The sequence below is a fragment of the Dromiciops gliroides genome, chromosome 4 (assembly GCF_019393635.1).
Source record: "Dromiciops gliroides isolate mDroGli1 chromosome 4, mDroGli1.pri, whole genome shotgun sequence".
NCBI lineage: Eukaryota > Metazoa > Chordata > Mammalia > Microbiotheria > Microbiotheriidae > Dromiciops > Dromiciops gliroides.
Window position 1 is genome coordinate 30304081 of NC_057864.1, and position 72089 is coordinate 30376169.

Sequence of the window (72089 nt, forward strand, 5' to 3'; positions counted from 1 at the left end):
CTTCCTGACTTCAGGTCCGGCGCTATTTATTTCCTGGTTTCATGAGTCATCCTCTCTGATGTGGTGTGCCCCCCAACACTGATGCCAAGAGGGCCAAGAGAATGCTGCATCATCCCAAAGTGCCCTGTCCCCAGCACTAATCCAGCACACATGGCCTAGCAGAAAAGACAGCAAAAGTGTCAGTAGAAGGGGCCCAACTCCAGGGACAGAACATGGGGAACCAGAAAAGGTCCAGCTCCAGGCAGGTCCTTAGGGTGCCAGAGATAATTTGCATGGGCTCCCCTGAGTACACCCATTCCATTTGAGGATGGGGCCCTGCTGCCAGCCGGCTGACACTCAATATTAATACTAACCTACGCTGGCATAGCATCTCCAGGATTACAAAGTACTTTTCTCACACCCAACCCAAAGAGGTAAGAAATGGAAAAATGATTATACATATTCTACAAATAAGGATCAAGTTGGAGCTTAAAGAGAGACAAGGTTAAGAAACGTTTCTGTGGAAAGGACCTTCAGAGGCAGAAGTGGGACTCACCCAATTAAGTGAGACCAAGAAGGTCACGGTAATCTTGAGCTTCATTGAAAGATGCATGGCATCCAGACCTAGACAGGTGGTAGAGCCTCTGTCCTCTGCTCAGGTCAGATGACATCTGTAATAGGAGTTCAAAACTCCAAATCTTAGGGAGGACGTTGATAAACTAGAGAGTGTCCAATCAAAATAGGGAAGGCCTTGGACTGATGACACTGGTGATACTTAGCCTAGAGATGACTCGGGAGTGACATGAGTGCTCAAATATTAAAAGGAATCCAGCCTGGACCAGGGATTGTATTTGTTCTTCTTGGTCCTAGAGAGAGAAGCAGGACAGTGAGTGGAAGCTATAAAGAAAAAAGGCTCGGTATAGTGAAAAGTTAAAGCTGCCTGAAAAATGAATGGTCCTTCTCAAAAGGGGGTGGGTCTCCCCCTCATGGAGAGGCTAGAAGATAACATGCAAGAGATATTCATAGAGTCTTCTTCTAGGCCAAGATCCTGCCCTTTTCAGGAGTTTGGCCTTGGCTAAGAAAGTCATCTATGCTTTTATCTAAACCATTGACATAGTTTGGGGGCCAAACATAGATCCTTGGGTACCTCATGAGGGTCCACCTTTCAGATGGACAAAGAACAGCAATGATTGCTTTGATCATTCAAACACTTGTAAACCCCCAGTTTCCCAAAGGAATCTCAATTTGGGGAGAACAATGGGACAGACTTGATTCCATCAACCTTCCATAACCTTCCCCACAGAGACTATTGAAATCATTATCTGTAGGAAATTGGGGGCCAGTCTCAGGGTTGTGGCTTCTTCAACTCTGACAGAGAGCCTCATCTCTTCAGGACTTTGTTGAATTCAGAGGCTGGAAGTGCATTTGTGATTCTGGAGGTGCTTTTAGGAGGGACAGCTTAAGACAGCTGTGACAAGACAGAGAGAAAGAAAATGAAGAACACTTCTTTCCTAAGAAAACTATTATATCTCTTGTGAAGAAATAGAATTCTTCAAGAAGTCTGAAGGATACTGAAGAGTCCTTGTTGTCTTTCTGGAGAGTTACCTGCCAAGGCTCAAGAGATATTGGGACATGACAGAGAAAAGGAGCTTATTCCTTGAGGAAATAGTTTAACTCAGATGTTATTAATGTATAAGAAGAGACTATGGGGACAGCTGGGTGGCACAGTGGATAAAGCACCAGCCCTGGAGTCAGGAGGATCTGAGTTCAAATCCAACCTCAGACACTTGACACTTACTAGCTGTGTGACCCTGGACAAGTCACTTAACCCTCATTTCCCCACCAAGAAGAAGGAGGAGGAGGAGGAAGAGGAAGAGGAGGAGGGAGGAAGGAAGGAAGGAAGGAAGGAAGGAAGGAAGGAAAAGAGGAAGAAGAAGATGCACGTTTGTGGGGAGGAGTGGCATGTTGGTTGAACTTTAAAGGTGGCTTGAAATTAATTTGCATTTCTAGCATATGGAGCATCCTGGGCTAGGTGTAGCCCTGGGAAAGCACTGGACAAGTCTATGGAGAGGCTAGAGGTGGGACAGTGTGGTCATTCACAGGGAAAACTTCTGGATGAAGAAACTACCTCTGGCACTTCTTCTTCAACTTACCATCTTGCAGAGCTGCCTAGGGCACTGAGTCATGGAGCCAGTCTGGGTCACAAGCAGAACCTGAACCAGAGTCTTCCTGGTTTTAGGTTGGTTCTCTGTGCATCTCTGCCCCACTCATATCCAATTCACGCACAAGTCATGACATTACCCTTGTGATATCATCGGTTGTCTTCAAGAATGAAGAACCTGAACTCTGGACTCCTCCATCGAGGGAATTCTCCCTGGCCTGGATTGGTCTGATGACCCTCTCTAGTCCAGGAGCCCAGACCAGCCCTCTCCCTCAGCACCTCTGGGGCACAGAAGGGAATGCCATGTCCTGTTCCAGGACAGCCTTACTGATGCATGGGTTGTTCACTCATTTTTTTCATTCCTGTCTGATTCTCCATGACCCCATTTGGGGATTTCTTGGCAAAGATACTGGGGCGGTTTCTCATTTCCTTCTCCAGCTCATTTGACAGATGGGGAAACTGAGGCAAGCATGGTGAAGTGACTGGCCCAGGGTCACACAGCTGGTAAGTGTCTGAGGCTGGATTTGAATCCATGAAGATGAGCCTTCCTGATTCCAAGCCCAGTGCTCTGTACACCTACTATGTGCCAGGAACTGTGCTAAGCACTGGGGATACAGGAAGAGGCAAAAGGCAGTCCCTGCCCTCAAGGGGCTCACCATCTGGTGGAAAGCTACAAAGACACAGATTTTGCTTGAATGTCAAGGAAGCCTTGCTCCCAATCAGAGCTGCCCCAAAGGAGAATGGGATACCTGGGGGAGGTATTCCCCCTCATTGGATATCTGTGCTCAAAGGCTGAGGGATCACTTGCCAAGAAGGTAGGAGAGGGGATTCCTGTGGAGCCATGGATTGGACTCAGTGCCTCTGAGGGCCCTTCCAGCCCTGGCCCTGGATAGCTGAGAGAGCTGGAGGACGTGGGCTCCAGTCCCTCCTCTGACACACACTGTCTGTGTGACTCTGGGCTAATGTGTTCACCTCTCTGAATTTCAGGATCCCCATCTATAAAATAGGATAATAATAGCACCTACCTCACAGGTGTGGCTCAGAACAAGATAACAGGTGAAGAACCCTTGGCAAACCTTAGAATGCCAACCTATCACTGCTTCTGCTTCTGTGGAAGGGGGTTGTTGGTGGGGAGGGGAGCACGTGGTCAGGCATCAAAGGAGGATGCTCTCTGTCTCTTAGCTCTGGGCACTTTCACTGGCTGCCCTCCCCCCTCAACTCTGCCTCCAGCTACCTTCAAGTCCTGCCTAAAATCCCACCTTCTACAGGAAGGCTTGCCCAGTCCCCCTTAATGCTAGTGCCTCCCTCTGCTGATTAGCTCCAACTGACCCTGTGTCTGTTGTGTCTGTCCAGAATGGTTTGTGGTTGTCTCCCCCTTGAGACTGGGAGCTCCCTGAAGCCAGGACCTGTCTTTCACCTGTGTTTGTATCTCCAGCTCTTAGCACAACCTGGTGCTCTATGACCTAAGGCACTGTCTACCTGCCTAATGAATAGGTTGGCCCACCTGAAAGACCAAACCCAAATTCATCCATCCGTTCCTCAAGGCCAGGCTAATTGGCCTTAGAGGTAGCTGGTGGCTCAATGAATATAGTCCTAGGCCTCGAATCGGGAAGCCTGAGTTTAAATTTGGCCTCAGACTTTTACCAATTGGGTGACCCTGCGCAAGTCACATAACCTCTGTCTGCCTCAATTTTCTCAACTGTAAAATGGGGAGAATAACACCCCCTCCCCTCCCCACCCCCCTCCCCCATGGTCATGAGGATCAAATGAGATAATACTTGTAAAGCACTTAGCAAGTATCTGACACATAGTAGGTGCTATAATAAATGTTAGCTATTATAATTATTATTAAAATAGTCATGACAAACACAACACCCACCCTCCCATGTTTGTTCTGAGGATCAAATAAGATAATGTTTGTAAAAAGCACTTAGCACAGGACCTGGTGCATAGTCAGTGCTTAGTAAAGACTTATTCCCTTCATTGCCAGCCAGTTCCTAATTGAGAAGCCTCCTGTGTACCTGTTCCTTACCTTTCCCTTACTTCCTAAGCTATGAAAGTCTGACTCCTCACCCCCACAAAAGAGCTATAATAATCACTCCTGCTCCAGACCCTGAAGTCAGATGCACAGGATTGAATCCAAACTGTGCCGTCTAATAGCTCTGTGACCCTTGGCAAGTTATTTCCCCCTTTGGGCCTGTTTCCTCATGTGGCAGGGGCAGGAAGTGCCCCGTAACTGGCAAGGGTTTTTACATCTGGGATAGCGTGATTCAGGCCAAGGGAAAGCCCAAAATGCGGCCTCAAGTTGGCACAATAACCCACTTGGAACAGATACTGAGAACACCTCAAAGCCACTTCTGAAAAGGCCACTGCCAAAAAGAGGAAAGGGAGAAGTAAGAGGGGACCAGGGCCTGGCTGAAGAGGGGCTCACCTGGAGTGGGGCTGCCAGAGGAGGATGTTGTTTTCCTGTTAAAGGGCTTCAAGTGCTTTTAGCACCCTTCAAATTCAGCATCCTGGACCTAAGCCCCAACTGCTCCACCCTAGTTATGGCTCATGAGGGATCTCTAAGGTCTCTTTCAGTTCAGAATCCAGCCCATTCTGTGGTAAGTCTCATAAATGGTGTGAGTCATGAAGTACCAGGAAGGATCATTACCCACATTCAGCAGAGCAAGGAGGCAGTGTTGTGTAAAAGAGAACTGAGCTTCAGGGTCCAAGCCTGCCTCTGACATCTCCGGGCAGTGTGACCCTGGGCAAGTCATTCCCCCTCTCAGTGCTTCCCAGGCAATGCTCCAAACCTAGAAATCGCAGAAATCCAAAAGCAATCTGCTTTGGTAAAGGGAATTTTCTCAGCAACAATTCCCTACGCTAATAAAACCATTTGTCTGATCATTTTTCAGTCGTGTCCAACTCTTCATGACCTCATTGGGGGTTTTCTTGGCAAAGATAGTGGAATGGTTTGCCATTTCCTTCTTCAGCTCATTTTACAGATGAGGAAACTAATTAAAGAGAGTTAAGTGACTTGCCCAGGGTCACACGGCTAGTAAGTGTCTGAGCTGGATTTGAATTCAGGAAGAGGAGTCTTCCTGACTACAGGTGGGGCACTCCAGCCAGCCAGCCACTTAGATGTATGGCCAGGGGGGAAAAAAAGGAAAAAAATAAAGGGGGGGGGAGTCTGTGGCAATTTGACTGCTTCAGATCACACAGTTATTAAGTGTCAGAACATGGACTAGAAGTGAGGTCTCCTGACTCCTTCCCCAAACCCCTTGCAAATTAACTTATGTTTCCGTTGTATATACCTGTCATCTCCTTGAGTTCAGGGAACATTTTATGTCTGTCTTTAAATCAGAACACAGCAGTCATTTAATAAATGCTTATTGATGCCTCTGTCCTATACAATTAAAGGAGCACCTCTCATGCCCTGAAAAGACTCAGTCCTCCAACTAGGCCCAGGGAACCCCTGCATTTCTGTGAAATACCTCTGCTTCTTCCTGCCTTCCTACTTCTCCTCTACCTTTTTCCTCCTGACCCTCCTCATCCTCCCCATCTTCTCTTTTTCCTATTTTGCTCCTCATGTCACAGAATTAGAAGAGACCTCAGAGACCGAAGTCTAAGGTCCACATCATTCACAAATGAGGGAAACTGAGGCCCAGAGAGAAAACAAGTAGAAGGCCACCATAAGTAACCGATCTGGGTTTGGAAGCCAGGCCACATCTCTTAGGCCTACTTCACCCATCCTCCTCTCCCTCCTCCCTGACCACCTCCTCCTTCTCCGAGTCCAATCCAGCCCCCTGTAATCCCCAAATAAGTCACACCTGGAGCAACAGCAGCCTGGCCCTGTAGCTGGCCCCAATTACCCGCCTGCTATCGCGGTGTGCATCTCATTATCTCGTTTCAAAGAATTCTCGGAGAAATCCAGCCTGGGCCCAAAACCAGGCAGGGCAAACACAGCTGCACCTTGTTACCGCCTGCCCACATGCAGAGGGTTCTGTAATGAAATATGGAAGCAGTAAGATATGTAATGCTTTATTAAGCTATCTCAGATACAAGGCGGCATGCATGCCGAGCTCTGCCTCCTGCCTGCAGGCTCTCAAGGGCTCCTCAGCTGGGCCTGGACCACCCACCAAGCCAGGGAGCTGGCCAAGAGCAGGCTGCAGGCTGAGGTTGCTGCCCTCCACCCACCCCAGCTCCTAGAGCTCGGGACAATTCAGGGACCCCAAAAAGCAGAGCCCCCAAGTCTGTAGACCACTCCCTGGCTCTGCCTCTACTTATCATTTGACTTTGGGCAAGTCATTTGTTCATGTATGGGCACCATGTTTTAGGCAGACCATGGTCAAGCATAAGTTTGTTTAGAGTATAATGACAAGGGCCAGTCACCAGGCCATATGAGCACCCATTGATGTGACCTGATAAGAAAAGACAAGACCTATGAGAAAGGTAGGATAGGTATCCCAGAGGAGTACCAGGCTCATTCTGCTTGGACACAGACGGGTCTCAGCTCAACACATCAAGGGAATAAGGCTACATTTCCCAGCATGCATGGGCCTGGGATATAATCAGGCACTGGCCAAGGCTCATAAATTCAGGGCCAATGCCTGGTAACAGACGATTGCTCCCAGAAGAGGGAAAGAATGAGATATGATAAATCATGGTAGCCACCACCAGGATCCATCACTAAATTCCCCCTCATACCATAGCACGAGTCTTGGTTGAGATGATTTCCCAAATACTATGGGAATAGAGGGGAGAGACATGCAGAAGATTGTACAAGAAGGTGTTCAGGCTCATTTCCTGTTGCTTTATTCTTTATGTAGCTCAGTAACTTTAGGCAAATCTCTTAGCCTCTCTGGGCCTTGGTTTTCACATCTGCATAATGAAGTGTTTGGAATACATGGTCACTAAAATTCTCCCATTTCAAAAACTTTATGAACCCCTTCTAAGAATATTTGAATTTTGGGGGCAGCTAGGTGGTGCAGTGGATAAAGCACCGGCCCTGGATTCAGGAGTACCTGAGTTCAAATCTGGCCTCAGACACTTGACATTTACTAGCTGTGTGACCCTGAGCAAGTCATTTAACCCCGTTGCCCTTAAAAAAATTTTTTTTGAATTTTGAAGAATACTCTTGATACAAATAAACTAATTCTTTTCACTTAAAAAAGTTAGTGTATTTTATTTAGTTCATTAAATATTTCCCAATTATATATTAAAAAATTTAACGCAAAAAAAATTAACACTAATTTTGAGTTCCAAGTTTTCTCCAACCCTCTTCCTCTTGAGAAGGCAAGCAATAAGATATGTTTATTTTTATTTTTAAATTTTCATATCTTATTTTTCAAATTATATATTAGAAACAATTTTTAACATTTTTTAAAACTTTGAGTTCCAAATTCTCTTCTTCCCCTTCCCCTCCTTGAGAAGGCAAGCAATTTGATATAGATTATACATGTGCAGTCCTCCAAAACATATTTTCATATTAGCATGTTGCAAAAGAAAACACAAGCAAAAAAACCAAGAAAAATAGAGAAAGGTTTTTTTTAAAGCATGCTTCGATTGAAACTTCATAAACTCTTTCTCTGGAGGTGAATAGCATTTTTCATCATAAGTCCTTCGGAATTGGATCATTGTATTGCTGAGAATAGCTAAGTCATTCACAGCTGATCATTGTACAATATTGCCGTTACTGTGTACAATGTTCTCCAGGTTAGGATCATTTTACTTTATATCAGTTCATGTAAGTTTTTCCAGGTTTTTCTGAAATCTTCCTGTTCATCATTTCTTATAGCACAATAATATTCTATCACAATCATATACCACAACTTGTTCAACCATTTCCCAATTGATAGGCATCCCCTTAATTTTCTCTTCTTTACCACCACAAAAAGAGATACTATAAATATTTTTGTACATATAGGTCCTCCCCTCCTCCCCCCACCTTTTTAAAATCTCTTTTGGATACAGACCTAGTTCTGGTATTACTGGATCAAAAGATCTTCAGTTTGATTGCCCTTTGGGAATAATTCCAAAGAGCTCTCCTGAATGATTGTTTCAGTTCACAACTCCACCAATAGTACATTAATGTCCTAATTTTTCCATATCCCCTCCAACATGTATCCTTTTCTGTCATATAAGTCAATCCAATAGGTGTCAGGTGGTACCTCAGAGTTGTTTCAATTTGCATTTCTCTAATCAATAGTGATTTAGATCATTTTTTTCATATGACTATAGATAGCTTTGATTTCTTCTTCTGAAAACTGCCTGTTCATATCCTTTGAACATTTATCAGTTGGGGAATGTTTCCTATTCTTATAGATTTGACTCAGTTCATATATTTGAGAAAAGAGGCCTTTATCAGAGAAACCTGATATAAAAATTTTCTCCTAGTTTTCTGCTTTCCTTCTAATCTTGGTTGTGTTAGCTTTGTTTGTGAAAAAACTTTTTAATCTAATGTAATAAAAATTAACTATTTTACTTCCCATAATGCTCTCTATCTCTTGTTTAGTCATAAATTCTTCCCTTCTCCATAGATGTGACAGATAAACTCTTTCATGCTCCCCTAATTTGCTTATTATATCACCCTTTATGTCTGAATCATGTATCCATTTTGACCTTATCTTGGTAAACCATATGAAATGTTAGTCTATACCAAGTTTCTGCCAAACTGCTTTCCAGTTTTCCAGTTTTCCAGTTTTAATTTTTGTCAGTGAGTTCTTACCCCCAAAGCTTGGATCTTTACCCAAATAAACTAACTTTTAATGGTATCGTTCCAGGTATATTTGGAGGCAGAGGAGACATCCCAGTAGTGCCCAGCTCTGGGACAGCTAAGGAGGCATACATTGTTTGGGTCCCCTAGGCCCGATTGTCCTGAGCTCTAGGCCTCATGGATCCTAATCAAATTTCCTCCCACCCCCACCCCACATGTGCCTGGGATGGAGGTTGTGTATAACCTCTATCTGGGTCTATGATTTAGCTCTGACCAAGCTCAAAGGAGATGAGAATGCAGGAATACTCAGCATAACTCCCCAATTCAATGGTGCTTTAGAATTTCCAAAGCCCTCTCCTCACATTGGCCCAGGAAGAAGTTGTGAGGCCAAACCCCGACAGGCAGACCCAGACATGAACTCAGAAGGTCAAAGTCACTTAATCTCCATAAAAACTGCAAAGGCCTGATTCTAGAATTACAGCACCATAGGATTTTAGGGTTTGGAGATAGAAACGGTCTCTGGCCACCTCATTTTACAAAGGCCCAGAGGAAGGAAGGGACTTGGTCAAGGTCATAAAGATTTGGAAAATAAGTGGCAGAATTCAAACCCAGGGCTCTAAACTACAGATCTGATGCCCATCCTGCTACTCCAGAGCTTCCTCTCCTACAGCATATTGCCTCTACTTAATCCCCATGAAAGCCATGAAGGCAACCTCACAGCCCCCAGAGCTGTTATTAATATACCTGGTACCATCATACATCAGTTCAGCCTTGTCCCCTGTTTCCTCCCTTACCCCCGATTTTTACCGCTAAAGGCCTAGTGCCTCCTAAGTCATGTTCACATGTAAGCACTCAGGAACAAAGTCTGTTTTCTTGAAGAGAGGAGTCCACCTGGCATTCAGAACTGGGCCAGCCATATACCAAGGACAGGAGAGAAAGGAGAAAGAAGACCAGTTTGATTCAGGCTTTGGTGGCCTTCTTCTTAAGCAAAGTTCATGGGATTGTAAGATTTAGGCTGAAAACAAACTTTGGAATTCATTTTCTCCAATCCCTTCATTTCACAGTACCAGAGGAAGGCACTCACCCAAGGCCACACAAGTTTGTAGCAGAGCTAGGATTTAAACCCAAGTCCTTCATCTACAAACCTATTGCTAATATCCCACAATGCCTTCTTTGCCACAGTCCGTGTGGCTGGATTCCAGGAGTGAATCTCTAAGCCACTAAAAAATTCCCTACCTGTTCTCTTATGCCTGAAAGGGTTACAAGTTCAACAAGAAGGCCTCTCATTCCTCATGGAGACCTCTGACTTTGACTGCAGATAATCCCTGAAGAATAAACTCTAGAAAATCAGTGCTCAGCCAGAACCTGGAGATTACTATGGGAGAAAAATTCCTGTGCATGCCCAGCAAGTTAGGCTTCATTACCACCACCACCATCATGATTTCTACCATCATTATTGTCGTCATCACTGACACCATCACTGTCACCACTACCATTATCACCACTACCACTGCCATTGTCAATATCATCATCACTGAGGGGCAGCTAGATGGCGCAGTGGATAGAGCACCGGCCCTGGAGTCAGGAGTACCTGAGTTCAAATCTGGCCTCAGACACTTAACACTTACTAGCTGTGTGACTCTGGGCAAGTCACTTAACCCCAATTGCCTCACTAAAAAAAAAAAAATCATCATCACTGTCTCCATTATCATCACCACTACCACTGCCATTGTCAATATCATCATCACTGTCTCCACTACCACCATTATTATCAACACCATTATTGTTGTTATCATTACTGTCACTTCTGTACCATCATCAACATACAATCCCCATTTCAGCAGCACTACTCATTATCTTCATTATCATACCAGTGGTATTTCTTTTGTATTTTAAGGCTTACAAAACCTTTGCTTACAACATAAAAAAGAGGGGGCAGCTAGGTGGTGCAGTGGATAGAGCACCAGCCCTGAATTGAGGAGGACCTGAGTTCAAATCTGACCTCAGATACTTGACACTTGCTAGCTGTGTGTGACCGGGGTAAGTCACTTAACCCTCATTGACCCACAAAAACAAAACAAAACAAGCAACAAAAAAGAATACTAGGCATGTAGGCATGTAGACATTAACAGAGACAAAATCCAAGAAAGGTACTGGTGATAAAACCTGTAACTTCAGAAGCCTGTGCACAAATGCCCAAAGTATACTTAATAAACGAAGTGAAGCAGAGATAGTCCTCTGTACCTAGAGACAGGAAGACCTGAGTTCAGGTCTGGTCTCAGATACTTAATAGCCATGTGACTGTGGGCAAGTCACTTAACCTCTGTTTGGATGTGTAAAATGGGGCAATAGTAATACCTACCTCCCAAGGTTATTATGAGGAATAAATGAGATAACACATGCACAGCACTTTGTAAATCTTAAAGTACTATATAAATTCTAGTTATTGTTATTAAGGATTTACTATAAAAATAAATATTTTTAAATGATTTATTATGTACCAGGGCCTATATATAAGCCTGGCATGGAAGCATGCTACTTTAGTGATAGGGGCACTTCAGTTATCCAGATACTATGCACTGGAGCTCTCTCATGAAAGCAGTTAACTTCTTCTTGACTTGTTTTAATAAAAACATTGTTCTTCAGAAGGTAGAGAAGCCCACAAGGTGACCTTTCATTCTGAATTTGATTCTCTGAAGTATAAATGATCAAAGTCTTGGGAAGGAAGTAACTGTTCCTGTTTTAGAACTTGTGATAGTAGAAGACAGGAAAACCAGCCATTGTCTGATGTCCTTTCTCCCCTTCCCACCCCCAGATCTGGGGAGAACAGACTATAAAGGAAGATAAGCAGGATCCCATGGGCTAAAATTCCTCAAGGAAAATCAGTCCATGAGGAATAGATGGGAAGTGCAAGAAAATGAAATTCTGACAACACAAAGAGAAACAATTCCAGTGAGGGAGAAAAGGGGATGCTGTCCAAAGAGTATAATGTGGATGAACAGGGAACTCTCTACCTTTATCTTTAAAGATATATGCAGAAGGGGGTGGCTAGGTGGCGCAGTGGATAAAGCACCAGCCCTGGATTTAGGAGTTCCTGAGTTCAAATCCGGCCTCAGACACTTGACACTTACTGGCTGTGTGACCCTGGGCAAGTCACTTAACCCCCATTGCCCTGCAAAAAAAAAAAACAAAAACAAAACAAAATAAAACAAAACAAAAAAGATATATACAGAAGAACACAAACCAGCACATGTTACATTCAAGATGCATACAAAAGCATGGCACAGACCTACAAGTATGGTATGGGGGGTACCAAAGCACAGAATGAGCTGAGGCTAGCTAGTAAAACTAAGAACAACAAAATGAGTTTTATTGGGGTAGAAGGGCAATGGGAGAAGGGGTCAGCTATATTAAGGAAAAGAGGAGGAATAAGTCCCATGGAAAGAACCCTGTATGTGGTGTCAGAAGACCTGGGTTCAGATTCCAGTACTGCCACTTACTAATTATCACCTTGAGCAAACTGATTGCCTCCTTAGGCCTCATTTATTCATCTGTGATATGATGGAAGTTAGACTAGATAGTCTTGGAGGTCTCTCTCATCATTAAGTCCATGATCCCACAATCCTCTAAGCTCCACTTGCAGCAACTGAGATGATGATCACAAGAGAGAGAAACAGAGTGGAATGAGAGAAGGCAGAACTACTCAATCTTGTTTTCTACTTTAAAGAGAATGATCTTTGACCTGAAAAGACCAGATAGGACTAGAAATATTTGAAGTGGCACAGATAGATATAATTCTAGCCATTGTCCTTCTTAGACTTGGAGGAGAGATGGGACTCCAAGGGGGGTTGCCTTTCCCCCATGTGGAAGTGATAGATGAACTGTGCGTACCAATCATATGGATGCTGGGTGGCACAGTGGATTGAGTGATGAATTTGGAGACAGGAAGTCTTGAGCTCAAATCCTTTCTCAGACACTTATTAGCTGTGTGACTTTGGACAAGTCATTTAACCTCTGTCTCAGTTTCCTTGTGTACAAAATTCTACCTCCCAGGGCTACTAGAATCAGTCAACAGTTGACAAACATTTATTAAGCACCTACTATTTACTAGGCAATATGCTAAGAACTTAGGGATACAAAAAAAAAACGGAGGGGAAAATATACTCTTCCTTCCAGGAGCTCACATGCTAATGGGGGAAGTAACATGCAAACAATTAGATACAAATAAAATATATATAGTGCAAATGGGAAGTAATCTCAGAAGGCAGATACTGGGGGGAGGGGAAATGTGACTGGGAAAGCTGCTTTGTGGAAGGTTGGATTTGCCCTGAGGCTCGAAGGATCAAAAGAGATAAGATGGGGGCAGCTAGGTGGCGCAGTGGATAAAGCACTGGCCTTGGATTCAGGAGGACCTGAGTTCAAATCCAGCCTCAGACACTTGACATTTACTAGCTGTGTGACCCTGGGCAAGTCACTTTACCCTCATTGCCCTGAAAAAAAAAAAAGAGATAACAAATAATGTGCTATGTAAACTTTAGGGTGCCTTCAGAAGGAAAGCTGCTTCCCTGATCACTGGGAAATGGGGAGGGATCCTTAACTCATACCTGTCAGCTTAGGTCCTTCCCACAAATAGCATTTATTCAAACAAAACAGCAACCAGAAATCAGAGAATCCCAACAGATTAGAATTAACCAAAAAATATACAAGAACATGTGAATTCTTCAGATGTGAACATGATCAGATCTTAGCAGAAACAAGAATAGTCAGTCAACTACCATTTATTAAGCACCTACTAAGGGGCTAAGCACTGGGGATGCAAAGCAAAGCAAAAAACAAAACAGCCTCGGCCCTCAAGGAGCAGATTGAGAAAGAACATGTAAAGAGCTAAGTACAAACAAGCTACATACAGGATAAATTAGAGATAATATCAGAGGGAAGGGAGTAAGATTAAAAGGGACCAGAAAAGACTTCTTGCAGAAGATGGGGCTTCACCGGGATTTGAAGAAAGCCAGGGAAGCCAAGAGGAAGAGAGGAGGAGGGAGAGAGTTCCAGGCATTGGGGACAAGCCAGTGAAAATGTCTGAAGTCAGCAGATGGGCTGTCTCAAGTGAAGAACAGCCTAGAGGCCACTGGATCAGAGAATACATAGAGGAGAATAAAGATTAAGACTGAAAAGGTAGAAGAGGCCAAATTATAAAGGGCTTTGGAATCTAAAGATTTGTGTGTGTGTGTGTGTGTGTGTGTGTGTGTGTGTGTGTGTGTGTGTGAGGCAATTGGGGTTAAGTGACTTGCCCAGGGTCACACAGCTAGTAAGTGTCAAGTGTCTGAGGCCAGATTTGAACTCAGGTCCTCCTGAATCCAGGGCCAGTGTTCTATCCACTGCACCACTTAGCTGCCCCTAAAGATTTTTTTGATCTTGCAGGCAATAGGGAGCCACTGGGATTAATGGGGGAAGGAGGTTGACATGGTCAGATTTGCATTTTACAGAAATCAATTTGAGAACTGAGTGAAGGATAGATTGGAGTAGACGAGAGCTTGAGGCGGGCAGACCCACCAGCAGACTAGCAATAGTCCAGTAGTGAAGAGTTCAGGGCATGCACCAGGGTGACAGGGTCCAAGGAGAAAAAGAAGCACAAACAAGAAAGGACAGGACTTGGCCAGTAATTGGATATGAGAGATGAGAGAGTCAAGGAAGACACTCAAGCTGTGAGTCTGAGTTACTTGGAGGATAATGGTGTCCTAAACAGTGATGGAGAAGGCACGAAGAGAGGCAGGCATAGGAGAAAGATAATGAGTCCTGTCTGAGAAGATATTGAGTTTAAGATGCCTATGGAATGTCCAAGGGAGTTAGAGATGGAGAATTGGAAGTCAAAGAAAGGTTAGGCCTGGACAAGTAGATCTAAGAGAGGATCATTGAAAGCCTGGAAGTAATGAGATCACAGAGAGGAATAGTATAGAGGAGGTACCCATCAACTGGGAAAGGGCTGAATGATCTATGATAAATAAAAGAGATAGAGAACCCATTGTACTGTAAGAAATGAAACAAAACCTCTGTTAGAAACATGTATAGTCATATAAAACAAATTCCTGTACTGGCCATTGATGTGTGTGTGTGTGTGTGTGTGTGTGTGTGTGAGAGAGAGAGAGAGAGAGAGAGAGAGAGAGATTCTGCACCCCGAGGTCATCACTTCTCTATCAGGAGGTGGGAAGCCTCTTCCATCATGAGTCCTTGGGCATCATGGTTGGAGAACTTACAATAGGAGCTTTTAACTGGGGGTCCCTGAAATTGTTTTTAATTTTTTTGATGACTACATCTCAAGTGAGTTGGTTTCCTTTGTATTTCTGTATATTTTGTTTTATGCATTTAGAGATGTTATTCTAAGTAGGGGTCCATAGGTGTCATCAAGCTGCTAAAGGGATCCATGACACAGAAAAGTTAAGGACCCCTGCCTTATCTTGTCATCCAACCAATTAATTTTTACAGAGAAAGAAAGTGAGGCCCAGAGAGAAGAAAGGATTTGTCCAAGAGCACACAGGTAGTGAGCAACTGAGCTGGGACATGTATGCAAGTCATCTGACTCCAAATCTTTCCACATCACCTTGCTGCCTAATGAGGCTAAAATGTAGAATCCACAGAGATTTCAGGAAATCTGGATTCAAATCCCAGCTCCTATTAGCTGTAGGATCATTGAGATATCCATCAGGGCATAGTGGACTTGGGAGCCAGGAACACATTCAGCCCACTGGGGCGCTGTAGTACCCACTTCACATGGCTGTGGTGAGGACCACATGAGAACCTGCTGAGAAAGAGCTGAAGCCCTCTCTGGGTAAACATGAGCTTTTGTAAGCTTCAGGTTTTCTTGTCTGTAAAATGTTAGATAGCAGCCACCCGAAGCTAGCCCCCTCTCCCTCCAAAGTCCCTTGTATTTATTTTATTTATTTATTTATTTATTTTACTGAGGCAATTGGGGTTAAGTGACTTGCCCAGGGTCACACAGCTAGTAGGTGTTAAGTGTCTGAGGCCAGACTTGAACTCAGGTACTCCTGACTCCAGGGCCGGTGCTCTATCCACTGCGCCATCTAGCTGCCCCTTGCATTTATTTTTTATGCGTTCTGTATGTATTGATATATGCACAGATTGTTTCCCAATAGAGTGTAAGCCCTCTGAGGTCAGGAACTGATTCTTTTTTTATCTTTCTATCTCCAATGCCCAGAACAGTGCTTGACATATAGAAGGAGCTTTTGGTTTTAAAATAATATTTTCTTTTCTCCCTAGTTACATGTAAAGACCATTTTAACATTTATTTTTAAATTATTTTCAAATTTTCTCTTAGCTTTAAAAAATGTTTAGTGTTGATTGATTGATGGTAGAAGATAATATAAGACTGGATAGGTAAGAAGAGGACAGGTTTGTAGAGAGCCTTGAAGGCCGGGTAGAGGAGTTAGTTTGAACTAGAGGGGGGGAGGTAACAGCCATGGAATGTTCTTGGGTAGAGGAGTGACAACGTCAGAGCTAAGTGCCATTCTGGAAGCATGAAGTTGTGTCCTTGGGAAGACACAGGGCAGTGGCTCCTGAGAAGGACCCCTTCAGCTGGGTCCTTTAAATTCCTGACTTCCCCCCTGCCCCTAAACACGACCCCTGAGCCTGGCCATTGACAGTGTGACCTCTTGTGACCTCCAGGGCAGGGCCCTGAGGCTCTTTCACACGGGGCCACTGCAGGTCAGGAGTCCACTGCAGGAAATCATTATCTCTGCCTCTGTTTGCCATTGGGGGTGGCCAGGCCAGGCACGGCCCAGTAGGGAGAAGGAGGGGTGGTGGTGGAAGAGTGGAATGGGTCAGAGGTCAGGAGAGGGGCTAGAAGGAAGAAGCAGAGCATCCCAGATCCTCCTGAGAAAGCCTCTCTCCTCTCACATTATCCCCCCTTCCATCCTCCTGTTGGATTTGATGGGCAATACCGGGACGTTCTTCCCAGTATCATTGTAGTTGGTACCCACCATTCCATGCCCACAGCCCCACCCAAGCCAGGACCTCCTTGCCTCCTACAGACCCTGCAAAGCGCAGAATGTCAAAATTGGGACACACATTATAACCCAGGAAAGAGAACGTTGGGTTGGAAGTGGGGTGGGGTGGAGGGAACAGCATGAAGGAAGCAGGGATGTCTATCACGGCAGCACACTCATTTACAGAAGAAGGAGTCAGCCCACAGACCTCTGCCAGTCTATAGTTCTGTCACTCATGGCCAGTTTGTGTTCCTTAGCCCTGCATCTCTCCCTCTGTAGTAACTAGCCGTAGAGATCTGGGTGATGCCACCTTCTCTGGCAAGTAGAAATAAAAGAATAAACCTGAAGATCACTGCAGAAAGGTATGACCCCACTCTAAGCACCCCTCCCCGCTGCCTGCCCTTCTTTAGGAAGAAGTTATTCTCCCTTGGAGGACACCATTCTTGGTTCTGATCCAAAAGGAGGAAATATTGTTTGTTGAGAGGACCAATGGCATCAGGAAGGTGGTGTCTTGACTTGCAAGTGAATTGGATTTAAATGAGGCAGGGCTATGCAAGGTCACCAGCCTCATTCTATCCTCTGGAATCATCTGGGTCCAGTGACCAGATATACATCAGGACAAGTTGAGATGGCCCCAGATGCAGTGGGAGACCTTGGCCTTTGTAAGCCAAGGTCTTTCCCAGGTCTTGGTTTATCTGGGGCATCACCCATTCATACTAAAAAAAAAAAAAATCAATCTGTGAGGGGAAGACCTTCAGGGTTTCTAGTTAGAACAGAAATAATTGCTATTTACACTCACTCTGAGCCTTCAAAACCCAAACACTGACCAACAGAGGCTTGAGCTGGAACCTATTATTGGCTAGTTAGAGGCAGAATGATTTGGGTTCAAGGAATAATCAAGTAGCTCTACCTGAATGCCAATGGGCCTTACCAAAGCCTGGTTTTTCCAGAGTTCTATTTCAAGAAATCTGCTTTTCTTTGGACAGAACACCCACATGTAAGTGCATGATTCCCTATGTAGACAGAGAAAGGGAGGGAGGGAGGGGGAAGGAAGGAAGGAAGGAAGGAAGGAAGGAAGGAAGGAAGGAAGGAAGGAAGGAAGGAAGGAAGGAAGGAAGGAAGGAAGGACAGAGGGAGAGAGGGAGGAAACAAATACTTAATAAGTGTGCTATTATACACTGTACTAATCACTTTACAAATATGTCACAGGGTCCTCACAAACAATCTGAGGAGTAGGTGGTATTATCACTGTTTTACAGATAAGATCTGAGGCAGCAATGGTACAGAAGAGTTCCAGGGAACTCATGATAGAAGAGGATCTCCAAATCCAAGAAAAAAAAAAGAAAGAAAGAACTGTGGAGTATAGATGCTGATTGAACCATATTATTTCTTTTGTTTTGGGTGCTGTTGTTGTTTTTTTTTTCTATTTTGAGGTTTTGCATCACTGCTCTGATTCTTTCTCTTGTAACAGGATTAATGCAGAAATAGGATTAATGTTATGTGTATATATATATGTGTGTGTATATATCTATATCTATATGTATATGTATAGAGATATATAGATATAACCTATATCAGATTACCTTCTGTCTAGGGGAGGGGGGAGGGAGGGGAGGGAGGGAGAAAAATCTGAAATTGTAAAGCATGTATAAACAAAAGTTGAGAACTATCTTTACATGTAACGGAAAAAATAAAATATCTCATAAGATCTGAGGCAGACAGAGATTAAACGGTATGCCCAGGGTCACATAGCTAGTAAGTGACTGAGGCTGGATTTAAACTCAGGTCAGAGACAACAAGCAAATAACTATGCACAAAGAAGATAAGTTTAAGACAAATTGGAGATAATCAACAGAGAAAAGACAGTAGTATAAAGGGAGATTAGGAAAGGTTTCTTGTGGAAGGTAGGGTTTGAGCTGAGAAATGTCAGTAATTGTCAAATGTTAAATACTAAAAGAACAAAGAGAAATAATCATGATGATTAGGACAAGCAGAAGTTATATGAAAAAAAGAGGAAAGAAGGAATTATTTTAAAGACATGGTCAGGAGGTAGAAGCCAGGGCAGGTAACAGTATGAATCCAAAATCCTTTGATGATTCTCTAAAATAGTGTCTGGAGGGGCAGCTAGATGGCGCAGTGGATAGAGCACCGGCCCTGGAGTCAGGAGGACCTGAGTTCAAATCCGGCCTCAGACATTTAACACTTACTAGCTGTGTGACCCTGGGCAAGTCACTTAACCCCAATTGCCTCACTAAAAAACAAAAAATAAAATAGTGTCTGGAGACCAAAGCTTAGAATGAATTGAGCCTGGTGAGAAAACAGAGGAAATCAAAAAGGGATGAGTGTTTTGCTGTGTTATGTTTTTAGAACTAGGGAAGGAAAGATGGATAAAAATGAATGGGACCCCTGCTTTGGATGTATGGGACAATGATGCTGGAAAGTGAAGAGAAGACACGGGAACTCAAACTTTTATCTTACTTATGTTTTCTGCCAAGGAAAATTACCTCTAAACTTCAAGAAAAGAGGGGGGGAATGGCTAATAGGAATTAAATATATAAGACAAACAGAAAGATAAGTGGAATCAAGGTGGTGGAATACAGATAGCCACCCAGACAGACTGTCCCAACATTTGCCTCCAACAAACTTTAAAAACCTTCTCAAATAAAATTTTGGAGCAGCAGAGCCAACAAAAAATCAGTGAGACATTTTTCCAGTCTAAAATAATTTAGGAGGTCCACAGGAGAGGTCTGTGACACTGGGGTGGAAGCTAGCCCAAAGCGTGGCAGGAGTACCAGCAGCGGAGGCTTGTGGGTAGCCACGACAGCAGTAGCAGCAGCTTCAGAAGATCTCAGTCTAGAGGCAGCTAGGTGGCACAGTGAATAGAGCACTGGCCCTGGAGTCAGGAGGACCTGAGTTCAAATCCAGCCTCAGACACTTAACACTTACTGACTGTGTGACCCTGGGCAAGTCACTTAACCCCAACTGCCTCACCAAAAAAAAAAAAAAAAAAAAAGGAAGATCTCAGTTTAGAGGCAGTAAAGAGATCAGACAACTGGTCAGAAAGAGAATACAGGGGGTCCTTTGCTGGCTTTGATTGGCAACTCTATTGCCCATACACAGTTCTGAGTCACAGCTTCAGGGAAGAGAGGAGTACTTGTGGTAGTAGGAGTAGGAGGAGTAGGGGCCCTGGTCATAATTCTTCTTTTTTTGTTCCGGGGCAATGAGGGTTAAGTGACTTGCCCAGAGTCACACAGCTACTAAGTATCAAGTGTCTGACTCTGGATTTGAATTCAGGTCCTCCCAAATCCAGGGCTGGTGCTTTATCCACTGCACCACCTAGCTGCACACCTCCTCCCGCCCCCACCTCCATCACAATTCTAAGGCATAGAGGAGCAGTAGTGCTGGAGGCTGCAGGAGAACAAAGAACAAGGTTATAGTTCCAGGGCCAAGAGAAGCGCTAACACTTGCAGCTGCAGGGGAGTCTCACCCTTCCTGGGTAAAGACCAGAGAAAAGACCAGGACAGTAGTGACCACACCTCTTTCTGATCATATCACCTTGGAAGCACCAAAAGCTTGCAGAACCCCAGAACTAGCTCTGAAAACAGCAGCAGTGTTTCTCCACCCCGAGGTGAGCAGAATCCAATGTTGACATAGAGTTAAAAGTCAAGAAATAAGCTGGGGAAATGAGCAAATAACAAAAACAAACTTGACCATAAAAAGGTTCTATGGTAGCAGATCATATGGTACCATCATTGCCCCCCACACAAAAAAAATGTCCTTGAGGTGGGGGTAAATTGGGGGTGGGGGCAGGGCAATGAGGGTTAAGTGATTTGCCCAGAGTCACACAGCTAGTAAATGTCAAGTGTTTGAGGCCTGATTTGAACTCAGGTCCTCCTGAATCCAGGGCCAGTGCTTTACCCACTGTGCCACTTAGCTGCCCCATGGGTAAATTATTTTTATAAAAATTTTCAGGGCAGCTAGATGGCATAGTGGATAGAGCACCCACCCTGGAGTCAGGAGGACCTGAGTTCAAATCCGGCCTCAGACACTTAATACTTCTGGCTGTGTGGCCCTGGGCAAGTCACTTAACCCCAATTGTCTCACGAAAAAAAAAATTTCTATAGAATGGATATTTAGGCATATAACTAAGGAGCTGACATTTTCTCAATCTTTTTTTCTGTACTAATGAGGTTTTTGTCCACATCTTTGATAGCTTCCCTTCCTTTAGGTACCCTTTGAATTAATTATTCAGCACATTCACAATAATGTTGCTTTCAGTATGGATTTCCTTCATGTACACTGTATAATCCACCTATTTCCCTTACTTTATTCTTTTTTATTTCTTCCATAAGCAAGTCTGAGACTATAATGTTGGAATCCCAATGTAATGGTTCTATTGTCCTTGATGATAAAAAACAGGTTTATGATTTCTGCAGATTTTTTCCATATTTCTTCTGTTCACTGCCTTCCTATTTTTATTCTTAAATGCCCTCAGATGACTTTGCTTTATTGGTTTTTTATCAGCCTTTCTTTGAATTGGTCTTACTTTTCACTGCTTCCATTTTATGAGGCAGTATTGCTCATAACCTCCCATCATTCTCTCCAGAACATTTTTATAAATAAGTTTATATTCTAAAATTATGTTTTCTTTGGCAGCCATCTCTCTCTATTTGACAAGAAAATCAAGTGTTTGATGATGACAGCGATTTTAGGGCTTGTTTTTGTCTCCTACTTATGGTAATTGATTTACAAATGAGCTCCAGTAAATTGTATAAAATTATTGTAGTTTGTGTTCATGTCCTTTCTTCAGTTTATTGCTTATTTTTTATTTTCCAAAATTTGTTTGAATGGGTCACAATTGAGTTGTTTCAATTGCAAATCAAATCTTTTTCTCTTTTTTATGTTTTCTGCTGGCTTTATAATAATTTCCATCTTGGTTTTTTGAAGTCAGTGTTATCCACAGTGAGCTGTTACCATCACCACCACTATTGCAGCCACAGAAAACTTGGGTGCCCAAGACTGTTTGTTGGAGGAAAAGAAGTAAATAAACAGAGAGTGAACCAGAAAGGAAATGGATGCTAGAGGAAAAAGTATAAAGGATGGAGGGCCTTGGCTAGTGTTGAATTTCGTAGGACTCCATTGAAGCCACCAGTACCTTCATCTACCATGGCATATAGGTCAGCTGATGCCAGAGTGTGAGTACTAGCCAATCAACAGAGAACTTTTTTTCCCTGACCAAATTAAAATGTACGTAATACTTCTTCCCTCTTCTCTACTCCCTTTTTGTCTGGGAGGACAAATGTGTAATCCAGAGATTTTCTGTTCATTGAAGATCTTTACTTGATGTTTTAGCAGCTAAATAGATCAAAGAGCAATACTAACTGCTCCTAGTTGTGTGATTTCAATCTTTTATGAAGGGGAAGGAAGAAGGAAAGAGAGAAGTAATTGTTTTCTGTTGTAGAGAGATAACGGAACTGTGATTCAGACCTTTTTTTTTGTGGGGCAATGAGGGTTAAATGACTTGCCCAGGGTCACATAGCTAGTGAGTGTCAAGTGTCTGAGGCTGAATTTGAACTCAGGTCCTCCTGAATCCAAGGCTGGTGCTTTATCCACTGCGCCACCTAGCTGCCCCGATTCAGAACTTCTATCCAAAGTCACAAAGACCCTTTCCTGGCTGGAGGTTGAATCCAAATGAGAGAAAATTTTATTGACATTGATGATTGTTATATCTTTGGAATGTTACAAGTGGGTTGTAACAGATCACATTCATCCTAGGGAATGCTCGAGCCATGAATAAGAACATTTAAGTGGTAGAAGGAAGCTGAATGAGACCTTCCCTCAAGAGTAGAACTCTGGCAAAGTTACTCTCTCCCTTCGTTCCCTCCCTCAACTAAAGGGAAATCATACCTTAGGACCAGCTGAAGGGAGAAGTTGGGAAAGAGTGACTGCCCACACAGAGGCCACAGAGAGTTAGTTGTTTTCTAACCTAAGCCCCTCCAACACCACACCTGACTACATTTATAATGAGATGGAGTGAACCTATTGTAGCTGATCTTGGTACAAGGACCTCCCAGTTAGAGTCAATAGCTGAATTAAACTGTAAGAATTACAGAAAAGCCATAATTTTGGCCCCCATGCCCTTTTTTTTTCTTCCTACCATCACAGCATACAGAGAAGGATACAGCATTTAGGGTCATTTTGTGGCTCTCTCTGTTTCACTGAAGAGCTGTGGCCAAAGAATCCATGACCCAGTAGACAGCCTGACCATGACAAGCCTCTCTGTACTTAGCTGGGCTGCTCCTCAGGAAGAGACTTGGTTTGCTCTTGAGCCCTATCCCTTCCTTGTGGAACCTCAATTCTGTTGGCAAAGCCTTTGAGAACACAGTCACCTCTTTGCCCCAATGAGGTGTCAGAGTAAGACTTTGTGGTCCATTTCTGCAAAATGAGGGCCAATCATTCTTCCACCCCTCAGTTCCCGGTGTCATGGGGAGAAAAATATTTAATATTAAAAGCCTCTATTTCACTGGGCCCTTACTTTTCTCACCATAGTCTCATGAGCAGAGGGGAAGGGCTATTTGACCCCATTTTCCAGGGAAGGTAACTGAGTCTTGTCAAGATCCATGGACTTGCCCATGGCAACCATTTATAGTGAGTGTTAGAAGAGTGATTCTACCTCAGACCTACTACCTGGGGTCCAATATTCTGTCCATTTATGACATACTTCTTTGCCTTCTTCCCTCATGGGATTGTTTTTGGGGGAAGTGCTTTGTAAAATTTACAGCACTATAGAAATGGGAGCTATTAGGATTCCTTAATCAGGACCGGGTACAGTTTGCAGGGGTCTGCCTTGTTCCAGGGACCTCTCAGCCAGAGAGTCTAGTATCCCTGTCTCTTCAGGGGCTGGCAGCCCTCACCAACCAAGCTGGCTATTGGTCTCTCTAATTCACACCTTCTTTGCCTTGCTGGGTTTTACAATTAACACTCTAGCCTTTCCCAGGTGCCTGGGAAGGATCTGGGAATATCTCTAGAGATGAAGGGAGAGCTTCACCTGGGTTACATAAACTCAGGTACATCTTTCACCTCTTCTACCCCCACCTTTCTCCAAGGGAGACTTTCATTCCTGCCAGGAGGGAAAGCAGGGAGTTGGGGCCAGAGGCCACCACTATGCTCTCCTTAAAGATGGGGTACAACAGGAGCAGCTAGGTGGCCCAGTGGATAGAGCACTGGCCCTGGAGTCAGGAGGACCTGAGTTCAAACCCGACCTCAGACACTTAACACTTACTAGCTGTGTGACCCTGAGCAAGTCACTTAACCCCAATTGCCTCACTAAAAAAAAAAAAAAAGATGGGGTATGAGGTCAGAAGTAGAACCACCTCCTCTCTTAAATATTATAGTCTAGGGGATAAGATCAGCATCAATGTCATTATTTTGGGGGGAAAGGGGGACCCACAGCTTCTAACTCCAAATTCAGTGTCCTTTCCACCCCACACTAGCTCCCAGTACCCAGATTGAATTAAATCATCACTACCCTTCCTTTGATGGGGAATTGGGGGTTGGGGCATTAGATACCTAATTGAATTATCCCTTTTTTCTGGGCAAGCTCCCACACCTGCAACAGCTTATTTTCTCTCTCCCTCCTTGGGACAGGAAGAAGCATTTACTTACGTAGTGATTAATGTGGGGAATGTGACTGGAGGACCAAGAAGTCCACCAACATTCAGATTTTTCCATCGGATGGCAATGAAATGGAGATTCTAAATGTAGTAATGAGAAGAGCAGGTTAAGACTGAGGTGAGGGTGGGGGCTCAAGGGACCATTGAAAAATTCCAACTTGACCTTGGAGTTTGGCTCCAGAGATGCTATCATCTGGGGTGGGGATGGATGAAGACAGATACTCAGAGTGTGAGCCCCCATCCTCAAGACCCCAAGAGCTTTAGCTACAGCACAGGTTAATTGCTTCTGGCCCCATCCTAACTGCTCTGGCTCATTTCTGTGATGCACATTCTCAAGTCCCCAAAGCTCTATTGTGTTCACTTCTTTTCCTGCTGTTTCCATGTTGGTTATTTCTCGGCACTGACAACTGCCATCCATGTGATTCCTTTCAGGCCATGAACCTGCCTGAGCTCCCCTTTCTGAGCTGGTCAGATGAGGATGGTAAGATGGGCACTGCCTACATCATCTATGGTTGTGAGCAAAGTCCTTGGCAAGACTCAACAGTTCTCTCCCTATGGGTGTTTGTTGTTACCTACTTTAGGGTTAGAGTCCCAAGAATTCTCATTCTAATTCTGACCCTAACTCCCAAGCCTTCTCTGGCTTAGCTGAAATAAATCTGAGCCATAATGAATGGAAAAGGAAACAAAACCGCTATTTTCCAGGCATTTCACCCATTTTTCTTCCTTTGTTATGAAGCAAAGTCCCTTGCTTTGCTGCTGCCAGAGGGCCACTGAAAAATCTCATTGCTTCCCTACAGTCTAAAGGGCATGAATCAATCGGTGAAGTGATCAGCAAATATGTATTAAGTACCTACTATGTGGCGGGCACTGTGAACAAAAAAATGAGACAGTCCCTGCCCTCAAGGGAATGCATGGTATGTACCAAATAAATACCCAGTGATGGAGGGGGGGAAAACACTTACCATTGGAGGAAGAAGGAAAGGCCTCCTGAAGGAGAAGGAAGTTTAGTGGTTCCAAGAAGTGGAGGTGGGGAGGGAATGGACCACCACCACCACCATCATCATCACCACTGCTGCCAATATCCACTACCATCATCACTGACATTTCATAGCACCTACTATGTGCTAGGGGCTTTATAATTATTATCTTATTCGATCCTTAAAACATCCCTGGGAGATAGGTGCTACTATGACCACCATTTTACAGATAAGGAAACTGAGGCAGAGAAAGGTTAAGTGATTTACCCATAGTCACACAGCTAGTAAGTGCCTGAAGCTAGATTTGAATTCAAGTCTTCCTGACTCCAAAAATAGCTCTAACCATTGTACCACCCACCTTCTCTTAATGGAATACTGGGGTGCAAATACTCGTGTCTTCCAGAGGGAACCTCCAGTAGTCCAGCTTGGCCAGGCTCAGGAGGCAATAAACCTGGAAAGATGGGCTGGAATCAGATGGTGATGGGCTTTAAAGGCCAAACACAAAGGTTTGTATTTGTAACCAAAGGGCAATGGGGAGCCACTGGTGACATCTTGAGTGAGAGTGCTGCTCTCAGACCTACCTGTGCTTTAGGAATCTCCATTTGGAACCTGGGTGGAGGATATTTTGTAAAAGAGAAAGAATGGAGACTGAGAGAACACGCAAGAAAGTATTGCAATCCTTACAGTCAATGAATTCAGGAGTTGGAAGTGACCTATGAAGGATTCTGTAACATTTCGGACTACTGGTTGTCATTCTCTATCTAAAGACCTGCAATGACAGGGAAGCCCCCTCTCTACCACAGCATAACTCACATCCTTTCTCAGCCTGTGCATCTGTTCCGATAACTGGAGAAGGAAGACTCTGGGAGAAGGGTCTGAACATTCAAATACAGGCTCTGCCACTTGCTGTGTGACAATGAGTAAGTCATGTAAACTCTCTGGGCTTTAGTTTCCATCTATGCAAAGTGAGATAATGATCTTTGAATTATCTGCCTCCTAGTATTGTTAAGAGGAAACTTTTTGGTGTTTTTTTTTTAATCATAAAAGTATTTTATTATTTTTCAGTTACATGTAAGAATCGTTTTCAACATTTGTTTTCATAGGATTTTTAGTTCCAAATTTTTCTCTCACCCTTCCTTCTCTCCCCCCTCCCCAAGACAGAAAGCAATCTGATATAGGTTATATATGTACAATCACATTAAACACATTTCTGCATTTGTCATATTGTGAAAGAAGAAGCAGAACAAAAGAGAAAAACCTCAAAAAATAATAAAAAATCTGCCCCAAAGTAGTAACAGTATGGTTCAATCTGCATTCAGAATCCACAGTTCTTTTTTCTGGATGTGGAGAACATTTTCTATCATGAGTTCTTTGAAATTGTTTTGGATCATTGCACTGCTGAGAAGAGCCAAGTCTATCACCACTGTTCATCATACAATGTTGCTGTTACTGTATACAATGTTCTCCTGGTTCTGCTCCTCTCAGTCAGCATCAGTTCATGTAAGTCCTTCTAGGTTTCTCTGAAATCCTCCTGCTCATCATTTCTTACAGCACAATAGTATTCCATAACATTAATATACCCCAACTTGTTTAGTCATTCCCCAATTGATGGGCATTCCCTCAATTTCCAATTCTTTGCCACCACAAGAGAGCTGCTCTAAATATTTTTGTACATGTGGGTCCTTTTCCCTCTTCCATGATCTCTTTGGGATACAGACCTAGCAGTGGTATTACTGGGTCAAAGGATATGAACAGTCCCATAGCCCTTTGGCCACAGTTCCAAACTGCTCCCCCAGAATGGCTGGATCGGTTCACAGTTCCACCAACAATGCATTAATGTTCCAATTTTTCAAAGCTTCTCCAACATGCATTATTTTCCTTTTTTGTCATATTAGCCAATCTGATAAGTGTGAGGTGGTACTTCAGAGTTGTTTTAATTTGCATTTCTCTAATCAATAGTGATTTAGAGCATTTTTTCATATGGCAATAGATAGCTTTGATTTATTCATCTGAAACATACCTGTTCCTATCCTTTGACCATTTCCCAATTGGGGAAGGAGGAAACCCTTTGTAAAACACTCTGGGACTGGTCTCTGGATTGAATCCCACAATCTCTGAGGTGAAAAGGGTCTCAGCTCTCTATTTTCACCCCTACCCGGTTACAGAAATTCTCCATCTCTCCCTGGCCGAGGGTCATTCAGCCTCTTCTAAATCACCATCAGTAATAGGGAGCTCACTACCTATTCGAGCAGCTCCTTTCTGACAGATGATAATTTAACACCAAGTACTTTACATTTCAATTCATCCTCACAAGAAATCAGTTACTTGGGGGTCTTATTGCTCCTATTTAACAGATGAGGAAACTGAGATTTAGCAAGCTGCCCTGACTTGTCAGAGGGAGCATTCGAACCCAAGTCTTTCCTGCCTCTAAGCCCAGGATGCTTTTTGCTGCACTACGTTGATACTGTTAGACCCATTTTTTGCCTCCTTGTGACTTTTCAGGGGCACCTTCCCCCCCCCCCCGCCCCGCCCAGGACTCATAGCTGCCTCTTCTAGGCTCAAACTAAACAAGCCTCATGTTTCTTCCCCCATAGAGTCCTAAGGGAGGGACCCCTTGAGATGTCCCAGGGGTGCATCCCATGTGGGAAGGAGGAAGGGCATGGGAAACTCAGGGAATACACCTGAGGTTAAAGCTGTGAGAGAGTCATTGGACCTAGAGCTCACCCATGGGGAAACTGAGGACCAGGGCAGCTCCCAGGACAACTGCATCTTCCAACTATTACAAAGTATTCTTTTTTCAGATCCGAGTAGAGATAAGACATCACACCCAACAATGAGATCAGTAGGGCAGGATTTAGCACTAGAAGGGAGGGACAACCCCTGATTTGATTCAAGAGTAAACTGAGGTAGTGGGTGGGGGAATTACCCAAGGACACAGATGTGGCAAACAGCAGAGCATGGACGGAGGGGTGAGTGGGGGAGGGGCAAGTACTATAGCAAGAGTCCCCGGAGAGTGGACTCTGTGGTCTGGGCTCCTGGGGACCAGCCAGACAGCCCTGAGAAAGTTCAGTGAGAGGGGTCGCCATCTATCTTGGGCTTGGAGGGGGTGTAAGGAACCTCACAAAAGGAGGTCTGTGTTGGGAACAACACACCCAGGACCCGGCTCCCAGAAGCCCAGCTGAGACCCAGATGTTCATTCCCTTAAAATCTGAATCAGATCAAAACTGGGAAACAATCTCTCTATTGTGCAGGCAGGGAAACTGAGGCCCCAGCACCATAAGGGTCATGCAAGGCTGAGTGGAAATGTTAGCTCCCTGCTGCTGGGGACCCCAGAATAAAGCAAAGCCAGTAAGTGAGCAAAGTAAGGATGAAAAATGTGCTTCCCACCAGGCAGATGTTATTCCAAAGACAGGCAAGTCGGGTCTAGCACAGGGGCCATGAGTGTATGTGTCCCAATTAAATGATTAAATGTCCTTAGTCTGTGGCATGATGTGTGTGTGAACGCACGTTTCAAAAGGACTTAGAGATAGGGAGGGAGGGAAGGAAGGAAGGAAGGAAGGAAGGAAGGAAGGAAGGAAGGAAGGAAGGAAGGAAGGAAGGAAGGAAGGAAGGAAGGAAGGAAGGAAGGAAGGAAGGAGGAAGAGAAGGAGAGGGAAAGGAAGAGGAAAGGAAGGAAGGGGAAGGGAGGATAGAGGAAGGGAAGGAGGAAAGGGGGAAGGAGGGAGGGAGGGAAAAAAGAATTTATTAAGCATCCACTGTAATAAACACTTTAGAAATGTAATCTTATTTGTTCCTCACAACAACCCTGGGAGGTAGGTACTATTATCATGACCATTTTACAAACGAGGAAACTAAGGCAGACAGAGATTAAGGGATTCATTTTAGACAAGAATGCCCTGTGCCGGTGGCAGAGGTAACTCTGACCGTGAGCACCAGCACACCAGAAGAAGGGTGCTATGGCAACAGGTTGCCAGGAGAAGAGTGTCATGGCAACTGGGGATGGCAGCCTGAGGGCAGTGGAAAACTAGAAGGAAAAACACTTTAGAGTGGAAGTGCACCCCCCTCCCATATGTCGGCACCCTGAACCAAGCCCAAATCGATTCAACCTCGTTACAGTTCTGGTCAGACCTGTGGCTCACACCCAGTTTTTTTTTTTTCCTCACCCCACATCCAGTGTTCTTTCCATTGCTCCAGTCACACAAGTCGGGATTGTATCTTTTTCTCCTTTGTCTCCTACTCAATTCCTAGCACAGGGTACCCACTTGGGACTCAGTGAAGACCTTTTTAGTTGATGTTAGGTGTGGTATTAGGCATGGGCCTACTCGGAAGTAGAGGAATGGACCAGGAGACCCCTAGAGGTCTTCTTAGACCCTGACCCAATTTGGCCAGTGAGCTTCAGTCTCCTGGAGGAAATGCTTCCCCACAATTCCATTAGAGATTTTGTGATCCTCTGGGTACAGATTCCATTCCAAATATGGAGGGACCACCCCCAAACAGGATCCTGCTCTCTATGGGGTGTACCCCTGGGAGCTGCTGACCACCTGCTTTCCTGAGACCTTCCTCCTACTTCTTCCATATATGGGAATCTATCCCCCTTCCAGTCCCCAGTGATGAACACCCCCCCCAAAATACTACTCTTTGTTTATGTAGCCTGATTGAGGACCCAGGAATGGAATAAAGGGAGAGAGTGGGTGAATTACTAGAGAACCAAGGGCTTAAGAAGACTGGGGGTTTGGGGGGCTCTGGTCACCAGGACAGACTTTTTGAGACATCCTATCCCTCTCTTCAGCTAAGACTCAAGGAGAACTAGCTTAGTTCTTCCTTCCACAACAGCCAAGAGACCAGACCCATCTGTCCCCAGTCCCCTCCCCAGGCAGCTGTCTCTCCTACTGTCAAGTGGGCATTTAGAAGAGGAAGGGGATTGGGAAGGAATTTCCCTTTGAGGCAATGGGAGTCTACCTGAAGGTCACACTGGTAAACTCTGAAATGTCCTCTTTCCAGTACCCACCAACCTCTCTTTCTTAAGTTCATCCTGCCCTTGGGGCAGTGCAGTGGATAGAGCACTGGCCCTGGATTCAGGAGGACCTGAGTTCAAATCCAGCCTCAGACACTTAAGACTTACTAGCTGTGTGACCTTGGGCAAGTCACTTAACCCCTATTGCCTCACCAAAAAGGGGGAAAAAAGTTCATCCTGCCCTTACAATCCTGGCTGATTCAGAGTCTAGCTGCTATTACTTTAGAACCATGAAACCCTATAGAAAGTAACGCATTTGTGTGAGGCAATATGGTACAGGGAGGAAGGAGCCATCTGGTGCTTCTGGCAAGAACATGTCTCCATGGCCTCTCTCCAATCTCAATGACATCCACAGACACTCAAATGGGTTTGTCCCAACTATCCATGTAGACATACTAAGTGGATGAAGAGTACTCAGACTATGACATGTAGTTGAATGAAGAACCCACTAAGATCTTGGACAGGCCCTGTAGCTAGACGATGAACTGAGCCCAGGATTAAATAAGAAAGAGACAGCCAGCTGGTGCTTTCAATATCCCGAGAGGCTAGCTGAATTAATTAATCAATTAATTGGTTAATTGATTCATTAATTTAAAATCTTGCATTAAAAAATTTACTGTATGGAAAAGAATCTTTGGTCTCAAGGAGTAGACACAAAGACACAAGTTAGATGGAAAACTCCAGGACCCTTAGCTGGTCAGGCCTCTTCTCTCATGTCATTTCCACTGATAAAACCATGTTGGTTTCTGATGTCGGCCCATGAGACCCAAGGGCTTTGGTGGGAGAACTTTCTTTCCTGGATCCCCAGGACGGGGCGCTGCTGAGGAGGCAGGGGTGGCAGCACCTGCAGAGGAAGATGCTGGGTCTCATCTTCCAGGAGGATGGCTATGAAGGAGCCTAGGCTGGGGGGAGAAGTGTTGCTGTTCTCCCAGGGTTCTTGGGCTCAGCGTCCTAGGCTGTCTCCATCAGGATCTGAGAGGAAGTGATGGTCGCAGTGGGGACGGTAACTGATTGGCTTGGCACATGGAACCTGACACAAAAAGTCCAACCTTTAACTCTCCTCGGGCTGGCATCACTGAACTGACCCTGTGGACCCCCCATCCCCCACCCAGGACCGCTGGGAGCAAACAGGCTGTCCTTGGCTCCAGTAATGACTTCTACACCCAAAATGGCCTGAAGAGATAGGACAGAAGCAGAAGCGAGACAGTAAAGCATCCTGGGCTAGGGATGAGAGAGGGACAGTCCCTCTGCGACGCTGGTACCCGCATTGTGGGCGGGTTCTCTGTGGAAGCTCCACAGAAGTCCACCAAAAACAATCACAATCGCTCACATTTCCATAGCGCTCGAAGGTCTGCAAAACAATTTGCATGGATGGTTGAGGAACTTGGTGGTCAGAGGCCACTCAAAATACCAAACTCGGGATTTCTCTATTTGAAAAGGTGCAAACCAGCCCGTGCCATCTTGTCTCTCCAACAGAGGAGCCACCCAAGCTACCCCAGCTGCCTTATTTCTATCCCGCCTTATTTCTCCAGCTGGATGGATGAGTGCCCAAGCTCCCCCATGCCTCATGCTTCTGCCCCTCAGCCCTGGCTGGGCATGGTGAGGTTTCTGACCCTGCCCCTCAAGCCAGCCCAGGAGACCCAGGTCCCTGCTGCCTCTCACCCCCTTCTTTTCCTTCCTCCGGTGTTCACCTCCTTTCCCACTCCCCTTCCTTCCCCGCCTTGCCCAGCTACTGCTGAGCACTACGCATTCCTTCGCGATGTGCGGGCACCAGGGAGCACAGTTATAGGGGAGGCCCCAGCCCCGCAAACATGTTGCCGGCTGTTACCTAGCTCCGGCCGCCAGGCCCCTCACTCCTGGGGCCAAGAACAATATTTTCATAGCTCGATTGTTATGAAAATATTTGAAGTAAAGCCTAGGCTATCAATAACTCATGGAAAAACGTCCCCCAACGATCAGCTGCACTTTGCCCAGGGCTGAGATAACACTTCCAGGACCCAGACCGGGCCAAGAGTTTTAAATAATCATTAAGAAGCAGGGCCTTGATCTGGACTGTATGTCACCAAGTCCAGAAAAGCCTAGGGCCCGGAGTGAGAATAGGCAGGCCCCTCTTGGAGGCTGATTCTGCTTGGATCCTGCAGACCTTCCCAGGGTGTGGAGGGGAGGGGAGGGAGAGGGTGCCCAGGCTGAACCAGCAGCCTCCACAAAGGACCAGGGTGATGTGAGTGGCCCACTATCTAAGAAGGATGTGACCCTAAATAAAGGGAGGGAGAGGCATAACCAGAAGGACCCTCAGGGAAGGGCTGGAGGAAGTGTCTCTGCCTTCCAACACCCCATTGCCTCCCACATTAGGCCCCCAGGTTCACCCTCCAGTCCCTGCTGAACTGGGCCCTAGATGGTACCCGTAGGGCATGGACTGTGATTCCTCAAGGATTCCCCCCTTCCAGCCATCCCTAAACCCACACATAATTCTCATTCCTTCAAAACAAAGTATAGGGACCCCAAAAGATGGGCCTTCTCTCTCTGCCCTGCTCAGACCTGGGGTCCACTTCAAAATATTTTGATAAGTGGATTTCAATAAAATCGGGTTTTTTATAATCCTATGTACTTTTTTATTTATGATTTCTTACTCATTCATTCATTATTTATTTGTTGTTTTTAAATGTGCTGCCTTTAAAAATGTTATTCTAAGAAAGAGTCCACAGGCTTAACCAGAGACTGAAAAGGGGTTCTGTATCACACACACACACACACACACACACACGCACACACGCACACACGCACACACGCACACATACGCACACACATGTACAGAGGTCGAGGCTTTGACAGCTGTCTAGTCCAACGTGTCCCTGAAAAGATTACCCCCTTCATGCTAACTGGCAAATGGTCCTTCAGCCTTGTTTTGAAGATCTGCAACAAATGGGAACCCAGCCCCTCCCCAGGCAGCCACTCTCACAGGGTGGGAAGTGTGTCCTGACTTCAAACCTGAAGTCCCACCAGCACCCAGCAGGGATGGTGACCCTCAGATGGCAGGGGCACTGGGGCCTCCAAAAATGGCTCCACCTTCTGCTGACAGAGTATCCACTGAGGGATGGGTCTGCAGGTTCAGAGAGGGCTGCTCGCCTGTGCTTCTCATCATCGATCATAATAATATTCATAGAACACTTGAAGGTTTGCAAAGCACTTCCCAAATATTATCTCATTGATCCTCATAATAGGGTTACTTAAAGGATAAAGAGGGGGGCATCTCGGTGGTGCAGTGGAAAGAGCACCAGCCCTGGAGTCAGAAGGACCTGAATTCAAATCTGACCTCAGACACTTAACACTAGCTATGTGACCCTGGGCAAGTCACTTAACCCCAATTGCCTCACCCTCCCCCCCCAAAAAAAAAAAGAATACAAAAAAAAAAACAGGATAAAGAGGCAGAATACTGATTCTGATGCTGATTCCAACTGTGCTGTGGGACCTAAGTCAGAGCTAGAAGGGACCTTGTAGGGCATTCAATCTCACCCAGCCCCAGGGGACTACCGGCAGGTAGTACTCCAGATTCCACTCACAGACCCAGTGGTGACAGGGAATTCGCCACCTAACAAGGCAGACCATTCCACCTTAGATTGCTCTATTAGGCTTCTCTAGGTCTCAATCTTCTATTGTCTAAAATGCAAAATGGCCTGGCAGGAGGGGGACCTCAGAGAGGGTCAGGACCAGAGCTGCGAGAGGGAAAGCCCATTGCCCACTAAAAGGGTACGGCAGGGCAGCTAGGTGGCGCAGTGGATAGAGCACCAGCCCTGGAGTCAGGAGTACCTGAGTTCAAATCCGGCCTCAGACACTTAACACTTACTAGCTGTGTGACCCTGGGCAAGTCACTTAACCCCAATTGCCTCACTAAAAAAAAAAAAATTAAAAAAAGAAAAGGGTACGGCAAGGCTTCCTCTCCAGCCTCGTCTCATAGCGCTTTACCTCATTCATACTGATCTGTAGCCAGACTGGGCGATTTGCCATTGCCCAAAAGAATTTTCCCACCTCCTGGTCTTTGCCCATGCTGTTTCCTATTCCTAGAGTGTCCTCTCCCCCTCTCCCCACTTGCTGTGCTCATTCTCAGCCGAAATGCAACTTCCTCCATAAAGCCATTATTCACTCCCTTCAGCTCCTCCCAGGCCTATGACCTAAAGCAGCCATGGCTTCCTCCGACCTCCCCGATATAGTCACCTATGGATGCCTCTGCTGCGGGCTCTCATTGGTCTTGTTTGGTGTCTGGGGCTTTGCATCACTTTCCTTCCTCTCCAGAGTGGGCACTCACTGAGAACAGGGCCGGCGCTTCCTATTGCATCCCTTTTATTATTGAGCATGGTGCTCTGTGTACAAGAGGCCCTTCTAGAAAACCTCAGTAGGTCTGTGGTCTCCAAGATGAATGTTCCCTCCAGGGGATGTGAGAGCCAGCCCGTCCCTGCATCCCGATAAATCCTACACAAAGGGACCACCCAACATCCTGGAGTCCTTCCTTCCTTCCTGGTTGTGTACTTGGGGATTCCATTTCCTCACTGGCCCTTCTTCTTTTCCACACCTTGGATACTGCCCTTATTGCTACATCTTACCCATCAGCCCTCACTGATGTTATGCCATAGATAGCACATACTCACCGTGAGATTGACTCTGCATTTCCCTAAGGGTCACCCATCATTTGGGTTTCTCAGAAGTGGGGATATGACGTGATCTACAACTATCTGACACCACAGGAAACATAGTGGGGTTAAAAAAGACAGGTTTGGGGAATCCCTTGAAAGCAGTGAGTGGTTTCCTGAAGACAACGAAGCCCAATTTTCTCCTCTTCAGTTCTGAACCCAGCTCATTATCCAATTACAGTGTCTGTTCAAAATAGACATGCTGATAAACCAGCCCTGTGGGATGTGCGCCCAGCTAATAACCCAAATATAATACTCTGGAAAGTAGGTATTCTTCATCCACTTGTTTTTTCCTGTGTGGTTAGCTGGGACAAATTATTCTGAGTGATTATGGACTTCATGGGGAAGGCTCTGCAATAGCCAAAGACTTAATGCAATCAGCCCAATGGAATCCACTAATGGGAGCACCTGGAGGAGCCCCACCATGTTTCCCTATCATACGTAGAATCTGCCTGTAGAGCCTTTGAGAGTGCAGATCTGTCTCATATCAGGATGAGGTGTACTTGAAGGTCAGAGAGTTACCTAGGTTGGCCACCCCATGTCATGTGTATCATGTGCAAGGATGTGAAAATAAGACTGCAAATGAAGATTCACACCATATTGTAGAGGGCTTTGAATGCCAAGCCCAAGAGTGTAAATTTCAAGTCAATGGCAATGAAGCTTTGACCTTCGTTGAGAGGACAATAGGAAGACACTCCGAGGCTTGACACGGAAATGTGAGATAAGTAGAACTATGCTCTGGAGATTAATCTGGAAGTTTAAAGGGGGAGCATTGGAGTAGGAAGAGGATAGGGCCAGGGAAGTATGAGAGGAGGCTGTGGTAACAACCCAGGCAGGTGGTGGGTACACCCTTTACTAGGGTGGTTGGTGATCATGGAAAAGAAGGCCAAGGTGGTCCAGAGGGAATTGACCAGACCTGGTAACTGATTGGATATGAGAGGTGAGGGGGGGGTGAATCAGAAATAATCCCAAAATTGGGAACATGGGAGCTAGAATCTGCCTCCCTATAACCTCCTCCCATCCCACACTGACCGCTCCTACACAGCACAGCCCTTCCAATACCCAAAGATGGCTACCATGACCCCCTGAGTCTTGTCATCCAGGGGCTACATATGCCTGGCTCCTTCACTGGGCTGAATGGAATGAGCAACTCGGGGCCTCTTGGCAGAGGCTCTGATTGGCCATGGGTAGTTGTCTCAGCACATTCTTGGGGTCTGCCCACTGATGAACCAACACATTCCAGCCACGTTTCCCCTGGGACCTCTGATGGTCATGCAGACACCCTGAAGCCCAAGCATGACTGAGTGCACACATGCACATACTGCCAACCTCAATGTCCTGCCCGGTGATACCTGTATTTCACCCACAATCATCTAAACCCATTGGCCCCTAGCCCCACCCACTCTGACCATACCACAGAGGGCCTGGCCAATGGATGTTTTCCAGTTTGCTCAATGAATGGAGCAGAGTGAGAGGTGTGGTGGCCAAAAATGGCGCCTGACCTCCAGCTTGATATTTGACCACGGGGGAGCCAGGAAAGGAACTGGGGTGGGGGGGTGTGTAGAGCTTTTCCTTTTCCCTTCTAAATCTCTGACATGAACAGGCAGCTCTGTGTGGAATGGCCAGCAGGGGCTAACACTGGAGGGGAAGGAATTCTCACCATAAATCACAGTCAGCCATTTCCCGAGAAATAGCAGGCCTGTCTTTGGCAGCTACTGAAATTCAATTCCTTTCAACAAACATTAAGTGAAGCACATATTTTGTGCCAAGGGCCAGGAACACAGAGACCAAAATGGAGCCACTACTGCCCTTGGGCGGGGGGCTGATCTTCCAGGGGAGGGGAGGGGGGTGAAACAGGCAAGTAAAGGAAGAGATGGAACTTGAGTTGTGCCTCGATCATAGGTAAGGGTGCTGAGAGGCAGAGGTGAAGGATGGTACGCTTGGTGTGGGGCTGGTGCGTGGAAAGGCATACAAGTGGGAAATGGCATGTCAAGTCTAGGGAACAGACAGCAGTCTCATTTGGCAGAAATATAGAGGGTGTGAAAGAGAGTAATGGGCAATGACCCTGGAAATGGGGACAGGTTGTGATGGGCTTGAAATCCAACCAAAGAAACTGTATTTAATCTAAATCATCGACAAGCAAGTATCTAAAGCCACAGAGAAACGATCATAGATTAGCATGGAGAGGACCATATCAGTCACCTTGTCCAACCCCTTCAGTGGACAAGCCCAGAGAAATTGAGTGACTTGTCCAGTTACACAGGTAGCGAGTGGCACGGCTGTCTTGAACGTCTGTCCTCAGATGTCACATCTCCCACACTCATTACACCACACCCTTCCTTAACAAGGGGATCAGAAGACAATACCAAGGACAGCTAGGTGGCTCAGTGGATAAAGCACCGGCCCTGGATTCAGGAGGACTTGAGTTCAAATCTGACCTCAGACACTTGACACTTACTAGCTGTGTGACCCTGGGCAAGTCACTTAACCCCAATTGCCTCACCAAAAAAAAAAAAAGATGTTGTCAAATGTAGAAACCAGAAAGAAGGTGGGTTAGTCACAAGGCTAGAGTGAGGGATTACTGTTGGACAATCCATGCTCTCTACTGGTGTGCCTGACTAATGGAAGGTAAACAGCAGACCCCCTGTTCATTTCCAAGGAAACAATTGGCTTAGCACTGAAGGGCTTATTGCTTTGAGGTAATTCAGCAAAGCCTGGATGGTCCCTTGATCCCTGACCCTGTTATGGCTAAAGTCAAGGAGACTACATCGTCAGAGAGGTTTGACCACTAAATCCGAAGATTGTCCCACTCAGTGGACCTTAAAGAAAGTGGCCACACCCCCCAGGCACTCTCTGTCTCTGTCTCTGTTTGTATGTGTGTGTCTGTGATTCTCTGTGTGTGTGTGTCTCTGTGTGTCTATCTGTGTCTCCCTCTGTCTCTGTCTCTGTGTCTCTGTCTCCCTCTGTCTCTGTCTATCTCTGTCTCTCTGTCCCTCTCTGTCTGTCTCTCTGTCTCTGTCTCTCTCTGTCTCTCTCTCTGTCTCTCTCTGTCTCTGTCTCTCTCTGTCTCTCTCTCTGTCTCTCTCTGTCTCTGTCTCTGTCTCTGTCTTTCTCTCGCTTGCTCTCTCTCTCCCTCTCTCTCTCTCTCTGTCTTCCTGTCTATTGAGTATGTCAGAACCTCTCCCCAGCAGCATGGTGGCTACAAGCACATGGCAGCTAAGACACAAGGGTTGGCTTAGGTGAGTCTGAAACTAAATGCCTCTAGCTACCTCTTCAGCTGTCTGTCTCTTCCTTGAGTATAGGTGATTGAACAGCAATCTAGAGGTGGCCATTTTTGGCCTTGGAGCCAATCTTGTGAGATTGCTTGGTTGGGAACCCCTCGGTTCTCTGTGGGTGCTAGCTATACTTTGGGAGGACTGCCCCTCTCCCCTTGGTTCTCACATCCCCCAAAAATCTACTTCATGGAGAAATACTAGCAGAAAGATGAGCCAAAGTAGTGAATCTAGAATAAACTCCTGGAAGAGTGAAAAGTGAAATGCCTATTCCATGGTCTGGAAAATGCTTCCTTTTTTTTTTTTTTTTTTTACCTTTTGAAAGTAATAGGCGAAAGATTTATAGATCTGAAGAGAAAGTGGGAAGGGAAGGGGATAAGAGGGGAGAGGTGAAGGAAGGGAGGGCAGATTGGGGGAGGGGGCAGTAAAAAGCAAAACACTTTTGAGGAGGGATAGAAGATAGAAAATAGAGTAAATATCAAAGGGAGGGAACAGGATGGAGGGTAATACAGTTAACAATAGTAACTGTAAAAGAAATGATGGGCAGAAAAAATGTCATCCATCTACAGGCAAAGAACTGATGGTATCTGAATACAGATTGAAGTATAATTTTTTGTTAGTTCCTTTTTCTAAAGTTATTTTGTGTTTTCTTTCACAAACTGACTAATGTGGAGATGTTTTGCATGACTGCATATGTATAACTTACATTGAACTGCTTGATTTCTTAGGGAGGGGCAGGGAGGGAGGAGAAAGAAAATTTGGAACACAGAGTCTTAAAAAATCAACATGAAAATATTTGTTTTTTACAGGTAAAATTCTAAAATAAAATAAAAATTTTAAATTATAAATAAATTAAAAAGTTTTTTAAAAATTTTTAAAAAGAAAGTAATATGTGAATTTTATTACAATTTTTAAATCAAGTTATATGAAATGGAGATTCATGCTTCCCATATATATGCATCTAACTAAATTAAGGCTCACAAAATGGGCAAGTGGCTTAAAATATTTCTGCAAATTAACTGTGGATTGATAATTTTAATAATTCAAACAAAAGTGAACAAGAAAATAAATGCTTCATTTTTGATGTTTTAAGTATCAGCCTCATAGGAGAATATAAAAGGAGTTTTAAGTTATTTCTACTGTTTTTTATCTAAATTAAGTGTACCTTTGAGTCTCTTATATTAAACACTTCTTTTGTGTAGAGGAAATAAATAGCTGTCCTATATCTGATTTACCCTGTACATTGAATATCTTTCTCCTTCCCCCATACATGAATCAAACCTAAACTAAATCTTGTGATTTCCCCACTCTACCTACCAAGACTTAAGGAATCAAATCTAAAAACCAAAGAGCGTGAGAAAAAAGCACAGACCTCTATCTCTAGAGGCCAGACTCCTCTCAGACTGACCCTCAGTCTGTCCTCGTACATGAATACAGAACTGATTAGGGATCTCTTAGTAGAAAGGAAAAGGTAAGTTCCCTGGGCCCCCCTAAATTGAACAGAGGTTTTTGTGGTTTTTTACTATTACAATTATCATGTCAGAAGACCTCAATGAAGTCCCCAAAGCCCATTGGGTAAATACCTTGTTGAAAACTTATGATAGGACCCAAACAAGACTCACCCAAGATGCATGGGCATTGATGAATAGTGATCTGCCATCAGATCCCAAAATCAATGGAACTCTAGAATATTAAAGAACATTCTCTTCTAGAAGGGACATTGCCTTTTCTAATATGCTTTTCCCCATAACAACCCTGTAAGAGGGGAAGCAGAATTCAATAGGGTGGACATATGAACATAGTGGCCACTAGATGACTCAATGGATAAAGCACTGGACCTAGAATCAAGGAGGTCTGAGTTCAAATTCAGTCTCTGACCTTTACTGGCTGTGTGACCCTGAGCAAGTCAACCTCCATATGCTTCAGTTTCCTCATCTATAAAATGGGGATAATAATAGTACCTGCCTCCCAGAGTTGTTATGAGAATCAAACGAGACTTTTGTCAAGTGCTTTGCAAGCCTTAAAGGGACTTACGGTGCTGATGTTGGTGATGAAGATGACAACAACGACGATGATGATATAGTGTAGTAGAAAGAACAATGGTGTTAGACCAATCAGAACCCAGGAGATCTTGGTTCCAATGATAGCCCTTCTGTTTTCTAGATATGTGGCCCTCAGCGAGTGACTTCTCCGTGAGCCTTGATTCCCTCTTTTGTCAAATGAGCAAGTTTGAACAAGTCAACCTGCAAGTTTCTCTTCTGCCCTTAAGGTGGTATAGACCCCCTTAGCTATAAGGGGTCTTAGGGTTCATTGTGTCCAACCACCCCATTTTACCGAAGAGCAAACTGAGATCCAGAGGATAGAAAGAAAAAGCCTTGCCCCTCAGTCCTAAGGTCATCAGGTTCAGAGCGGAGTCTCCTAATTTCCATTAAAGGCAAACAGATCTCTCCTTTGCTCGTTCTGCATGCTATAAACTCTTCCATATGGAAGACCTGGTCAGTTCCTTATCTCTCACACAACCCACGTTTCACCCAGGCCAAATGCTGAGGCCTGGGCCAGCGCCTTCATAAATCCTACCATCTCCCGGCACTTTCAGGATGGCTGCTAACAAGCACTTGGCCCCTGGGTCCTGCCAAAACTCAACAGCGACAGATGGAGAGGTCCTCCCCCTCCCTTCCTGGACCAGCAGCCTCACAGCCAGGCTTCCCAGAGAGCACTCGGCCAGTGAGGTGGGGCCGGCGGCAGCTGGACACCAGCAAGTGGGGCTGGCCACAGGCAGGGCTCATGTGGGGCCTCCCCAGGGTGCTGACTCTGACCCCTTTCGAGGAGATGCTCAGAGCGTCTCAGGGCTGCTGAACTTTCCCCACACAGCACAGCCCCAGGGTTGTTCTCCAGCCTTTCCAAGGAGTTTCAGGTTTCTGAGAAATTCAGTAAAAGCCTAATCGGGCGGCTGCCCCTCTCCCCGCTGCTGGTGGCCAAGCCCAGCGGGGCTGGGAGAATTCAGGCCATGCCAATCACTCTGCAGAGCACAGCCTCTGCTTTTCCAGCCTCAAGGGTGAGCTCTTTCAAACCTTGGAAGTTCAGAGACAGAGAACACAGAAACAGAGAAGGACGAGATGGCAGAACTTGGGCATATTTTCATCTTTGAAGCTCAGAGCTCCAGAACCATGGGCTTTCCAAGCTCCAAGGCACCGGGAAGACCATCTGGTCCAATCTAGATTCTCAGTTCTAAGACCCCTCCCAGCTCTGGCCTTGTATAGTCTAAAGTCGTTCCCCCCCCCCCCCCCCCGCCAGCTCTGACACTGTTCTGTGTCCTAAGATCCGTCCTAGCTCTGAAATGCTACGTTCTGTTTCTGAAGGTCTGACAATCTACGTTCTAAGGTCCTTTCAAGCTCTGACATTCCACGTTCTAGGTTCTAACTTCACTCTCAAGCTATGACATCCTCTCTCCTGTGTTCTAAAGTCCCTCCCGGATCCAACATCCTCTGTTCTCCATAGTCAGTTCTGCCCCTGTTCTGATGGCCTGTGTTCTAGCCACGATTCTATTCATTCACACAGAATGGGCTCCTTCCTCTTCATTTCTACCTAGCTCTGACCTCCCCTCTTCCCCATAAAGCTTTCCCTGGACCCCACCACCACCATCTCAAATGTTTTCTTCTCTCCCCATTTCCCAAGGGCTCTTGGTCTGACTTCCATTTGCCCCACTAAAACTCTAGCTTGAATCCTACTTTTCACATACCCATATCTTATCTTCCCTACCCAACTGTAAGATCCTTGAAGTCAGGGAGTCCAGGGTTGCTTTCCACATCTTGGGATTCCCTGCACCCAGCCCAATACCTTGAATGTGGCCAGTGAACAACCTGTATTTGTTGAACTCATTTCTATGACTCCGGCCCCCTCCCTGCAGAATTTCTTAATTCCTCTGTAGAGGGAAGGGTGCAGACCAGGGCCACCAAACCTTCAGTCCCTTTCAGTCTTTCTGTTTTTCTTCCATCCAATCCCTGCCCAAAAGTAGCCATGAACATCTGCCCAGAGTGGCAGGAGCCTAGCGCTCCAAGGATGGCACTCAGGTCAGAGTGATGTGGGTAAGATGGGGAGTCTTATTCACACTCAGTCCAGCAATCAGTCAGCTACTCACTCCTGATTGACTCCTGTATGGTCAACCCTGTGCTTGGCTCCAAGGACAGCAGATGGGAATGACACTATTTTTCCCAGTCTGGACCTGAGACTATTGGAAGGTTCTCAGTCTTTTCTCCTTTCTTCCTGTGCATGTGAACCCATTTTCTCCCATTCATCAGGGCCACATTTACAAAGTACTTTTCTTACAACCCTGGAGGTCAAGGAGCAGAGGAATGATCATCCCCATTTCAAAGATAAGGAAACTGAGGGATGTGCCCAGAGCCACCATTCAGAGACCAGTTTCCTGGGGTTCTCTCCATTATACTATGTACACTGCCACCACAACAGTCTCACTGAGGAGTTAGGAGGGGCATTAGCATCCCTTCTCTCTCCCCTGTTCAGCTCAGCCCATGGAAATTGAATCATTCTGCTAGAGGTCCTATAAGGAATACCTGCCTACCTTTTCAGGTACAGTTTGGGTGAGATCCTCTCTGACGTCCCTTTCAGAGTAGTTGGGAGATTCCAAGAATCCAAATATCATTGATTCCAGGATTCCCTGATTCTAAGATTGCAACGTGCTCCGATTCTAAAATTCCATAAGTAAGATTCCAAGACTCTATAATTCTAAAATTACAAAATGTTATGGTTCCAAGAGGCTATAACTCTAAGATTATGAGACTCTATGATTCCAAGACTCCAAGATTCTATTATTCTAAGATGACAAGATTCTCTGGGTCTGAGCTTCTGTGGTTAGATGATTCTTGAGCTCTATGGTTCTATGCCAGAGGTGATTGCAAGGCTAAATACACAGCCTGAAGTCAAGATCACCCTTCGACTGCTTCTAGGAGTAAAAGCAAGAGGGTATTTGAGCACAAGCTGGACGTTGGGGAGGCCATCAAGGGAATTCTTGCTCTGGGCAAGAGAAAGAACCAGAGAAATCAGCTGGAATCAGAAAACCTGAGTTCAAATCCAGCCTCAGGCACTTACTGGCTATATGACCCCAGGCAAGTCACTTCACCTCTGTTTGCCTTGGTTTTCCTCATCTGCAAATGGGGATGAGAATACTAACACTCACATCCTAGGGTTGTTGGGGGATCCAGTGAGATGATATTTGCAAAGGGCTTAGTGTAGTGCCTGGTACCAGTGGGCACTTAATAAATGCTGATTCCATTCCTGTTCCATCTTCCCCATGCTGCCATGGGCTCATGCCTATCCTCTGCTCCCTAAGGATCCTGTCATTGACTCACCAACACTGTGAGCTATGACCCAGTGTTCAGGTGGGCCCAGGGGCCACTGGGCCAATCAGGCAAGAGTCTGCCCCCTTTAAGAACAAGATTCTCCAGAATATCAGGCCTGTGGACAGAGGCAGAAGGCTCTCCAGCTTTGGGTGGGCTGAGCTGAGTAGGGGGCTCAAGGACGGCTGTTCTCAGCGCTCCCATTGGCCGGCCAGTCTCCACTCTCTGTGTCGTGTCCAATTGCACGCCAATCAATTACAGAGGGCCCTGGATAAACACATCAGGCTAGCTCTGACAGGGAGCCGGGGTGAAGTTGGGTGTCGGGGTAAAACAGGGGTAATAAAATCACTTTAGATTTATTTCTCCAAATTGGAAACTTCATGCTTACACCTGACTAAATCATCAGCCTGAAACCCTAGCCCCACTCCCACAGAAAACGCGTGAAACCCTATCCTCGCTTTGTTTAACGGCGGCCAATCATGAGGGCCTGATGGATTCTGCAGATGGAGGCCTCAGACCTCATTGAGCTCCTTGTATTCTGTGGGGCTCAATTAAACTTGCCCTCTCTGCTCCCTGCCCGCCCAGCCCCTTCCAGGGAGGAGGGGACCCCTTCCCCTCTCCCCCTCCTTTTCTCTACCCTCACAACCCCTTCCTCATGGGGACATGCCCAAGAAGGGGCCCCGGATCCCAAAGGAGCTCCCTTCTGGGCCCTGAAATTCCACCATTACAGAGGCACTCCCCTGGAGTCATCATTGTCCTCTCCCCCTCTCCCCTTGAAAAAAATGCAGCTACTCCTGGGAATTTGTTAAGTCATAAACACCTTAGAATATAGGAACTGGAAGGGACCTTAGAACAGAGAACATCAGAGCTGGGAGGGATTGTAGGACATAGAATGTCTGAGCAAGAAGGGGCCTTGGAACAGAAATGTTCATAGATGTGGAGGGACCTTAGAACATAGAACAGGGAATGTCGGAGCTGCCAGAGACCTTAGAACAGGGAATGTCGGACCTGGCAGAGATATTAGAACAGGGAATGTCGGAGCTGGCAGAGGCCTTAGAACAGGGAATATCAGACCTGGCAGAGACCTTTGAACAGGGAATGTCGGACCTGGTAGAGACCTTAGAACAGGGAATGTCAAAGCTGGCAGAGGCCTTAGAACAGGGAATGTCAGAACCAGCAAAGACCTTAGAACACAGAACAAAGGATGCCAAAGCTGGTACCTTCGAGTGCAGACTAGGAAATGGCAGAACTAGATGGCAGAGGCTCCTACAAGATCATGTCCCAACTACCCCATGTGTAGTTGCCTATGCATCTATTGTTTTGTATCTGTATTGTATTGTATGCACATGTTGTCTCCTGAATTCGAATGGAAGCTCTTTGAGGTCAGGGACCATGTTTTTGTCTTTGTTCACCCACTGCTTTGCACAGAGTCTAGAACAAGGAAGCCTAAGTGCTTGTTGACTGAATGAATGACCTTATAGCAGCAAACAGCAGAGCTGGAGGGACCTTAAAACAGAGGACAGGGAAAATCATAGCTAGAAAGAACTCTAGAACAGAGAATGCCATAACTGGAAAAGGAGTTAGAACATAGGGTATCAGGGGGAAAGGAGTTTTAGATACTCATGGAATGCATATCTAGAGCAGGGATTCATAACATTTTGGGGTGAAGCCTACGTACCCCTCCTCAGAAACATGTGTTCAAAGAATTGAAGGAAATGTGTTAGAGGGTAATGAAAATAAAGATGTCATTTTTTTCTCCATCCAAGTTCATAGACCCCCCCAAAAAATAATTCTTGGTGTGGTCTGTGGGCCCAGGCTAAGAACCTCTGATCTAGAGTAATCTTAAGATACTTTATCTAGAATTTTGTTTGGAAAGAATCTTCTAGTCCAAAACTTTCCTTTGACAGATGGGAAACCCGAGGTTGAGAGGAAGGAAAATTACTTGTCCAAGGTCACACCAGGTATCAGTAATAAAGCCAGAAGTAGAGTCCAGACTTCCCATTTTGCAGCCTAAATTTCTAATATGAATGAACTTACCAGATTCCTCTTTTTTAAACATAAAGACAGAAACAAAATCTGGGATCCTGGGCCCCAAAGACAGGATAGGGTCCTTTCTTTCTTTTTTTTTTTTTTTGGTGAGGCAATTGGGGTTAAGTGACTTGCCCAGGGTCACACAGATAGCAAGTGTTAAGTGTCTGAGGCCAGATTTGAACTCAGGTCCTCCTGACTCCAGGGCCATTGCTGTAAACACTGTGCCACCTAGCTGCTCCAGGATAGGATCCTTTCACGAAGAAATTTCAAGAAGAATTTGGGAATGGCCACATCATGGAGGTAACCCTGAGAATCCATTTCCTTGATTGATAGAGAGATAAATAATGGATAGATGGATGGATAGATGATAGATAGATGGATAGATAGATAGATAGATAGATAGATAGATAGATAGATAGATGGATAGATGGGTGGGTGGATGGATAGATGATGGATGGATGGATGGATAGATAAATAGATGATAGATAGATAAATGGGTAGATGGATGGATAGATAGATGATTGATAGATGGATCGATGGATAGATAGATGGATAATTGAATGGATGGATGGGTAGATAGATGGGTGGATAGATGAATGGATACATGGATAGATAGATAAATAGATGATAGATGATGGATGGATAGATAGATAGATAAGATAGATAGATAGATAGATAGATAGATAGATAGATAGATAGATAGATAGATAGATAGATAGATAGATAGATAGATAGATGGACGGATAGATGGACGGATAGATGGACGGATGGATGGATGGATGGATGGATGGATGGATGGATGGATGGATGGATGGATGGATGGATGGATGGATGGGTGGGTGGGTGGGTGGGTGGGTGGATGGATGGATGGATGGATGGATGGATAGATAGATAGATAGATAGATAGATAGATAGATAGATAGATAGATAGATAGATAGGAACTCCTGTCTCTTGTCTTTCTTTTCATCCCCTCACTGAACACAGTATTCAGCACATAATAAGTTGCTTAATAAATGATTATTGATTGGCTGATTGAGGTTCCCCCAAAACAAAAAATAAAACTGTCCTTGTTCTCAAGGAATGTGCTTTCTACTGGATCCAGAGGCCTTCATAATCTGTAATTCTTCCACATCTTGTTATGATGGAATAAAGAAACCAAGTAGTTACATCTGAACAGTGGATAGAGCATGGGGCCTGGAGTCAGGAAGACCTGAGTTCAAATCCTGCCTCAGACACTTAACTAGCTGTGTGAACCTAGACAATCACTTTACCCTGTTTGCCTCAGTTTTCTCATCTGTAAAACAAACTGAAGAAGGAAATATCAAACCATTCCAATATCTTTGCCAAGAAAACCCCAAATAGGGTCACAAAGAGTTGGGCACAACTGAAATGACTGAACAAGATGGAATAGCATCTAACCAGACCCAGGTTTCAGCTTTATATAAAGAAGAATGCCTAGATATTCGAAGGCTGAGCCAAAGGGAAATGGAGGTGGTGAGTGCCACATCCCTGGAGGTATTCAAATAGAGTCTGAAGTTCTTCCCCGACTGGCTCCAGCTGACCTCCGTGGCCCATTACTCCCCTTCACACACTCTATGTTCCACTCAGATCTGTGTACTTGCTGCTCCCCAGACTCAAAAGCATCTCCTCCCTCCACCCTTTGCTTCTTGGACTTCCCAGCTTCCCTGAAGGCTCGGCCAAGGGTCGCCTTTTCTCGTCCCCTCAGAAGCCAGCTGCCCGCCGCCCCAAGACCTTGTGCATCCTTCCTCTGAGGTTGATGTTTACTGCTTAGCTCAGTAGAACAGAAGCTGTTGTCTTTGCATCCCCAAGTGATGAGCCCAATGCCTGGCCCTTAACCAGGACACTTAACCAAGGCTGGCTGGCTGGACGAATGAGTGGCTGTTCTCTTGACCAGTTTCCCAAGGGAATTCTTGTTCTGGCCTAGGTTGGACTGCACAACCTTTGAAGGCTCTTGTAGATCTAGGATTCTGGGATTCAAAGCCTCCCCCCCTCCCCGACCCCGTAGCCTGCCTGAGAAGTAGGGAGTCTGGATGGAGGCAGGGGAGGGGGTTGGGGGGGGTAAGGAGGAGGAGGGGAGGAGGGGCCCGTGCTCCTCGTTTTCACCAGCAGGCACTGGAACCCCTGAAGTGCAAGATGACTTTTCTCCCCAAACATGAGGAGCTAGTTAAAAATCAATAAATCAGGCCTGACCTGTGGATAACAGCCTTCTCCGTAAAACCAACATGCCTTGGGTTCTGGGGGGGTCTGACGGGTCGGGTGAAGGCTCACTGCTTGCAGACAGATCTCTTCCTTAGCAGGAGCGTCTTATCTGGGGGGAGTGGGGGAGTCTCTGGCTCTTCAGCCTCCCTTCTTCCTTTCCCCTCTGTCCACTCCTCAGCTGGGCTCACAAAGCCAAGTCAGATTTAGCCTCTGGCCCCAACCAGACTGGACTCCCATAACAAGAGGGCTTCAGAGCCTCCCCCCACTCCCGAATCCCTGTGAGATCAGAAAATCAGGCCATTTTAGAGAGAAGGAAATTGGGGAAGTGAAGGCAGCCTGGTGTAGAGGCAACAAGAGAAGCCTGGGTTCTAATCTTCCCTCCCTTCCATTCCCTTCCCTATGTGACCAGATCTCAGTTTCCTAATCTTTAAAATGGTCACAGCTCTCTCAGGAGGCCCTGCCTGAATAATGTACATCAGGGGCTAGAGAAGAAGGGTCAGTTCTCCTTACCAAGTGACTTGGCCCTAGTCCCAGGTCTGCAGCCTCGGGCACCAGGGCCTCTGGCCATGTCCTGCTTTTTAATATTTCTTTCCCTCCCCTGCCTGCCACTGGGTGGACCCTTGTTGTGTCCACAAGAATTGTGCTACAACACAAAATACAGAGCATGCAGGGCCTCGATTGCCCTTGCCCCACTCTGACAGGTCTGGAAAAATCAGAAGACAAATGGACCATAGAGCAACATTGAAGCCATGGACCAGTGAGGGACAGAGGCAAACAGGAAATCCCTCAAGGGGAGGCAGCTGCGGCCCCACAGGGCCCCAAGGTTAATCTACTTAATTTCTCCTAAAAAACTAAATGGCTTCTTTGTAGCTGGGGGGTGAGTTCCCTGTCACTAGATGTGTGCAAGAGGAGCTACATTCCTGTACCAACAGGCATAGTTGCAATGAATTTTTTTGTTTTTATTTTTGGCCTTGCTCAATGACATTGAGGGCAAGAAGGAATAAATACTTGTTAATTGAAAAATCTAAAATTGAATTATTTTTTTAAAAGACGGTGGAGGGCCGGGTAGGTAGTGCAATGGATAGAGCATCACCCTGGAGTCAGGAGGACCTGAGTTCAATTCTGACCTCAGACACTTAGTATCTATGTGACCTTGGGCAAGTCACTTAACCCAGATTGCCTTATTTAAAATAAAAAAAAAAAAGAGGGCAGGCAGCCACCTCCAGAAGGCTCCAGTGGGGAGTCCCATGTCCCTTTAGACGGCCTCCTGCCATTTCTTCTACTTCTGGGCGTGAAGACAAATCCTGAACTATAACCTGGGAGGGTTCAGGTCTGCTCTCAGCTCCATCGCTGAGTGTAGCATCTTACTAGGTTTAGGAAGTGAAGAGTCCTTTGAGATCACGGAAGCTGCTCCCCCTTGTTTCTCCCAGGAGAAGCCTGGAGCCAGCAGTGGGGAAAAGACTTCCTCAAGGTCACACCAAGCCAGGATTCCAACTTGGGCTTTTGAACTCTCAAATCTGATTTTCAGTGACCCTGGACCCTGGATGGATTGTGTATTCAGTTCTTTCCCACCCTTCTCCCAGCAAATATAAGCTCCTTGAGGGCAGGGCTAGCAAAGGGCCAGCACTGGGACATCTTACTTCCCAGCCCTGCTGTGAGCTACTGCACAAGGGCACAGTGAATGGGAGGAGCCTGGGTTGAGAGGCTCTGCCTCAGCTGCTGCGTGTGACTGTGGCTGTGACTGTGGCTGTGGCCATGGCCGTGGCTGTGGCTTTGGCTGCCTTCTTCCCCCTCTCTAGGCCTCAGTCTCCTCTTCTAAAAGACGGGGTGCTGGGCCAGGTGGTCTCTAAGTCCTCTCCCAAATCTAAACCAATCCTCTGGTGTTATCTAGAGGAAAAGAGTGAGATTCAGAGAGAGGAAGCAGCATTTGGTCACCTAGCTTGGAAGCGTGGGAGCCCGACTGCGAACCTAGCCCCTACCTCCATCTTTTCACAAAGCCTGGGAGCCGTCAGGCTGCAATTCCAGGAGGAGGAAAGAAGGGCCGAGGGAAAGGAGGCCCTGAGATGTCTCTGTCTACATCCAGGTGGAAGCTGGGGTTCTGAGGGAGGAAAGCGTGTGCTCTCCCTATACACATACATTGCACACACATGTAATGTTATATACACATAGACAAGCATGTACTCACAGTACACATGCAAACATATTAGGTACACATAGACTGTGGCATGTATACTACACATGCTACATACATGCACGCCAGGTACATTCACTGTGACATGTATACAACATATATTAAACATTGCTGCATCTGCACACACATGAAGCATTATGTATACACTAAGTACATGTGTGTGCACTACACACATATACATTGTGCACTCCAATACTGTGAGTATATGTGAGCAAGCTATATACACGCTACACATATACAATATACATTCTATGAACACACATTCATGATACATGCATACTACACTATGCGCACATGCTACACACACACCAACTTCCATATCTGTACAGGGCCCAAAGGCCAGCCCAGGCAAACAGTGCAGCAGTAAGTTCAAAGGTGAGCCAGTCCAAACGTTTCCCTTTGTCCAGAGAGGAATCTGTCCTGGACCAAGGGCCAGGCAAGGGAAGAGGCCGCCCCCCTTCCCCTCCCTCCTCCCATCTCCCATGATGGCCAGGGCAGCATCTGTGTACACAAAGCCGGCCGCTCCCCCACAAATACTCCAAATTTCTCATTAAAACTTATGGCGTGTCAACATGGGAGGGCCCTGGGCCTGAATCTGGAAAAGGCATTTTCTCTCATCCGTCCCTCCCACCCCCCATCACCTCCTGCGCCCTCTTCACCCCAATACCCCAGCTCCCAGCCTCCACTCTCTGCTGGGGGGGAGCTGGGAGGAAAGGGAGAGCCCAGCCCCCAAAGAGCAGCCGTCAGCTGCTGCCCGCAGACCTCGCCCTCCCCTGGCCCGAGGGGGGGGGAGGCAAGCCGCCACGTGCAAATGTTCCACTCCATCTATTTTCATCAGTGGTGACCAGGCTGTTCCTGCTCTGTGCCAGACAGAGGCCAGGCTTCCCTCTGCGGGGCGGGGGAGGGGGGGGGGACCAGGGTTGGGAGTGTGCCTATACCTGGTCCAGCCTCACTAGCCCCGCCTCATTTAACCCCAGGATGTAGGAGTTGGAAGGCCCCGCCCTCAGTGATATAATAGAATCCTCTACCACTTCCTGAGACAACTCCATTCCATTCTGGACAGCTCACCAGGAAGGTCCTTCCAGACATCAGGCCTCAGCCGCTGCTTTCTACCCGCCCCAGGTACTCCTGGCTCTGCCCTCTGGGAGCCCGGCAAAACAAAGCTGGTCCTTGCTCCACTTGCGAGCCTCTGGGACCCTTGAACATAGACATCATTCACAGGGGAAGGAGCTCTGGGCTTGGTCTCTGAGAATCTGTGTGATCTTAGGAAAGTCCGAGCCTGTTCCCCGTGTGTACAATGAAAGGGTTGGCCTAGATGATATCAGAGGTCCCCTCCAGCTCTTAGTCTATCCCTTCCCCTCCCCCTGAAGTCTCTTCTTCTCTGGTCTGAATTGCCCCAAATCCTTGGCCAGGGCAGAACATTTGGAGAAGGTATGGGGTAGGTATGTGCTGGTGGGTTTGGGGAAGAAGGTGGAGAAGGTGCGCTTGAGCTGGGATTGAAAGGACGGGCAGAATTGCAACAAGGGAAGAAGGGAGAGAAGTCATTCTGGGCATGGGGAGCAGAGAGGGGAGAAGGGCCGGGGTCAGAGGCAAGGCCCCAGAGTAGCCTGATGGGGCTGTTGTGTATGTTATCTTCAGGGGAAACAACAAAAGGGAATTCTGGAAGGATAGGATGGAGACAAAGAGGCCAAGCAGAGTGTGAGATTTATTTGTTATTCGTCCTTCATTCTCAAAGAGGACCAAAGACATCAGGAGGCCCCGGAAGGCCCAGGAGCCTCAGCATCAGTTCTGAAAGCAAGGGAAGGATCGATGAAGACAGGGAGAGTGTGGAGAGGAGATGGGCTGTCAAGAGGTCAGTAAGTCAAGAAATATTTATTTTGCACCTACTATGTGCTGGGCACTATGCTAAGCACTGGAGGGATAAAGAAAGGCAAAGAACCAGTCTTGTAGAGAAAAACAACAGAGGGGAGGCACCGCCATTGAGGGGGACCAGGAAAGGCTTCCTGGAGAAGGGGGATTTTAGAGAAGACTCAAAGGGAGCCAGGAGGGATCATAACCATAGCCCAGGCAGGTGTTAACAGGGCCAGAAGAGAGGGGAGGGGGCAAGGGGGAGTTCCTGACCAGCAGAAGAGAATCCCTTCTGAGATCTCTCATTTGACTCTCTCTTACATCTGACTTGTGTTAGCCATGTGACCAGAGGTGTCACTTTATGTCCCTGACCCTCAGTTTCATGATCTGTAAAATGGATCAGGTAAGTATTGTCTAGCCATGCCTCCCTCTATCTTGTACTTTTTGCTGTCATTCAGTCATTTAAGTTTTATCTGACTCTTCATGACCTCATTTGGGGGTTTTCTTGGTAGAGATTCCGGAGTGTTTTGTCATTTCCTTCTCCAGCTCATTTTACAGATGAGGAAACTGAGGCAAAGGGGTCTTGTTCAGGGTCACACAGTTAGTAAGTGTCCGAGGCAGGATTTGAACTCAGGTCTTCCTGACTCCAGGCCCAACGTTCTATCCACTGCGCCACCCAGCTGCCCATCTTGCACTTGGGCAGGTGACTTCTCTGACAATGGAAGGGAAGGAAGCTCCTCCACTGGTTGACATTCTGTGGAGGAGAGACAGGACAGGAAGGAAGACCTTGTGTACTTGCGTAGTAGACGCTGCTTTGGGGCTCTCCCTGTGGTCGGCTGAGAGGCCCAGGGAAGGAGCCTGGCTGCCCGCCTTCCTCCCATCCCCGAACATGCCGGTCTAGGTTCTTAGGAAAGGAAGGGTGTCCATGAGCAGAGGAAACCCGGACCGGCGGCTGGTCTAACTCTGTCATCTCCCAACACCAGATCAGCACCCAGGTCTGGAAAGCCTGGAAGGCCTGGTGCCACAGCTTCCTCTGGCTCACAGGCCCCTGGGGTATTCAGGAGCACACGCGCGTGCGCGCGCGCACGCACGCACACACACACACACACACACACACATACCACGCATGCATGTGAACTGCATGTGCGATATACTTTTACATGCCTTATGCAATCACACACATGCGTTACACACATATGCACAGCTATATACATATATCCCCAGGGCCCAGCCCAGGACCTGACACATAATTGGTGCTTAATAAATGCTTGTTGATAGATTGATAGATTTTGATCTTGTCAGAGAGCACCCCAGGAAGATGCCTGGGTTATTAATCTCACCCATTGCTACAACATCATGACTAGGAAGCGGGATTGGAATCTGTATCCAGAATGCTACAACTCTTCCTTCTTTCTGTAGGTGTGGCCCAGTGCACAGAGTGCAGGATCTGGAGCCAGGAGCACCTGAGTTCAAATTCTGCCTCAGACACTTATTCGCCGTGTGACTCTGGGCAAGTCACTTAACCTCTTTCTCAAGTCTACCCATGTGCAAAATGGGTATAATAATACCTGTTGTGAGGATCAAATGAGATGTTATTTGTAAAGCATTTTGCAAATCTTAACTCAGTATATATGTGCACATATACATATATGTGTATATATACCTATACCTACACATATAATACACATACAATTATACGTATACATACACATATACATATACAAATACCTTTACCTACACCTACACCCATACATATACATATACCTACACCTATACCTATACCTACATGTACACCTGTACATGTACTTGTACCTATACCTATACAAATACCTTTACCTATACCCATACCCATACATATACATATACCTACACCTATATCTATACATGTACATGTACCTATACCTATACAAATACCTACACCTACACCTATACCTATATATATACATATACCTATACATATACATATATATTTGTGTATGTATCTATTGGCTATTAGTATTGCACACAAAGCCCTCGAGGAAAGTGGACTCAAATGTAAAGCTCAATGATTGTAAGGAACATGTGTAAGGAGCTCATGTTGCTAAGTGTACCAGTAACTTCCTAGTTACTAGAAGTTCCTTTATCCATTTCCAGAGTCTCATAAAGTTCCCCTTAGGTGTAACCATCTGTTGGGCCCCAAGGCTCAGTACCATTCAGAGTCCACAACCAGCACTTCTCTCCATCACAAGAGATCATGATTCCTGAGGGTGTCACTCTCCTCTGGTGACTTTTTCCACATCTTAGGGCATTTCTTCTATCACCAGCCACTGGTGCTATGGTGGACTCTGCTACCAAGCCCAGTCACCAGTGGGATCTCTGAATCAAACCTCAGGATCACCCACACTCACAGGGTCATTTCTATCTAGGGATACTCACTAACCCAGAATCAGGGAGGATCAAACCCAAAGGACACAGAGACACCATGTGTTCATGGACACGTGGCAGCTGGGTGGAGGACAGTAGCTCGCTGCCACTGCCAGGGAGCTCACAGAAGTCCTTGCCTTTCCCATCATCAGGAAGGAAAAAGAGACAGAGATGAGTAGATCAGCCCATCTACAGGCACACTCTGTTCTGGCTCAGCACCTCTTGGGTCCCTCTGACTTCACAGCCAATTAAGTCTTCATCCTCACACAATACCAGCCCCTTAATTAAGGGTGTAATTACTCACACCTGGAAACAGGCTTCCAAACAAGGTAAGGACTATCTCCCACGCTCCATATAACCCAAATCCAAACATGCACCGAAGACTAGGCCCTCAGTGGTCAGCCCCTCCCCTCCCCATTTGTAAAAAAAATTCATGAAGAAGAAAATGGAGCTAAATTGAATCCATGAGAAGAGTAGGGTAGGTATTTTACAATAGTAGCATTGAAAAGTTTCCATTTAGAACCAAAGGGCCCAGGTTCTAATCCTGGCTCCACTATTTTCTGGCTGTGTGACCTCAGTAGAGCCACTCCGTAAATCTCCATTCCATGTGTAAAATGAGGGTGTTGGATTAGGTGACCTGCCCTTCCAGAGCCACGTCCCATGAGCCTGCGGTCCTCTGCTACAGGTCTGAGAAGAAAGGGAGCCATGTGGGTCCTAGAGTCAGGGGGAAACGCAGCCACCTGGTCGGGTGGTCCCAATGTGAAGCACATGGATTTCACCAGGCAGCCAGGTGCAGCCAAAGATCCAGATGTTTACAAGCATCCAGGAATCCACGTGCTTGGGGTTGCACCCACACAATCAGGGAAAGAGCCCAATGGCTCTGAGACCCAGGAGGAGCTGCCAGGGGAGATGGAGTGGACGCACTTCCAGTGGTTTAGGAGGCAGGAGGAACAGGAAGAGGGCTCTCCAAGGGTCCAAGGAGAGGAAGAATAATCTCTCAGGGGAGAAAGGGTTAAAAGGAGGAATGTAATATAGCAGAAAGGGCCCTGGCCTGAGACCCAGCAGACTTGGCTTGGACTCCCAGCTTGGCCTGCTCTCCCTCCTCATCCCTACCTCCCCACTACCCTGGCCTCCTCCAAGGGCCCCCTAAAACCCCACCTCCTTCAGGAAGCCCTTCCCAGTCCCCCTGAATGCCAGGGCCTTCCCTCTGTGGACTATCTCCAGTCTGTCCCGTACGTGGCTTGTCTGTACCAGGATTTACTTATTGTCTCCCTCATTGGACCGTGAGCTCCTGGAGAGTCTTTCCCTGTATCCCCAGAATTTGACACGGTGCCTGGCACATGGTGGGCATTTAATAAATGCTTATTGGCTTGATTTTTCTGCCTCTCGTTTGCTATGTGACCTTGGATAAATCACTTAACTGTTCAAGGGTTTAGGTTGTTGTTTTTTCATCTGTCAAGCAGTGGAAATTATTGTTACTCCTCTCCTTCACAAGCCCATTGTGAAGATGGAGTAAGATACTTTGGAGAAAGTGATTCAGTAATGCCAGAGTGCCCTCTCCACATGGAATACACAAACAGTACATACATGTACATGTATACACATGTGCATGTATATGCATGTGTACAAAATGACCACAGACATACATGTAAACACACAGAGATTTATTTTTATTCAAGCCGGCTGCTCTGACCCTCTCCATCTTATCCCTTTGCCCAAGACATTCCAGACTTCCAGCCTCCATCCGCCATCTTTTCCCATCTATTTGAAAAAGTCCAGAATCCAGCCCTAGGAGCCCAGTGTCCTGCCCTGCTCAGGCCACAGCCAGGACAGCTCATCCCTTCTGGGCACCACGGTTTAAGGGGACACTGAGGAGCTGGGGAGAGCCAGAGAAGGGCAGCCAGGACAAGGAAGGCCTGGAGCCCACGTCCTGTACGGGTCGGGTGGAGAAACAGGGGACATTTGGCAGAAGAACAGAAAACTCAGGTGGGATGTGAGATGGATGAGGGGCTTTAGAGACAGTCTGGCCCAATCTGTCGCTTTACAGATGAAGAAACTGAGGCCCAAAGAGACCAAGTGACTTGCCTGGGGTCACTCAGGTAATGAGTGAGCAGATTCTCACCCAGAGCCTTTGAGTCCTGTACTACGGAAGAAGAATTCGTCTGACTCTGCCTGGCACCAGAACAGCACCAGGAGTAGGGGAGGGCGAGAGCAGGGGGGTGGGTTTCAGAAAGGCTTGGGCTTAAAGTAAGGAAGCTGTCCCAGAGTGAAAGGAGCTGCCTCAAGTGGTAGTGAGCTCCCTGTCACTAGAAAATAATCATAATAATCCCAGCCTTTATCTGGAAGTGCTTTGCAGAGCTAACAAGCATGACGGAGGGCTCGCTGCTGCTGTTGTCAATCAGAGCATCCTTAGTGAATTTATAAGTGGTTTTCCTTACCACAATTTGCTCCCATCCTGTCACTTCCTCCCTGAAGGCCCCAGGGGACCCAGGGCCTGTTCCGGAGCTGTTCAGTTCATCCCTCTGGGAAGTCGAGGGTAGAGCCTGGGATCTGGAGAGACTGCCAGTGGCTGACCCTACCACCCACCCCCCACTGTGCCTCCGCAGAGTTCTGTTTAAGAATATTATAAGCCCAGGCAATGAGGGAGGAGGAGAGAATAACAAAGCTGAGTTGACTTTAATTAAAATGAAGGGTGTTTGCACCTCCCTCCCTCTGGTACCTCCCCACCCGCCTTCTGGGCACCACCCAAGGTCCCAAAGGAATGTCGCCATGGTGGGATACATGGCTGCTATCACTGCCCAGGGAGAGATGGGACTATCAGTGACGTCCTATACGGTCCCAGGAAAGCTTCCCAAGTGGTGACTGGAGTAACAACCGTTTGCAAGCCAGATGGTGTCAGGGACAAAGCCAAATCAGGTTTATGATTTGAAGGAAGCTGCGCCAGAGTGGGTGTGGGGAAGGGTTGCTGGCCTCATCAGCTGAGAACCCCAGCAGCTACTGCAAAAGTCCAGGTGTGAGGTGATAGATGGTCTGCACCAGGGTGGTAGCAGCATCAGAGAATAGAAGAGATGTTACAAAGGTAAAATTGACAAAGCCTTGGCAACTGACTGGGTATGTTTCTATCATTGTGACCATTTTACAGATGAGGAGACTGGAACACAGAGAAATTGAGTGGTTTCCCTCAAATCACAGCTGCCAACAAATATCTGAGGTGAGATGCACACTTAAGTCTTCCTGACTCCAGGTCTCAAGCTCTGTGTGCTGATCCTGCTAGCAGCCCAGTTTGGTCATAATGTAGAGCTCTTAAAGGGAAAGGAGAAGATTCATTGGACTCCATGGTTTCTCCCAGTTCTAAATCTAGGATTCTCTGACCTACCGACCAGGTTCCTACAAGCAGAGGCTTTAGGAGCTCAGATTCACCACCAGCCCAGGATGGAACATCAGAGGTGGATGTTAGTGAAGGCAGGACCGTCGCACAGATTGAACAATGGCTTAAAGACTTGGCAGGCATTGTGGAAAGGAGCCCTACACTGGACACTAATCCTTATTCTTCCATTGACTTGCTACTATATGGCCTTGGGAAGTCAGCCTGCTTCTGGGTCTCAGTTTCCTCCGATGAAAAATAGGAACAATGATCTTTTCTTGGCCCTTCCTTGAAGTTATGGTCAAGAAAGTGCTTTGAAAATTGAGTAGTTTATGGGGCAGCAAGGTGGCACAGTGGATAAAGCACTGGCTCTGGATTCAGGAGGTCCTGAGCTCAAATCCAGCTTCAGACACTTAACACTTACTAGCTGTGTAACCCTGGGCAAGTCACTTGACCCTCATTGCCCTGGAAAAACAAAAAGAAAATTGGGTAGTTTCTATTAGTGCTATAATATTGGGAGAAGGAGTGTGGAAGATCATTTGGGATCAGTGCTTTGAGGGCCTTGAATGCCAGGAAAAGGAGTTTGACCCTCATGCTGTGGAAAATGGAAATCACAAGCAGAATGTCCTAGGGTTCCCTAGAGATGCCTTCCACTTCAGCCCATCCTGTTTCAGTCAAATTCAGTGTCAGCTGGAAGCCCCCTGCCCCTCCCACTGCATGACCTACCCTGGATCAGGCCCTGGGAAGCCTCCAGTGCCAAGTCAGCTCCTCAGGGACAGAACCTGTCTCGATATCTCCACCTGAGGCTTAAGCAGTTAAGCTTCTGCCTTGAACCAACAAATCCCTCCTAATAAGGGAGATCAACCCTTCAATAATGGCAATCAGCTGCCCCAGAGACCCTGCAGGCCCCTGCACTTGGGCAGACAGGCGGGAGCCAGACAACTGACATGGCCGGCTCTGCTCCTGCTGGACAGCGGCACATCCCCTCCATCACCAGCCGCTTCGAGGACTCACCACGGCCAAGCACCAGAAAGTCAAACAGGAGAGATGGTGGCCCAGAGTGGCTCACTATCCGATGCTGCTAGTTATTGACAAATCAATTTCTTCTGGGGGTGAGGGGGGCTCAGTTTCCTCATCTGTAAATGAGGGAAGAGGGAGGCCTCTAAGGGCCCTCCCAGCTCTGATATCCCCTGTTCTAAGGCCCCTTCCAGCTCTGACCTTCCCTGTTCTAAGGCCCCTCCCAGAGTTGACATTCTCTCTTCTATATTCTAAGTCCCGTCAGAAGATGACATTCCATGTTCCAAGGTCCCTCACCTTCTGGTAACTCAGCCTGATCTTAAGGGCCCTTTCTCCCCTTTCCAATCCTTATTCCCTGCTCTTTCTACCCAAGAGTGCTCGACTGCTTCAATGTCCACAGAGGAAAAATCTGATAAGGAACTAAATGTGTATGTATAGTTGAGATCATATTATTTGCTTTCTCAATGGGTGGGGGCAGGACTAGAGGGAAAGAATTCGAAACTCAAAAATATCAAAAATAAATAAATAAGTGGTGATTTTCTAAAAATAGGACCAAATGTGTCTCACCTGCAGGGGGTCTGAGCAAACAAGGAGGAACTGGGTGAGGCTAGTCCTCAACCTCCAGGAATGGATCGGTATTGATGGCCTTTCAGGAAGCATCATAGACAGGGGGCAGATATTTGGGGAAATCAAAGAAGCCTTGGGACCACCTTCTCCATCTACACAGAGGGTAATGAGTTCCTAGATTCTTAGATGGGCTAAATGTGGTTCAGTAGATAATGTATTAGACTTGGAGTCAGGAAGAGCTGGGTTCAAATCCCACCTCAGCATTTACTAGTTGTGTGACTATGGCCAGGTCATTCTAACTTCCTGTGCCTCAGTTTCCTCATATGTAAAAAGGGCACAATCATAGTACCTACCTCACAGAGGTGTTTTGAAAGCCAAATGAAATGAAATTGGTAGCAGCCCATAGGTGGTGTGGGGCATGAGCAGATTGGCAAAACTGAGAGCCATTGAGAAATCTTAGTTATCATTAGCATCCCAGAGCCTTGGAAATATAATCATGAAAATAAATAAATGATATATTTATAAAATCATCAAACCTTAGACTCTTCAGATCACAGATTGTTTTTAAAAATCATTGATTCAGAATTGTGGAAGGAATCTTAGAGGTCATTAGGTCCAAGTCTCTCTTTCCACAGATGGAGAAACTGAGGAGCAGAAAAGTTAATGATTTACCCAAGGTTACACAGTTATCCAGGTTTCCTGACTCACTGTGCAGCCTAGTGACTCCTGGGTTGGGGGGATGAGGGAGAGCCCCTCTGAGCCCACACTTGTATCCTGTCACCAAAGGTCCTCTTTAGCTTGAAGGTATATGTCCCCAGTTTAGAGCCTATGACCACTTGAGATGGGTGGGGTTGGCCATGGAGAAGCCAGAGCCTTGCCACCAACACCTGAGGTCTGTAGGCTCCCGTGGACCAGCCACACATCCACCCAGGGATGCCTGTGCTCTCTCTCCCTCACACATCATTGCTCATGGTGGGGCCAGGCCCAACCAGGCCCATGTGCAATGAATTAGGGCCCGAGTGAGCATCCCAGTTCCGGAGGGGAAGACGTGCTGCTGATGGGACTGTCTCTCCCTGGCACTGAGCTGTCAGTTTTCCAGGCACGGCTCAGCCCGGGATCCTGGGGTTTGTTTTCTCCCCTCCTCCTAATGCAGCTAAAGCTTTGTTGAGAGGATCGGGTGACTGCTAATCATTGCAAGGAGAGGCTGCTCTGCAATCTGATTAACCCTTCCTGCGATGGAATCAGGGGAGGGAGGGGGGAAGGCCCCAGAGCTGCAGGAGCCAAGCCTTCCCCATCAAACCAACTTCAGGCACTCACCGTGCCCAGTGTCCTGGCGGTCACAGAGAGGAGGGGAGTCCAGCTCAGACCGGGCATGGGTCCTGTCCTCGTGGAGTGCCCAGTGTAGGAGAGTACGAACACAGACAACTGCAGTTCAGAATAATTCCTGACAAAGAATAAGAAAAGCTCAGGCAAAGTACTCCCTGATGTCCAAGGAGGGTGGTCATCATTGACCAAGGGAATTGGAGAAGGCTTTCTGAAGTCCACAGATGGAGGGGAAGGAGGACATTCTAGGCATGGGGAGCAGTGAGAAAGAAGGCAGAGAGGACAGGGAGCATGGGGAAGGGAAGGAGGGGCAAAGAGCCATTCCACTTGGCTGAAGTACAGAGGACATGGAGGAGTATCACATGAGAGAAAATGGGAAAGAAGAATGGAACCTCAGATGGGAGACGACCTGACTAAGAGGTAATAGGAAGCCATGGAAGGTTTTTGAGCAGAGGAGCAACATGACCAGACCTGTACCTAAGGGAGATCATTCTTGCCTTATGTGAAAACTAGACTAAAGATAGGAGGCCTGTCAAGAAGCTATTGCAATAACTCAGGTAAGCAACATGCAGACCTTCAGGCTACTTGAGGGCAGGGAGTATTGTCTTTGTATCATCAGGGCTTAGCCCAAATGCTTAGCCCTGAGAAGATGCTTCAACAATGATCACTGATTGTCCTTTCATGGTGGCTACAGGCATAGGAGAGACTGTACAGGGTGGGTGGGGCTTAGTCATCCGTTGGAAGAGACATGGGAAAAGATGAGTGAAGGGCACCCTTAGAGTCCAATCTCTGATACAAGATTCTCATCCCGATGAAGAGGAGCCATATCCCCTTTGCCCTGTCTCTCCACCTTGGCATCTTCCCTGCATCAATCAAGTCCTCAGTCTATGAGCTTGTGGGGCACCCAGTCCTCAACCCACCTTCATTAAGATAGAGACAAGACAAGTCAGGCCATTTATGAAGCACCTACTATGCGCCAGGCACTGTGCTAAATGCTGAGGAAACAAAATAAGGAAAAAAACAAACAGTCCCTGCCCTCAAGTAGCTTGCAATCTAATGAGGGATATGACTTTTCAGCAACTATGTACAAACAATATAATAGACAAGATAAATTTGGGGTGGAGAAGGGTGCCCCAGACCCTGCCTTCACATTGCTCCCGGCCTATGGGGGAGGTGAGACCCTCACATAGGAAGCAGTAGGCAAAGCTATGAGTGCTGAATCAAGCACTGAATCTGTCCCTGGTTCTCCAGGAAGTCCAGACAATTGGGAGGTCAGTGAGAGGTGCTTTGTGCCTGTGTGGCCTTGAGTGACTCACCTAATCTCCCCAACCCCTCCGCTTCCTCTTTCTCCTGTGTCTCAGCACCACCAAGGAGCATATGGGAAGAGCCATTCAAATTCTCAACAGGTGTATAGGGTGAATCTGGATATCTCCTGTAGAGAATGCACTTCGTACCTCTGAAAGCTTCTTCAGGGACAGAAACAAGATGGCGGAGTGAAGCCAGAATGGTGCTGAAATCCTCATCGAATTCTGTACTTTTCAAAGTGATGTCCTGGTGAGCTTGGTTTTGTAAGCAGAGGTAGATGGATGAGTCACAGGGCACGTACCGTGCCATTTGTTGGGGAAACGCGTGAAGACAAATTCTATTTCATCCCACAGTGAGCTTCTCTATGGATGAGAAGGGAGAGAAAGAAGCTTGAAGTGGTCTCCGTCTGCAAAAGGAAAAGGAAAAAAAAAGAAAGAAAAAGAAAGTGAAGGCAGAGAGATCATCGAGTAACTAATTGAAAAAAGACAAGCATGGGGTTTCAACCCAGCTGGCCGCAGGGGAGATGCACTGCTAGGCTGTAATCTAGGTCTGTCATCTTCTCCCTTTCAGCCTTTGCCAAACCACTCAGCCTGAGCTCCAACTTGCTGGGCATTACGTCAACAGCAGGCAGTGGAAGGGTTTCCCAAGTTGAACCCTGCAGGAGCTGATCAATCGATCCTCCAAGGGCCTTTGATACCAGGTTGGCCTGAAGCCCAGAACCAAAGCTGAAGCCTGAGGAATTCTGACACAAAGATCAAATCTGGAGTGTGTTAAAAAGAAATATTTTGCTCCAGCCTTAATGGACACTGGAGGGAAAGGGAGAAGGGGATCCTGCCTCGGACAGTTGCTGGGTGACCTTGCACTCCCTGTACTTCAGTCTCCTCATTTGCAATTTGTGGATGGATCTCAGAATCTCAGTCAGAAGGGACCTCAGAGGTGAAAGCATTCCTGAAGGCAAATGCCACACTCTGACAAGCAATCTCCAAGCCTTTGCTTTAAGACACACCAAGGGGGAAGCAACTGACCTCCTAGGGAACCAACCAGACCTGCCCAGGAGTAGTTTTTTGGTTTTTTGTTTTGTTTTGTTTTTTGTTTTTTGCAGGGCAATGAGGGTTAAGTGACTTGCCCAGGGTCACACAGCTAGTAAGCATCAAGTGTGTGAGATCACATTTGAACTCAGGTCCTCCTGAATCCAAGGCCAGTGCTTTATCAACTGTGCCACCTAGTTGCCACCAGGAGTAGTTTTAATCATTATGAAATGAGTTCGTTCATCAAACCTAAATCTGTCCCTTTCCTATGTCCCTCCCCGCCCCCCATTTTTCCCAGTTCTACTCCCAGATCGATAGAGGGGAAGCAAGCTGAGGGCAAGCCCCCAGGCACAAAATCCTCCCAGTCTCTGCCCCCCCCACCCCCCCACCCCACCCCCCACCCCCGTGTCAGACAGAGGACTGGTCTGCGCTTGTGGCAACAGACTAAATGCACTTGTCTAATCCCCGGGGTTACCAGATAACAAAGGGCAGTGCAGGCATTCAAACTCTATCCAACTATGAGCAGCTAAATATCAAGGGAAAAGACAGATAGGAAGTGGCCCCTGCCACGAGAAGCTCATAATTGTGTTAGGTACAGAAAACAGTGAAGCCAGCGTGACGGCAGCTGTCCATACACAATATTCCATCTGCCCTTCATTTGGGGAAGATGGCACCTCTCTCCCTCAACCTTTTAGAACCCCTGGCTTCCCTCCAAGCACAGTTTAGGGGCCACCTCCCATGTGAGGTTTTTCCTGACCCCCTAATTTTTCATTCTCTCTCCCTTTTGAAGTCAGTTTCCATAACTTGGCATCTATTTTCAATTTACTTACTTTGTGTATTTCATCGATTGGGACTGGACTTGTAATTTCATTGGTACTCAGAATTCCAAAGGTGAGTCCCTCTTCCCATGCAAGTGGGCACCTTCTCCCAAAGAAAAGTGGGCTGCTTCAGAAGTCACTGGGCTCCTCTTGCCTGGAGGTCTTGAGGCAGACTCTAAATGAGCCCTTGTCAGGTTTAATGTAGATGAAAGGCTCTCTGTCCAAGCCCAGAGTGGTGTAGGTGGCTGTGAAGATCCTGTCTAAATCTGAATCTGCTCCTCTAGGACTCCCTACCCTTTCTCAAAGCTCAGAATCTGAGATTCAGAGAGAAATCAGGAGCCTACCTGTACTTGAGTTGGAAACCTGCTCCACCCTGTGCTAACATCCTTAACAAGGGGCCATCCAGCTTCCTCTGGAAGACCTCCAGTGAGGAGGCACCCGCCACCTCTCCAATCAACTCATTATACTCTTGGGTAGTGCTGATTGTTAGAGTTAGAGATGTTGTATTTATCTTTATTAAATTTGGCTTTATTAGATTTGGTCTATTGTCTGAGTTTGGGGTTTTGGGGTCCTGACTGTCATCCAACATATTATATATCTCTCCTGGTTTTCTGTTCCATGCAAATTTAATAAGCATTCCTTGGTTTTTGAAAAAATGAACAGAAAGGGACCAAGGGCAGAGCCCTGGGGAACTTGGCTAGAGACCTACCTCCAAGTTGATACTGTGAGCAGAAACATTTCTTTTTTGTCTTTCTTTGTATTTCCAGAATTTATCAATGTTCTAGGCACATAGTAGGTGCTTAATAAATGCTTGCTGACTTGGCATGAATGATCATTCTTTAGGTTCAATCTCTCTACCTGTCCCCAGTCCACCTGCCTGTCCGGTCATGTCTTCCATCTCTCTCCCCCTCAGCCACCTAGAGACCACCTGAGATTATGTTGAAAATCTTCCTGACTTGCGGTCTTCTGTGTCCCTAGCATTCCCCTAATCTACCAGTCAGAAAAAGAAATTAAGGTGGTAGAATGCCTGTTCCTAGAAGAACCCATCCTGGCTCTTTGTGATCACCTCTTTCCTGCCGAAATGTTCCCAAATAGTTTCTTTAATCAAGTGTAATCTGTAGCCTACAACCACAACCACAGCCACATATTAAATACTGGGTCTAATCATGGGCATGCCCCCTCCAAATCATAACACATCAGCCCATTTTGCCCCCACCCAGTTTCCTCCTGAGAATCTCAGGTTATAGCTTAAAATATAGTTCTTAAAGTCCCCACGGATGATACTAAGAGGATTCCCAAATCCCATACAAGCACTCAAGGTAATAAGATACATTGGGGACAAGAAGGCCTTTATTTCACTTCATAGAAAATATAGAAAGCACATATAGCATTCAGAGTAGGCCATAAGTAATCCATCCATATAGTTCTCCTCACTCTCGAATAAGAAGGATCTAGTGAATCTCACCTTCCCTCTCAGGACTTTATGGATCATCTTGCACTCTGTGATTTAGACTCCATTTGGAAGCTAAACAAGTTTGGGGCTATTAGAGGAACCCCTCCCCTCAACAGTCTGGTGGGCAGGAACTTGGGGTTCAGGAATGGCCCCTTTCTGTAGACATAAAGGGGGGCCATATGATTCCCTCCTCACCTGGGGCCATACAGGTAAGCATCATGGCCAGGACTTCTCACAATGACCTCTACAAGGACACATGTGACCAAGACGCTCCTCTGCCCCAGGATCACCCTTGGTCTCTCCTGCAAGTCGGTCAGACTCAGGTCTACTCTTATGTCCATGACATCTGAGCCAGATCTAGGGGAACATGGGCCACACCACAGCTTGAGCCCTTTAATCCTACCATCTTCAGGGAGTCTCCGCCTCTTTCCCCCGCCCCAGGTAGCTCTTCCAAGGGATCAGGATCAATCACTTACAAAGACATTCACACATTTCCCTAGGAACTGAATTCAGGCTGATTGACCTGGAGATTGTGGGCCACCAGCCATGCCAGGATACCAAGGGGGTCTGTGTCACAGAAAAAGCTTAAGGGCCCCTGAACTCGATGGCCTGCTCTTGATCTGTGACCCGTGGTTATCACTGCTGTACACCTGAGAAAACTCAGTCTCGGAGGAATGAAGTGATTTCCCAAGTCACCCATCTATTCAGCACCAGAAGGAGGATTCGGACCCGGGTCACCCCGCTCCTTTGTACTTTCTGACAGGCCTCAGGCCTGCCAGACGCACAGCTCTCCTCCAAACACCCTCAGTAGAATACAGGGACTGGAGTGAATTAGGGCTCCCCGACTTACCCTGCCCCCTCCCCGCTCATTCACTTTCAGCCCTCCCCATCTCCTTCCCTGAAGTCATGGCTCGTGCTCCCAGCCCAGCCAGGCCTGCGGACTCATCCCCTGCTAATCAGTGGCATCCCGCCTTCAAAGTCCTTAGACTTGATTACCCACCGCAGAATGACAGGCTCTGAGCTGAAAGGAACAAGACTTCTGCGGACCAGAAACAATGTTTTCCCCATTGCTGCCCGCCTTCGACCTGCTCCCATTTCAGAGTTAACACTTGCCTCTCCAAACATCTCTGTCCCAGCATCCCTGCTCAGGAGCCTCTGAATTCCGCACTGATTCACGGGCCCTGTCAGGGCATAGAAGGGGCCCCACCAGCCTCTCTTTGTCATACATGCTTAGGATGATGAGTTAGTGCTAGAAGTACAAAGAAGGAACCTCAGAGACCATCCAGTACAACCCAGGCGAGAGCAAGAATCCCTCCCGCGGCCTCCTGGATAAGGGGCTAGTGCTTGAAGACCTCCCAGGAGGGGGAGGCCATCCTTCTGTTCAATAGCACACCATGAAGAGATGTGTCCTGCCCCTTCTCCCCATTGTGTCTTGTTCAGCTTTCTGGGACCAAGCAGAACAAGGCTAAGCCTTCTTCCAATTGGAGCCTTCTCTTCTTCAGGGTTCCTTCCCTTTTGCAGTACCTTCTACTCTTTGGGGGGGGTGGTGAGGATGGAGAGAAATGAGAAGTGGTTGGCCTGGGTGCCCTCCTTAAATGGAGGGGCTGGGAAAAGCCACAGGGGTAGAGGCTCAAGCCCCATTTCACCCCTACTTGGAACCCCCCAAAGCATGACATTCCAAAGTGGAGTTGGATACCTGATTTGTGGCCTCTTAAACTTATGGTGTTGTTTTGGAATATAAAAAAATATTTTGACAGGAATTTGATAAAAAACCTTCAGTGCTTGAGTAGAATGAAAAAAAAAACACTTGAAAGCTTCTACAATAAAACATCTGACTTCAAAAGCAATTTACTCATTAAGATTTGCATTTTTTCAAAATATGCAAAATAAATTAACTATGTATTATTCATCATTCTCTGTTTCAGATACATTCCCAAATAAAACTTTAGGTCATTTAAATGAATGAATGAATGAACAAATAAATAAATAAATGGATGAATTAGTTCATTAATAAATAAATAAATGAGCAGATGGACATGTAAATAAATGAATGAATAAATAAATAGGTGAATGGATGAATAAATAAATTAATGAATGAATGAATAACTAAATGAGTGAATGAATGAATGGATAAACAAATAAATAAATAGATAGATGGGTAGAAGAGTTCATAAATAAATAAATAAGTGGGAGGCAGCTAGGTGGCATAGTGCATAAAGCACTGGCCCTGGATTCAGGAGGGCCTGAGTTCAAATCCAGCCTCACACACTTGACACTTACTAGCTGTGTGACCCTGGGCAAGTCACTTAACCCTCATTGCTCCACAAAGATAGATAGATAGATGGATAGATGGATAGATGGATGGATGAATAAATAAACAAACAGACAGACAGACAGATAGATAGATAGATAGATAGATAGATAGATAGATAGATAGATAGATAGATAGATAGATAGATGGATGGATGAATAAATAAACAAACAGAGAGATAGATAGATAGATAGATAGATAGATAGATAGATAGATGGATAGATGGATGGATGGATGGATGAATAAATAAACAAACAGAGAGATAGATAGATACATGAATGAATGAATAAATGAATAAGTGAATGAATAAATAAATGAGTGGATAGATAAATGAGTGGGTGAATGAATAAATAACTAAATGAGCAGATGGACATAAATAAATGATTAAATAAACAGATGGATGAATAAGTAAATAAATAGATGAATGGATGAATGAATGAATAGATGGGTGGATGAGTGCATAAATAAATAAGTAGATAGATGAACAAGTGAATGAATAAATAAGTAAATAGATGGATGAATGAATTAGTTAATAAGTAGATATATATTCACTCTCAAAAAAACCCCAACAAAACAAAGGTTTCCACAATCCATCCCTGATCTACCTTCCTCATGTGAGCTCATATCTCTTTCCTTCCTCCAAAATTAAACGCCAGCCATATTGGAGTCTTCATTGGAAATCTTCCACCAAAGGCAAGATGCTCATTTGTTGGATAGATTCACCAAGTGAGATAGTAAAGAAGAGAAGAGGGTTCAGGACAGGTACTCAAGATGAAGATCCAGCTACGAAAACCAAGAGAATTCTCTCTCTCTCTCTCTCTCTCTCTCTCTCTCTCTCTCTCTCTCTCTCTCTCTCTCTCTCACACACACACACACACACACACACACACACACACACACACACAACTCTAGAAGAGAAAATATCCTAGAAAAGAGACTAATCCATGGTCTCAAAGGCTGCAGAGATCAAGGATGAGGATAAAGATAGGGCCATCACATTGGTCAGTTACAAGATCATTGGTAACTTTGGAGAGAGCAGTTTCAGTCAAATGCTGAGCTCAGAAGGCAAATTGCAGAGCGTCTACAATCAAATGAAAGTGGAAGAACCCATTGTAGATTCCTTCCCAAGGACTGTAGCTGAGAAGGAGAGAGAATGATAGCTTGTAACTTCCTGAAACCAGGGAGAGTTTGTGTTTCATCTTTACACCCAGAGCACCAAGCACAAGGAACTACTCATGGTAAGTGCCTAATAAAGGCTTTCTTGAATGAAATTAAGTTGATTTGAATGGAAAATAAGCTTAAGCTCTGTCATCCTATTGTGTGTGTGTGTGTGTGTGTGTGTGAGGCAATTGGGATTAAGTGACTTGCCCATGGTCACACAGCCAGTAAGTGTTGTGTCTGAGGCCAGATTTGAACTCAGGTACTCCTGACTCTAGGGCCAGTGCTCTATCCACTGTGCCACCTAGCTGCCCTCTGTCATCCTATTTATAAACTGCTTTCATGCGTGTATTTCTACTGTAAGGTTGAAATATGATGATGACTGAATACACATTTTTTAATTTTTAGAATACAGCAATGTCTTAGAAACTTGCTACAAAAAAGTCCTATCAATTAGTTTTTCAACAAGCACTTTTTGAACTCCTGTTGTGTGTGTTACACTGTGCCAGGCAATAAAGATACAGAGACAAAAGCAAGACAAAAAACAAGCCTTGTCCTCAAGAAGCTTGCATTCTGTGAAGGGGTTGGGGATGGGGAGGAGAAATAACTCCTAGGCAGAAAAGTCAATACAAGATCATTTCAGAGGAGGAGAGGGTGCTGACCATAGAGTGGGGTCTGTGTGGGAGTGTGGAAGGTGGGGGGAGTGTCCTGCTACAAGCTCCTGAATCACCTACTGAAAACTCAATGAAACCTCAGCCAATAGAAAACTGAAAGACAAAAACAAGCAGGATTAGGAAAAGCTTAACTGGTCCAGGGCAGGAGGAGGGGAGGCCCTCTAGTCTAATTCCCTTATTTTGCAGATGAGGAAATGGTTTCTCAGAGAAAGGGTGTGATTTGTTTTTGTTTTTTGTTTTTGTTTTTTTGGTGAGTCAATTGGGGTTAAGTGACTTGCCCAGGGTCACACAGCTAGTAAGTGTCAAGTGTCTGAGGCTGGATTTGAACTCAGGTCCTCCGGAATCCAGGACCAGTGCTCTATCCACTGCGCCACCTAGCTGCCCCGAAAGGGTGTGATTTGATCAAGAGCACCTAGATTAGTAAGAGACAGAGACAGGATTCAAACCCAGATCCTGTGTCTCCCAGCCTCCTCTGCCTCTCTGCCTCTGCAGTGAAAAATCTTGACAAAATAACCCAACTTTTCCCAAGTGACATGGAAACCTTCACCAATGTCCTCTACCAATGACCATCAGCCTGAGCTCTCAAAGCCTCCATGGAGAACAGTAGCTCTGGTTGTCTTACTGAGCTCTTCAGGCTTGGAATATGAACTGAAAGCCTATCCCTGAGGACAAGCCAACCTCAGCTCTGAAGGGCTCCTTCCCAGAGATTGGTTACAACACACTAGCTCCTAAGGTTTGGAGGAAAGAAATAGATCTTCACTGGTAGAGAGGAGACTCACACTAAGCAAGTCACAAATATAGAAGCATCATGTCCATGACTGGGATGGGATAGGACCGCTATCCTCTGCCTTGGTCAGACAGCACCTGGAGGGTAGTATCCAGCTCCAGATGGGCCCTATCTTTTTTGGGGGGAAGGGGCAATGAGGAATGAGAGTTAAGTGACTTGCCCAGGGTCACACAGCTAGTAAGCATCAAGTGTCTGAGGTTGGATTTGAACTCAGGTCCTCTTGAATCCAGGCCTGTGCTTTATCCACTGTGCCACCTAGCTGCAGGATGTTCCTAAGAAGGGGAGCGTACAAAGGCTAAGATGTGATTCAAAGCAACCAACATTTTTGAAGTGGCTTCTATGGGACAAGCACTGTGCTGGGTGGAGACTGGTGAAGGGTCCAGAGACCACGCCATACCATATGATGATCCAATGAAGAAACAGGGATATTGTGTCAAGAGAAGACTTGGGATGGGGGAGAGGATTTCAGCAATTATAGTATGTACATGTAATATATCTATATCTATATATCTATCTATATATATATGCATATATATATAATACATAGCACATACCTACATAAGCCAAGAAACATTTATTATGCATTATTATTATTTAGTATTTAGTATGTACGAGGCACTGTGCCAAAGCAAGGCAACACCCTGGTCCCTAGTCCTAGAGGCTCACCTCTATGACTAGCTCACTATGAACCCAGGATTTCTGACTCTGAATAGAACTGTAGGCTGCAGCAGAGACCAACTAGGGTGTTGGACTTCCCATTTCTGCCAGCTAAGAAAAGAAGAGGGTCCGGGTCCTTTCCTGGGGGCCTGGGCCTTCCCTCCCCTAGATTTGTGTACAAGTCCTCAGGGCATAGGACAGGGGTTGTCAGGGGAGTGAAAGGCCTGTGAGAGATTGATGCCATTTAAGTAGACACGGAGTGAGGACAAGGGAAGTCAATATTTGTCCAGGCCAGTCAAAGAGCCCGGCCTTCCACCCAGGAATGCGGGGGAGGCCCAGCACTCGGCTGCTTGGGACTTTAACACACATATATTTGGAGACCAGAGCTGGATTGTTGGGGTTTTTTATTCCATCCCTCATTTATCCTCAGGGACAGAGAAAACAGGGGATTAACTCTCTGTCAGTGCAGTGCTTGTCATGGGGTGGAGAGACTGGGAGGGATGGAAAGCAGAATTCTAGAATATTGTTGGGGGAGGTCCCTTACAGATCGCTCTCTCCTTGTACAGAGAAAGAAACTGAGGCCCAAAGAAGACATGGGAATTGTTTAAGGTCACAAATGGAGAGAAGGAGGCAGAGCCACAGACTCTCAAAATACTCCCCTGCCCCGCTATACAACTAAGGTTCAGAACCTCTCCCATTTCCACTCCATGGTATGTTACAGTTTCCAAAGCACCTTCCTTACAAGACCCCCCTGAGGAAGGCATTGTTATCTCCATTTTCCAGAAGCAGAAAGTAAGAGAAGTAAAGTGACTCTTACAAGATAACACAGGGAATTTCTAACAAAATCAGAGTGAGATCTCAGGTCTCCTGCCTCCCAGTGCCCCTTCTACCCCCACCAATTACTATATGCACCAAGTATTGCTTCTTAGGGTATTTTCTTTAAAAACACACACAAGTGCAATCCCGGTGCCCATGGAATGTTAAATGACCCCAGGGAAGGTCAGCCTCCAAAATGTCAGGCTGATCCTTCACTGGGAACACATGGAAAAGCACCAAATGGAAAGGTGTGGAGGGCTGGGAAGTCATCCCACGGAGGGTGGACCCCCAGCAATGAGGGCACA